The following is a 65,646-nucleotide window of genomic DNA, read 5'->3' as shown; positions in this document are numbered from 1 at the left end:
TTAGATAGAGAACATTTATTCAGTCTTGTTAAAAAAGGTGCTCCCTAAAACAAACAATTTATCACAACATGCACAAACTTTTTGAAACCCCTTTGGGCAACATTTTTTTGCTCGTTGCATATGCCCTTATTTCCTGAAGTAAAAAATGCCTATAAGCTGGTTTTTTTATAATTAAAGTATTATTTACCTAATATATATAATCCTTAATTAAACCATTATACTTAATACTTGCTACACTTGAGCAGAGTTCCACGACCTTCGAACGCGCCATTGAAGCCTTATCCGTTGCGTTCCGGGCTTCTTGGTAAGCCACCCCAGCCGCCTCTAGCATATATCCGTCGCTAAAGTGGCATGTCTAGCCCGACCAGCGGCTACATCAGCCGCACGCGCCGCAGCAGCGGCATCGTCTCTCGCAGCTCGCGCAAAGTCCTCAGCGGCTCGTGCAGCTTCTTGCGCCTCCAAAGAACAAAATGCAATCTCTCGCAGACGGGAAACCACGCGAGCTGCACCGGTGGCGTCTACGTCGATGGCATTGGCAACAGCTCTAGCGGCATCAGCTGAGTTGAAGGCATTGTGGAGAGTCATTTCAGGGAGATCGAAATCATTATCGATCTCTCAGACCCATAACCAAAGCCGTCGTCGGAGATGGGGTTATTAGAGGAGAAGACCACATTGAAGCTTATCCCTACTACGAGGGTGGCAGCCCCAAGCACAAGGGCACGCCATGCATTGAGCAGTGGTACGTACGTACATGCATACCACATTTCATATTTATTCATAATAAATCATATCCTACCTTACAATATTGTTCATTTAATAAAAATGAGGGTTTAATAGTCAAATTATTTCCAAGTGGTCGGTCCATCATCTCTCAGCCAAGGTTCAAACCCTTAAAAGTTCCTTTTTGACAATATTTTGTTTTTATCTAGCTGCCTCCATTTATTATTTTTTTAGGTAAAATTTTTATGATTGTTAACATAACTTAAAACAAATTTTCAATATTCATCTACATGAATTAAGTTTATCTTGATATTTTTGTGTATGAGTATTGCCGATATAGAAATTTATTTTATGTATTGAAATCTTATATAAGCCCTTCTGATTTTTTTCTCTTGAAATCCGCCACTACTCACATGGCAAAAATATTATTAAAAGAGTTGTCTAAATCAACTCATATTATATATATATATATATATATATATATATATATATATGTGTGTGTGTGTGTTGCAAGAGTGTTGGGATGTTGCTAATTGTTTCTAAAAATTAAGTCCTAACAAAAATGAATTAAAGTGAGGGTTGATGTTCATAACACGCATAAGAAAAGAGTCATGTTTATCTGTGAGCAACCTGCAAAAGAAGAGGAGAATTTTCCAATTCCCATTTATTAACCTCAATTAAACAATGTTGTTCTACACAAACTAGTAACACGCTATTCTCATTTTGCAGCATAACTTTTATGATCAAGCTAGTCATTTTTAACTATCATTTTCGTTTGATGATTGTGGCGGTAATTGTAGTGGGAGTTGTGGAAATTTAAAGTGACAGTGATGGCAAAGTGAATGATGGTGGTGATTAAATTAATTTAAATTTTAATTTGATTATTTAAAATTTATGTTGTAATTTTATAAAAATATTAAATCAAACAAATTTTCAATATTTTCATTTTTTATATAAAAATATATAATAGAAAGTCAAAACAAAAAATATATCACTTAAGTTTTGCTTAACATTAGTGTTTGTATATTCTTTCAAAAAAGATTTAAATGTGAAAACAATCCAGAAAATATGGGGATAGGAAATCTAAAATTGAAGCAGCTTTTACAAAAGGAAAAGCAAATTTTAAATAGGGGTTTGACTTCAATTGTGAGTTGTGAAGTATAAGAAATTGAAGGAATTGAAATTCATTATATAATATAGTACGTTATCAATGTACTTGAGTCGGTGCAGACTGTCACAACTCACAACATACCGTGGCATTTTCATGATTCATGCCATGTGAATTAGATATTGTGCTTCTGTTTTGTGTTAGGGGTATACATATAATAGGAAGATGTAGTAATAAATTCCTCATTCTTATTTGCTTGATACTGTATGTATGTAAATCATATATCGATATTGAGGATCATCACCGAATGCTTAAATTTGATCTAATTTTTTGCTCTTGATTTGTTTACAAATATCTTTTAGTATCTCAATGTTCATGTGGAATGTATATTCCTCATGAAAGCATGCAATCACCGCAATGTTATTCATATGGTTTCTAAATTTGAACAACTAATTAAGGACAATTGTTGAACGTTTATGATTCGTTGAGTTTCAAAAAAAAAATGATTCGTTGGAAGATGGATTAATCACTGGATGGGGTATTGGGGTTGTCCAAAAAATATGTTGAGTTGGATAAATGGTAGGTGCTGATTTGAGGTTGCCATCCAGTTGATTAGCGCTTAATTAGTCCCTTAATGGCTGAGGAGCCTTAGCAAGTTAGAGGTGAATGAAAGCTGTATAGCAGCTAGCTATACATTTGCTTTATATGATCCAATGGTAGTGTGCTAATAAGTAATAACACTTACTGTGATTTTTTTTTTCAACACTCCTACTAATTGGTTGAAATTATGTAATAAATCCTACTATGAACCACTCATGAGTTCCAACTAATAAATAAAAGAGTGTTGCGAATAGAATGTTAAAAAAGTTATTCTTATCATAAATTAAAAACATATTTTAAAGTGGACTAATTTCTAACAAATTTCAGTTCAAAAAAAGAAATTCTAACCAATTTTAATATATTCACACTTTTTTTTTTCTTTTTTCATCTCATTTAATTTCTACCTATTTTTTTCATTATATTTCTCTTTTTTTTTTCCATCTTCCATTTATTATATCTTTCATTTTTTTTCTCTCTATCTTCTATTCATATCTCTCTAAATGTGAAGGTGAAATTGGTGTCAACAAATGTAAATGATTTTCCTTTATCATTTGTGTTTTTTGTTTTTGAAACCCTTATCATTTGTCAATTGTCAAGAACTAGAAATGTAATGTGTACCCACATTTGTAATGAATGAATGTGAAACATTTATTACGGTTATATGTTTCGTTATTCTCATGATTTAATTGGTTGGATAATGGATATAAAATTGTGTTGCTAAACTGACAACTGATGACAACTATCACACAAAATGTTAATCCGTTGCTAATGGAGACGGAAATTTTCCCTCACTAAATCTGGTCTCTCTCGCAAGTTAGCGGCGGCAAAATCCTCCTCTTGTTTGTTCCCTCATATAGTGACAAATTTTGCGACGGAATTTTGGAGAGGGACTTAGTCTGTGACAAAATCCCTCACTAAAAGAGTTATGCTATTGAGTACGAAGGTTAGAGACCAAGATTAGAGACGGAATTTGTGACAGAAACTTAAAGAGGTACTTATGCGTCACAAACTTACAAAATGACAACTTAACATTAAAAATGTCAATCCGTCGCTAATGTGTTCCAAACTCAAAGACTGAGCAAAACCAGCCTGTCTGAGATTGGGTCAAGGTCCGATAAAGCCCAGCATTTAAGATGACTCGTACTGTCGTGTTCTATTTGTTGGGCTCTTTTTTTTGTCAAACTTTGTTGGGCTCTTAATATGTCTAATAGCTCTTATAATTTGAGCTAACACCTATTGCTACACATACATTAAGCAAAATCCCTAGACTTTTGAGTTTTGACAGCTAGTAGACTTCCCCAATCCAATCCTATATAATTGGACTTTATAAATAACTCTTAGCAACTAAACAATATATAATTTCAAGAGTTTATGGGAATTGTTGATGATCAGGATTTGAACGCACCTAATTTCAATATATCATTTGCCTAATATAAAACTTTAAGCTTCTTCAAAGTTTCTTGGCTAATGAAATATTGCACATTTGTACGAATATTCTTAACGAACACAAACAAATTTCACTTAAAGAGCTCTAAGATTTAATTCCACTCATTTTTATGTTGGATGTGTTTTCTTTCAACGCCCCGTGAAATCCGAATTGTGTCTACACAATATTTTCACAAATCAAAGTTGATTCATTCATTAAATTTTTTTATGACACACTTCACAACATTTGAATAACTTTACATTGCAACAATATGTAGACTGTAAACCGTGCAACGAGTAAGTTTTTAGGAGAGAGATGTGATTCACAATAGACACGCGCGCTTAATTAAGTACCAAATCTTTTCTAGTCCGAACCTTTAGAAACAAAACTTTTACAGTATCATCACACTACTTTTCTTATGTGGAAGATCAGACAATACTAAGTGTTGTCTAAACTAAGTATTGTCTAAACCGACAATAAAATTAGAAGATAATAAACATTATGTAAAAATCGTTATAATACACTGATATATTCTTCTCACTTACCGTGTAGCTCTAGTACACTCTTACTATCTAAAGCAATTAATTATCTCAACAAGTCCTCACAACAACACCGTAAGACAAGAGTATAAGAAGAAAAGCAGATAAAAGCTTAAAGCTAAGTGTTTTATGCTGTTATGAGATTCACTTCAATTGCTGGGAAATGGGATGCATAAAATGGTGTAACAGATGGCTATTTCCAGAAAAGGTTTAGAGATCTTGAATTAATTCTATGGTGGACTTGGTTGAGTTTCTAACTAATACATTTATTTCTCCACCACCTAATGCTTCAAAAGTCCACAAAAAATAGCTTTTATATATTTTCAACACTTGCGGCTAGGCTAACACATTGAGCCATATGAATTTACTGTTTCCAAAACATTAGAAAAAATTGTGACACAAATGGCATGAAGTGATGAATTGAACCAAGAAAAAACAAGTAATTGAAGCCTTTTCCCATTAGATATCCACACCATAATATCAAGAATATTCAAGTCCAAAAAGTGTGAGATCACTTTAATATCTTTCTTTTGATATGTTTCCTGCATACATACTTGATACTTCATCCTTACAAGTTACATATGCAAAACATGCATGCACAACACCCAGATCTAGCTATCAAAGAAAGTTGTGGCAACGTGGATCATCTTGTGCTTTGTCCTCATGACTTGGACTCACAGCATAAGCTATTCTTCCCCTCGAACATGGAGGTCGCCGTTTCTCAACAAGGAGTTGTCTTCTACTGCTCACACCCTTTTTCTCTGAATTAGCTACAAAACAGCACACCAACGTGATCCATTAGTATATATTCAATTCTCATAATTGTGTATGTGAATGAATATATATCATTGAGTGTTCTAATTAACTGCATTGAAAGTATGCTGACAAAAATATAAACACGCAATTAATTACCTGCGTAAAGTTCAGAAGCACCTGCAGCATTGATGTAATTTCTTGTTGTTGCCTTGGCAGAAAAACTCAACACAGAAAGAAAGAGAAGCACCCAAATCAGCGAGCACTTCTTAGAAGCCATTACTCTCGTCTTAAACACACTTCACTGTTTGCTCATCTCGTGCAATTTTTATAATCCAAAGTTGGTGATGGTTTTGCTTTCTTAAATTAAGCATTTTATTTTTTTATTTTTGTACCTATCTAGTTGTGTCATTTTTCATTTTGTCAATAGTCTTGGATGCTTCCGCGTAGACACCAAGTCAACGGCCTCCATGAGTAGTGACATTTTGTCAAAATTGTTAAATGTTTTTGTGTTCACATCATATATAGTCATACAATAATACTAATATTTATATACACAAGTGATACATATATTACGCTAACTTAATGAATATTTATATATTCTCCCAGATGTAGTCGCTCTCGTACTTACATAGTAATAATTCACATCAATATTGAAAAAATGCTTAAATACTCTGAGGTCCCTGAAATTGTATGTCGTACGAAAATAAGTTCCTGAAAAAAAAATTTCCGATTCTAAATCCCTAAAATTGTTTTTTTAATCTAAATAAGTCCCTACGTGTGTTTTCAGCCTATGTGTCACAAATTTTACCCTGTCATCTTGTCCACTTCATTTCCACGTGGCTTTTATATTTCCATGTCATATAATTAATACTAATAATTTAATTAAGTCATCATATAATTAAAACCAGTAATTTTTTTTTTCTTTTTTCCTTAATTAAATTTCATATTTTCCACATCTAATTAACTCAATCAACACACATTTAATCCTAATTAACAAATAAAAAATTAACCTAACCACCATCACCATGATGAAGAACAAACCAAGAAAAAAATCTCAGAAATTAAAAAACCCAGAAACATCTTCACCTCCTTCTTCATCATCATCTTCTCCATCATTAAACCCAAAAATCAAAACATCTTCATCTCCTTTTTCATAGTTCATCATCTTTATCAAAAGCCCCAATCAAAACATTTCAGTACCAAATTTAAAAAACCAGAATCTCAATGTTAATTAAAAACTCAAAGCAATTAAAAAACCCAGGCCAAGTTCTGAAACTGAATCTCAATCATCCACTATGCTTCTCTTCCTTTTGCTTCTTCCTTTCTCTCATCACAGCCAAGTTCTTATCTTCCAGAAAATGAATCAAGAACCTTCTACCATACTCACGCCCTCTTCTGCTAATCGGCAACCTCCATCAACTTTCCACGCCCTATCGCAGAAATAGACCCATCTCTATTTCTTCCCCAAAATTCCGTTATGTAAATCGAAAAAGCTAAAGAGAGAGATCTGGAAGGGATGAAGTCAGAGGAAAAGACAATCAACGGATGGTGTTGGGATCGGAGAGTATTACTGGTGGATCTTTCAGCTTCAAACCCATTACTGGTGAAGTAGCCGTGACTGTTTCGGCGCCCTGCCTCCGAGATTCTGGTCAAGAAACTCAAATGATGGTGGCAGGTGGCAGTTTGGCTGAAGTTCTGGTTCGATCTGTGGTGGTAGCGAAGGTAGCTGGTGACGGTGGAGGTTGGTCATGAGGTTGCTCAATGGAGGTTGGGGGTGGTGTTGGACCTGTTGGTGCTCAAAGCCTAGGCTGGTGGTGCTTCGATCTGGATATGGAGGCCGAGATCTGGAAGGTCAACAATGGTGCGGCGGTGGTGGCATGACGTTAATTGTCGGTGGTGATAAAAATAAATTTATCTTTCAAATGATGGTTGCGGACTTGGAGAATGAATCTGGGAAAGATAATTAAATTTTTGTTTTTTGAAAGGAAAGATAAATTAATTGGATTTCAAACTTATAGATTGGTGGCATCACGTTTTCACCCAATTTCATATGGAGCAGAACTAGATATTAATAATTTCACCCAATTTCTGGATTCTGGGTTTTTAATTTCTTATTAATTTTAATTTTTGGATTTTAATTTTTGAGTATTTAATAAGGTGTGGAATTTTAAAAAATGACTAGGATATATAAAATGCCATGTGGACATGATGACAGGGTAAAATTTGTGACACATAGGCTGAAAATACATGTAGGGACTTATTTAGATTAAAAAAACAATTTCAGGGATCCGGAATCGGAATTTTTTTTTCAGGGACTTATTTTCGTACGACATACAATTTTAGGGACCTCCAGAGTATTTAAGCCTTGAAAAAATGAGGATATATATTTGGTTTTTTATTATTATTTTCCTTTTAAGGATAGTCTAAATTATCCAGTAATTACTTAACCCACCCTAATGGATAGAAATAGAAACCAAATATTGCATTAGATTTAGAAATTATTTTGTTTATACTAATATTTCTCTAAACTAGCTAGAAGTGTCTGATGGACTTTGTATGTGTAAAACAGAAGGAAGTCAAAGAATCTGGAAATTCCAGAGATAATTTTGGAGAAGATGAAGTTTCAATTGTATTGATTTTCGTTAGAATGAAAATTGCAACTGGTAATACTATTTATACCTAGATTAGTAGCTAACAAACTCACTAACAACCATAACAAACTCTTAGCGAATTGCCAGCTCATGCCAGCTCATTACAGCTAACTAACTATTACATAATAGTCCTTATACTTCTTCTAATTTTCAGAAATGATCATCTGAATTTTTGCAGGAAGCTATGCGTAAACTGTCTAATGGGCTTTGCCACCTAGAAATACAAGAATGGTTTACACAAGCTCACGATTAAAATGGGCTTTGTGTAAAACAGAATTAGGAAGCTTTGTGTAAGCCCACGATTATAATTACAGAAAAATGTGGACTTCGTCATCGTGATGGTAGTGTATCCCGCTACAAAGTCCGACTTGTTGCAAAAGGTTTCACTCAAACTCCAGGAATTGATTTCAAGGAGAGTTTTGCACTTGTTATCAAACCACAAACAATAAAAGTGATTTTTACTCTTACATTGGGACATCCATGGCCGCTTCACCAACTTGATGTCAACAATGAATTTTTCCAAGACAACTTTTCAGAAGTTGTTTATATGCAGCAACCTCCAGACTTTGTGTATTCCCAACATCCTACTCATGTTTTCAAGCTTCATGAGGTCATTTATGGTCTTTGACAGGCACCAAGAGCTTAGAATGAGGCCCTGAAAAATCACATTCTACAATATGGGTTTAGTATGAGTCTTAGTCATCCTTCACTATTTTTTTATAGGCAAATGTTAGTTATTAGTAATGTACTATTAGTAAATTAGTCTATCCTCATGATACGAACTTTGCACCCTTCACGCTTCATCTCATCCAACTCTTGTAATCCTTCAGTACTATTTATCTACTCACAAGATGACATTCTTGCTTACTTTCTCATTTATGTTGATGACATTCTTGTGACAGGTAATTCACGCTCAATCAAAGTTTATGCAGGATCTATCCAACATGTTCTCCCTCAAGAATCTTGGTTACCCCTACTACTTCCCTTGGTGTTGAGTTCGTCCGATCCCTTCGCCCACGGGTTTGCTTCTCTTGCAACATGGTATCAGAGTCTCTATGATCAAGCGGTTTAGAGTTTGATCCTAGCTCCCCTCATTTTCTATTAAAAATTGGAATTTGTAAGCACATGATAAGTGGGTCAGTGCATTTATCCACGCTTCAAGCTCAAATGACTCTTGCGTGAGGGGTGTTTAAAAATATAATAGAAAACAGTTTAAGCTTTTGGTATAAGTGGTTTCTTAACAACATCAACAAGGCCTCACAACAAGTGCATATTTTAAGCTGTTATGAGATTCACATCAATTGCTGGGATGCATAAAATGGTGGAACGGATGGCTATTCCCAGGAAAGGTTTAGCCGTTTAGAGATCTTGAATTAATTCAATGGCAGATTTGGTTGAGCTCCCAAACAATGCATTTCTTTCTCGACCTCCTAGCTAATGTTTCAAAGTCCAAAAAAATAGCTTTTATTTTCAACACTTGCGGCAGGCTCACACATTGAGCCATATGAATATACTGTTTCCAAAACATTAGAAAAAACACACAAATGGCATGAAGTCATGAACTGATCAACCAAGAAACAACAATGAATTGAAGTCTTTTCCTTAGATATAATACAAACCATAATATGAAGAATATTCAAGTACAACAGTGTGAGATCACTTAATAACTTTCTTTTGATATGTTTTCTGTGTACATACTCTTCATCCTTACAAGTGCAAAACACAGCACCCAGATCTATAATAGATAGTTGTGGCAACGTGGATCATTTTCTGCATGGCTTTTTACAGGACTCAAAGCATAAGCTTTTCTTCCCCTCGAACATGGAGGTCGTGGTGATTGCCAAAGTAATCTCCTATTGCTCACACCCATTTCATCATTTGAAGCTACAAAATAACACAACCACACTATGATCCAATACTAAATTACTAATATTCCCATAACTATGCATATGCATAATAATAAGCACAAATTTGTATAAAGTGAAATAACTATGATCGTGAAATTTAATCATGAACGATTAAGATATATGAATTAACCAAAACCATGTTCTAATTGTCTTAGAGCGTGCAATGACAGAAATACAAACACACAATTAGTTACCTAGGTAAAGTTCAGAAGCAACTGCAGCATTAATGTTCCTTGCTGTTGCCTTAGCAGAAAAACTCAACACACACAGAAAGAGAACCACCCAAATAAGCGAGCACTTCATAGAAGCCATTATAGTTCAGAAGCAACTGCAGCATTAATGTTCCTTGCTGTCCAATTAATGTTTTTTGATTAATAAAGATTCAAACCTTCATTAACCAATTTGTTAATCTTGTTATGCGCGCACTATGGATTACATAAAAAACATCTTGGTTAAATTTGCCAGTGTAGTATAATATTTTCTTTCTTCGTATATAAGTCACTTTTATTTTATTATCTAGAATTAAGAAAAATAGTTAAGTATTAACAAATTTGTAAAAGTTTGATTAACTTTACTAAATTCATTTCAAAATGTCACAATCTCTTTCATATTAAATATAATGGTAAATTTGTCTCCTCGGGAACATCCGATGAAATGTAAGCAAAATTTAGAAAAAAAATTACTTCTCGCTTCCTAAATAGTATTAAAAAGTGATTTATATTTTTCACCAAATTTGACTTTCAAGGAACGGAGTAAGTGGCAGCTAGGAAATTTATTGCTACTTACGAGTAAACGACGAAGTCAGTGGTTGTTAATTAATTAATTAGTACTACTATATGCAATCTCTAGCTAGGTCAATAAGACCTCTAAAGTTAATTAAAACTAAATTGAAAGCAACAACCACCGAGTTTGGATTATAACTTAGCATGTTTTGTGAGTACTTTGTGAAGTGCACTATAGTCTAAAGTCATGGCTTGTAAGAGGTTCTCGCTTGTTTGGGTACGTGGTTCTGTTTCTCTGTGCGTTGAGCTTTTCTGCTAATGTTGCTATAGCATAAAAAAAAAAAAATAAAAAAAAAATCAAGGAACAATAATATTGCTGCTGCTTCTCAAATTTATGCAGGTAATTTAGTTAACCTCTGGCTTATATATCATATATGTATGAGTTAAATATGTTTTTCATCTGTAAAATTGACACGTTTTCTAGACTAAAATCACATTACGTACTGTTCTTTAATATCAAACAATTTAAATTTTAATCACACATATCGTGTGTTACTGTTTATACTGATTTTTGGTAAACAAATAGAATCCAAAAGCAATTTAAGGACCGGATTCGGAGTCCTTTCTGGGTTCTTTAGTGAAGACGTTTTAAATGTCAAGGTTGGGTTTTTGTGAAGAACGGTATGAATAAAAGGGAAAAAAGAGTAGAGGATCGAAAGAAAAAAGAGGAACAAAAAGTAAAAGGAAATCAAAATGGCAAAGGAAATGAAATTGCATTGAAAATTAAAGGTGAGAATCACAGCACACTCTTAATCTCTTTGTAGCCATATGTCACATGAGACTTGGAGGCATCCATGGAGAGTTTTGAGTAATTGTGTGAGTCTGAGTAATTTTACAATCAGATTTGCTACTTATAGAAAAAGAAATGAAACTGCCACTAGATCCTACGGTAGAGATTAAATCTTAGAAAATAACTCCCTACACTAGAGTCATACACTTGACATAATTACAAATAAAATAACTTGCAGCCACTTCCATTTTTCAAGCCATGTTCATGTTGCATCTTCAGTAAGTAAGTGCCACGTTCTCCTTTACTCCACTTTAATAGCCATTATATAGTAACTTCCACTAAGTTCTGCTTCTTCAATAACCGTTGCTTTGCTTAATCTGCTCATTCAATAAACCGTCACATTTCTCGACCAGCTTGATGTGTGTTTTATAGTATTAACACTTGGTCGAAAACATGATTCTCCAACTTGGTCGAAATGGTCCAGCATCACCATATCATTTGAATCATTCTTTAACCATTTAAGAGACTCACTCTTGCATATTTGTCGAAGTCATGCTTCATTACATGGCTATATATATTTCTCATATTGCCTTTCCAATGTGGTACAAGATTTCGACCAATGACAAGTCTTAATATTTCGACACACATGTAGTCCATAATAATTTGGCAACATGATAAAAATTCTACTAAATCATACCACGCATCCATGTACACCATATTTCAGGAATTGATTTCCAAACTAGGAAATTTTGGTGTTAACAGAGGCCCCCCAAAATGTTGTTTCTCGAAGGAAGTGAGAGGAATAACATTTTGAGTTATATCACCAAAATTGACCAAATAGTTCATGGCCTTTTGCAATCCCATTTTGGCTCCACAAGTATTGGTCGAAATATTGGGTTAGTAACACACTTTGTCATATGGCTTCTAGTAAGGAGCTTCAATATTCCTTCCCAGCAAAAAGTTCCACTAATTATAAGTCTCTCATCAACATATTTTCGACCAATTACATATCATTAACAATAACTTGGCAGCAATGTTGATCGAAAAATTCACTTAAGATTTTGAAGGGACATACTATTTCCCATTGATTTCGGCCACATAGGCCGTTTTTTCGGCAATATGCCGAAATTTAAACTCAGGTGCTAGTACTTTAGCCAATCCCTTTTGGGTTTGAGGTCCTTGAAAAATTCTGGCTCCTTTTCACCATAACCTTTGGATAGTCACCTGTAGTCTTCAATCCTTTAAAGGATTTTGCTGAAAATTTTCCTTTGCTCTCACATTCATAAGTATAGGGAGACTTTGGCTTAAATTCAGCCATATTCACTTCATTCTCATCACTATCACTATCCTCATCAGATTGATCAATTTCATCTTCACCAATTTCAGAATTTTGGGTGGCTCTTATGCAAGAACTTTCTTCTCCTTGAAAAACTTCTTCAGGCTTGTATTTCTCAAGCCTTAGTTTCTCTACTCTTCTAACCTTATGAGCCAATTGAGTCATATCTATGAACTCATCATTAACCAAATTCTTTTTAATCGAATAGTCTAGGCCCCCAATAGCCATTTTTACTAATTCGAATTCAGGCACATGAGTAGAACATCTAGTTTCCATATGCTTAAATCGAATTAAGTAGTCATCTATTGACTCATTCGGCTGTCTCTTAACATTAACCAAGTCCATTAATGTCACTTTGGTTTCTCCTCTAAAGAATTGCTCATGAAAAGCCATCTCCAATTCATTCCAATTATGGATCGAATTAGGAGGTAGAGTAGTAAACCAAGTGAAAGCATTTTTCGTCAAGGAACTTGGAAAATATTTCATTTTCAACAGTTCATTGTTAGCAAGATCACAAATTTCAAGTCGGTACCTTGCAATATGCTCAACAGTTGATTCACCTGTGTCTCCTGAAAATTTAGTAACTTTTGGAACCTTCCATCCCCTTGGGAGTTCTGCTTGAAGAACTACTTCAGAAAACGGAGACGTGAAATTTGGACGATCGACATATCCAACATTGAAACCATGATGATTTAAAACTTCTTCGACAGCATTGGCCACATTTTGTGGCCCCCCATAATCATTTTGATTTTGATTAACTAAGACATTGTTGTCTAAATTCTGATCAAAATTCTGTGGCTGATTTTGGACTGAATTTTCTTGTCCATTTAGAACTTCATTTGTACCAAAATTCTGATATTGAGTCAAATTTTGAGGCTCATTTTGACTAAAATTCTGAACTTCACGTTGAGTAAAATTTAGAGGCACACTTTGACCATAATCAGGAACTTGCTGGAACGTTTGGTTCAAAGGCGGTGCTCCAAGAACATCAGCAATTCGACACAATTGTCGAGTCAAGTGTTGAGTATTTTGAATGAGAGGATTAAACATAGTTGACATCTGTTGTGTCAACATGTTCATCATGTTGTACTTACTCTCATCAATTTGTTGCCTAATTGATTATAAATCAATATCAGTGGTTGAATTTGAAGGAAATAAATTCAATGAACCACTTTGAATCAAAGGCATGGTCATTCCCAATGTGCTGAACTGTGTATGTTCTTGACCATTTTGATTTGCTACTTGCCCAGAATTTTCAGAAATGGCATTTGCTAATCTGCCATTAAACATTTTCACAAAATTCCCAGCACTACCAGAACGAAAAATACCAATATACTAATTGGTGGCCAAGTTCTGTTTTGAACTCAACTAGAATTCAATTCGTTGCACATTAGTACAATACGTTGGCCTTCTTGATATTGGTTTTTAAATTCTAAAAAACCAATTCTTGAAATCAAATGGTCAACTTAGACTAATATCTTAAATCAATGAGATAACGTCAATAATTGGATTTCAGAACTGGACCATAAATGACACTGAAAAACTTAGTTTTCACTAAAATGGTCCCATCAGGTGTGCCAATTTGTTTACACTGATTTTTTATAAACAAACAGAATTCTAAAGCAATTTAAGGACCGGATTCGGAGTCCTTTCTGGGTTCTTTAGTGAAGACGTTTTAAATGTCAAGGTTGGGTTTTTGTGAAGAACGGTATGAATAAAAGGGAAAAAAGAGTAGAGGATCGAAAGGAAAAAGAGGAACAAAAAGTAAAAGGAAATCAAAATGGCAAAGGATATGAAATTGCATTGAAAATTAAAGGTGAGAATCACAGCACACTCTTAGTCTCTTTGTAGCCATATGTCACATGAGACTTGGAGGCATCCATGGAGAGTTTTGAGTAATTGTGTGAGTCTGAGTAATTTTACAATCAGATTTGCTACTTATAGAAAAAGAAATGAAACTGCCACTAGATCCTACGGTAGAGATTAAATCTTAGAAAATAACTCCCTACACTAGAGTCATACACTTGGCATAATTACAAATAAAATAACTTGCAGCCACTTCCATTTTCCAAGCCATGTTCATGTTGCATCTTCAGTAAGTAACTGCCACGTTCTCCTTTACTCCACTTTAATAGCCATTATATAGTAACTTCCACTAAGTTTTGCTTCTTCAATAACCGTTGCTTTGCTTAATCTGCTCATTCAATAAACCGTCACATTTCTCGACCAGCTTGATGTGTGTTTTATAGTATTAACACTTGGTCGAAAACATGATTTTCCAACTTGGTCGAAATGGTCCAGCATCACCATATCATTTGAATCATTCTTTAACCATTTAAGAGACTCACTCTTGCATATTTGTCGAAGTCATGCTTCATTACATGGCTATATATATATTTCTCATATTGCATTTCCAATGTGGTACTAGATTTCGACCAATGACAAGTCTTAATATTTCGACACACATGTAGTCCATAATAATTTGGCAACATGATAAAAATTCTACTAAATCATACCACGCATCCATGTACACCATATTTCAGGAATTGATTTCCAAACTAGGAAATTTTGGTGTTAACAGTTACATACTTACATGTAGCTGCAGATGAAATGGGTTCGATCGAGTGGGAGAAGAGTGCTGAGAGAGCGATCTCCATGTGGTCGGGGAGGGAATCCAGATAAGGTCCGTTGCCACAATTTTTAATGATGTGTTGTGTTGTGTCGCATTGTGTTGTGCTGCAACTGTAAGGATGAAGATCAGAAAATTAAAATTAAAGGAAGGCTTAAATACTCTGTAGGTCCCTGAAATTGTACCCCGTATCAAAATAAGTCCCTGAAATTTTTTTTTCCGATTCCGGGTCCCTAGAAAAATTTGTTTGATCAAAATAAGTCCCTACGCCGGAGAAGACAGTGGTTGCCTCCTCATTGTTTCCAAAAACCATGAAATAACATGTTTAAAACACTCCTAGACCTTCATATATCTGATCTGGGCGAAGAAATCGCAAGAAACAAAGCTAAAACGAAGAAACCGAGAAGCTCCATAAATTCCGGCGAGAAGAAATCAACTTGCGACTGGCCTTTTCTCTTCAACTGTGACGACCCAGCCCACGAGACCACCACCACTGAGTTCCTGAGGACGAGACGAAGCCGGCCCAACACCCTGGTCGTAGCGCCGCCATGACCGCCGTCGTCAACCACCGTCTTCTCCGGCGTAGGGACTTATTCTGATTAAAAAAACAATTCCAGGGATCCGGAATCGGAAAAAAAAATTTCAGGGACTTATTTTGATACGGGGTACAATTTCAGGGACCCCTAGAGTATTTAAGCCTTAAAGGAATCATTAATGAAATGGCACTGTTTGTTTGTTTAGACTTTAGACAGTTCAAGGAACTTAATTTTGTTCACAACAGAATTTAGTTCAAGCTAAGATGACATGAATAAATTAATGTGAGACAAAAAGCATCAACATATGTGTACCAATTTTCCAGTGCATTTTCGTGTGCCAATGTCTTGTTGCAAGTCTTTGAATTCTTTATCCTAAGATCCCCTCTTCTCGATTAGGAAGTTGTTAATTAGCGAGCAGGAAACGTACCATTTAGGGTATCAACACATCCACATAGCTCAACTTCTCGATTAGGAAGTTGTTAATCAAGCTAAATTCTTGGAAGAAAAGGATCCAAACATAGTCATAAGCACTGCTGTAGATGGTTCACCTTTTATAGCGGTCATTTACAAATGCTATTAATATTTTACTTTCGTCTTTTACAACGTTCACTTGCAAACCGCTATAAATTCCTTTAGCTGATATAAGGGCAACCTTTATTTGATATAGAGTTATGTTTAACCCAAATTCTAACAGCCAGCAAAGAAGACTCACCAAAAATACTCCCACCATTTAAAATTATTCTTCTTCTTCTTTTCTTTGATTTTTCACTCCAGCATTTTTTGTTTTTAGTAACACTGTTTAAACTCACTCAAAAAGTGTTACTTAAAATACAGTCTTTGACTATTGTCATAGCTATAAGTGTTTCGTATCTAATAATAGGAAACAATTAAGACGTGATAATTGTTGTATTTTCTGCATAATATGTTACATTTTTTCACAGTGTTATCATATATTACGAGAAACTGTTATCAAAGGGAATAAGTAACGCCAGAACATGAGAACTGTTATCAAAGGGAATAAGTAAAGCCATAACGCGTAAAGTTTATGAAATATTTTGCGTGTCTATAACTACATATTTGAACTGATATCAAAAGAAATAAATGTTGGTGTCACAGTTTATTTGAAAAACTGTTGTACATCCTTCTTAACAAATGTATTTTTCGATATTTAAATTTGTGTTCCCATTCTTATAGCTAGGAGTGATAGCATAGAATATTCTTGTAATTAGTCTTATGTAATTATGCCTATAATTAGGGTTTACCTTTTATTACAAGGTACTCTCACGTCTTATTCTAATTTAAGTCATTTAAATCAGAAACTGATAGTTGGTAGTGGTCAGGGCATTCCAATTCAGGGTTCGGGACACACTTCTATTCCTACCCCTCACAAACCTTTAGCACTCAATCATGTCTTGCACACTCCGCGAATTATTAAAAACTTAATTTCTGTGCGACAACTCACTACTGACAATAATGTTTCTGTTTCTTTTGATCCATTTGGATTCTCGGTGTCTGACTTCAAGACGGGGATGCCTCTCCTGAGATGTAACATCCTCGGTGACCTCTACTCAGTCACTCGTTCCTCTCCTTTTGCTGGTCTTGCTTCTAGTGTCTGGCACAATCGACTTGGTCATCCAGCTTCCTCAGCTTTAAACCATCTTAGGAATAATAAACTTATTTTTTGTGAACCTTCGCGTTCTAGTTCTGTTTGTGATTCTTGTGTTTTAGGCAAACATGTTCGGTTGCCTTTTAGTTCATCTGAAACTATTACTTTGAGACCCTTTGATATTTTGCATAGTGATTTATGGACGTCTCTTGTTTTAAGTACTGCTGGTCATCGTTATTACGTTTTGTTTTTGGATGATCACACTAATTTTTTATGGACGTTTCCGATTAGCAAGAAATCTCAGGTTTATGAAATGTTTACTACTCTTGCTACACTTATTAAAACACAATTTTCAGCACATATTAAATGTCTTCAATGTGATAATGGACGTGAATATGACAATGAATCCTTTCATCGGTATTGTGATGCTAATGGCCTTATTTTTCGCTTCTCTTGCCCTCACACTTCTTCTCAAAACGGCAAAGCAGAACGGAAAATTCGCACCATTAACAACATGATCCGCACCCTCCTAGCTCATTCGTCAGTTCCTCCTTCATTTTGGCATCATGCCCTTCAAATGGAAACGTACCTTCTGAACATTTTGCCACGCAAGACTCTTCAGAATGATTTTCCTACTCAGCTGTTGTATCATCGCGACCCTTCCTACTCACACTTACGTGTCTTTGGTTGTCTATGTTTTCCTCTATTTCCTTCCGCTACAATAAACAAATTGCAACCACGATCAACTCCGTGTGTTTTTCTGGGGTATCCGATGAATCACAGAGGTTATAAATGTTATGATTTGTCACACAGAAAAATTATCATATCGCAGCATGTCATTTTTTATGAAACCCGATTCTCCTTTGCTGACCTATCCTTGACTCCTGCCCCTTCTTATGAGTGCTTCACCGAGGACCTCCCTCCTTATTTGATCCACCATTGGAAAACCATATCCTCCCGACCACCTGACCCTCCGGTCCCGCCGTCGAGTCCCACTGACTCTTCGCCTCTCTTATCGCCTTCCGTCTCCCCTACCGCTTCTCCCTCACCTTTGCCCTTGCCTCCGGTCCCTCCTGCACCACCCGTACGGACCATGACTACCCGTAGCATGCACATCATTTCCAAACCTAAAAAGTCTTTTAGTCTTTCGGTCTCTATTGATGACCCGTCCATCTCACACTTGCCTCGTAACCCAAAACAAGCCTTATCTGATCCCAATTGGAAGTCCGCTATGCAGTCTGAATTTAATGCCCTTATTAGAAATAATACGTGGGAGTTGGTTCCCCGTCCTTGTGATGTTAATGTTATTCGTTGCATGTGGATTTTTCGCCATAAAAAGAAGTCTAATGGTTTGTTTGAGCGTTATAAGGCTCGTCTTGTAGGTGACGGCAGGTCTCAAATTACAGGTGTGGATTGTGACGAGACTTTCAGCCCCGTGGTGAAACCGACTACCATACGGACAGTCCTCAGCATTGCTCTCTCCAGATCCTGGCCCATTCATCAGTTGGATGTCCAGAATGCCTTTCTGCATGGTGATCTCCATGAGACTGTTGTCTACATGCATCAGCCTTTGGGTTTCCGCGACTCTCAGCACCCGAACTATGTCTGTCGTCTGAAGAAGTCTCTTTATGGTCTGAAACAGGCGCCTCGTGCTTGGTATCAGAGTTTTGCTGACTATGTTTCCTCTATTGGCTTCCAACACAGCAGTTCAGATCATTCCCTTTTTATCTTCCGGCGGGGTACTGACATTGCCTATATTCTGCTATATGTTGATGACATCATCATCGTTGCTTCATCTCATGATCTTCGCAAATCCTTTATGGCACTTCTTGCCTCCGAATTTGCTATGAAGGATCTTGGTCCTCTAAGTTATTTCCTTGGCATCGCTGTCACTCGGCATGCCGGTGGCCTTTTCCTCAGTCAGAACACTTATGCTAGTGAGATCATTGCCCGCGCCGGCATGGCATCGTGCAACCCTTCTGCCACCCCGGTTGACACCAAGCAGAAGCTCAGTTCTTCTTCTGGGACTCCTTGTGAGGATGCCACTTTGTATCGGAGTCTTGCTGGTGCCTTACAATACCTCACATTCACTCGTCCTGACATTTCTTACGTTGTTCAGCAGGTGTGCTTACACATGCATGCTCCCCGCACCGCGCATATGCTTGCTCTCAAGCGTGTACTACGCTATGTTCGTGGCACTCTGACTTACGGTCTTCACTTGTATCCATCCCCTATTGCGAAACTTGTTTCTTATACGGATGTTGACTGGGGGGGATGTCCTGACACCAGACGCTCTACTTCTGGCTACTGTGTTTTCCTCGGTGACAATCTCCTTTCTTGGTCCTCAAAGCGGCAACCCACCCTCTCTCGCTCTAGCGCTGAAGCTGAATAACGAGGTGTTGCTAATGTTGTCTCCGAGTCTTGTTGGATCCGCAATTTACTTCTGGAGCTTCACTTTCCTCTGTCTCAGGCAACATTGGTTCATTGTGACAATGTTAGTGCCATCTACCTCTCTGGAATCCAGTGCATCATCAACGAACCAAACATATAGAGATGGATATCCACTTTGTCCGGGAAAAGGTCGCGCGTGGCCAGGCTCGCGTCCTTCATGTTCCTTCCCGCCATTAGATTGCGGACATATTTACCAAGGGCCTTCCTCGGGTCCTCTTTGATGATTTTCGTTCCAGTCTCAGCGTCGGTGAACCTCCCGCTTCGACTGCGGGGGTGTGATAGAATAGAATATTCTTGTAATTAGTCTTATGTAATTATGCCTATAATTAGGGTTTAGCTTTTATTAAAAGTCAACAATATAATTGTATAAATAGGGTGTTTACCCATCAATAATATTCACGGAATTGATTTCCTTCAAGGAGTCTAACTTGTTTACCACGGTTATTAGTGATTAAGTGAAGCATATTTAATTTATTGAGAAGCAACTTTTGTATATATTCAACTCTGTGAACATAAATTACTCAAACTAAACCAACAAACAGGGCCATTTATTGATTTCCTTTTAATTTTCTGATCTTCATCCTTACAATTAGAAAACAACAATATTCATATCATAAATAATTGTGGCATCGAGGATTATCGCTTGACGAATCATCTCGGCCCACAGCCTCTCGACCCACATCAAATGTCATCCTTCCCCTACGACATGGAGATCTCTGCAGGAGTCTCCTACTCTGACTCATTTCATCTGTTGACCAAAAAAAAGACCCATTTCATCTGAACCAGCTACAAAAATTAACATATATAGGAAAACAAAAAAACTTTGTTTGATATAAATTAAACTATCTTAAAAAATATATAGTTCTTATTTCTTCAGTTTTTAAAATTAAAAACTAAAAACATCTCAAAGATGTGTTTTCTATTTTTCTTCAGTTTTCAAACATGTCTTTTAATTTTGCAAAACATATGTTCAAACTATTTTTTTCATTCAATTTTCCCTTCTGAAAATCTAATTTTAAAAGTAGAAACAAAGAAGCCCTTACCTGCTTGAAGAGCTGGATGAGCATCAATGTTACTTGTTGCCTTAGCTGAGAAACTCAGCACACTCAACATAGAAAGAAAGAAAACCACCAAGAAAAGTGAATACCTCTTAGAAGCCATATAACTCTAGTCTAGTGCACTTCACAATGTACTTAGAATGCTACTAATTAATAATCCAAACACGGTGGTGGTTGCTTGCTTGCTTTGTGTTAAGTATTTTTTATGTTTTAATTTTAGTGTTGTCATAAGTCATTGACTTAGTACCTACTTTCATTATCTTTCTTTAGTTAATTGGCAACTAGGAAATTTTAGTGCTGCTTACAGCGTAAACGACTGAGTCTATGCCTAGAAATTAAGGTTAAAGAACGTACACCTTGAATCCACAAAGTCTTCCATCATGAAAGGATCAAAGTTCCAGCCAGCTATTTAGGATTTCAACTTAATATGGATCGTTTGGAATGAACATCTTTTTCATTCCAATTAGCTTTGTTTGCAAGATATTGGGCCTTTGGTTAAACTAATATCATAGTGTGTGTAGTTTCAAAAAAAAAAATTATATATCATAGTGTGTTGTGGCTGAATGCAAGACAAAAAAAAGCAGATCACTGGACTATTTTTCTTGAGTGTTCAATCCAACTTATTGCTTATTATTTTTTTAAAAATTCAAATAAAATGTCAATTTTTATGTATATTATTATAGTCTTAATTTGATTTTCTATTTCAGAAATTAAAATACTCATGGATTGCACAAATACTTACTAGTTATAATATAAATCTATATAAAATGTCAATTTTTTTTACTATCATACAAAAAAATCTATATTTTAAATAAATTAAATTAGTATATTGTACACTAATTAATCTTTTATTTGTTTTTTTTAAGACAAATGTCCTCGTTCAGGAGCAATCATATTCGAGTCGGGAAAATTCACATTATGGTAGGGCTAACTCTCTCAGCAAGTTTTTTTTTTCAATCCACAAAACTCGAATCCAAGACTTTTCTTAAGAGGAATCAAACATGTCGTTGGTTCAACTGGTGAAAGATTTTTTTTTGGTACATCGGAAAGATAAATTGCGTCCGCCAGGATTCAATCCTTGGACCTCCCCTTACCCAACTCATTTGTCCCGCAGCTCTACCACTTGAGTGAAAGATTAAATATTACCTTTTTTATTCTTCTTTTAATCTTAATTATTCTCATTCGGCAGATGTTGAAAGAATTTTAAATCTAATTAAAAATTTGTGATATATTTAGTCTATGGCCATTAAATTTAATCAGTTATAACATTTTTTTTTAATTTACAATCATATAAAAAATTATATTTGAATGAATTTCATTAGTATACCGGAAAGAATATATACTTTACATATATATTGATGTCAAATCTTATCTCTTTTTTCGGTACATTAGTTCATCTTTATCTGTTTATCTTACTTTTTTATTCTTTTAATCTTAATTATTCTCATTCAATGATGATGTGGAATGCTCAAAAAATTATGAGGTGGAAAGATTTTGAAATCTAATTAATTATATATTTGTCATATATTTTAGTCTATGACCATTAATTAATTCATCAAGAATTCGGAGGTTATAATTTTAATTAAGATTAGTAAAGTAACGTACGAAGTCCAATCAAATTAATCATTGTAAAAATAAATAAAATCAATTCGATAAAAAAGGAAAATAAATATTTGCGAAAAGACTTTATATGAGACTTTTTTAACTAGCTCTTTAAGCCTTTATTGTTGTGCGAAATTAACTCTTATATTTTAGGATTTCACGTGTGGTAATAATGTCAGAACAACACTATTTTGCTATAAAAGAATGAGAAGTATTGTGTTACTGTAACCCTAAACTTTCATAAGACTTTGCCTGTCTAACTTGTTAGGAACTTTGATTCTTAAAATGGCGTATCAATTAGGAGGTTCTTCTGGTGCTAACCGTAATGGTCTCGATGGAGAGATACGCACGACAAAGGAAAAGAGCTTCACATGTAAATTTTGCAAGCGAAAATTCTCTACCACACAAGCTTTGGGAGGACACCAGAACGCGCATAAAAAAGAGCGTTCCCTCGAAAAATTTCGTCAACAACTTGATGCTAGTTGTTTCAGGCTTTCGCACTTTCCTTCGTATTCGTCTTATCCAACTCTTCATACAGGTTTATACAACTCACATATGGATGACTCATTAAATCACAAGCTTTCTAATTCATGGACGACCTCAACTGGATTTCGATTCGATCAACACTCACCATATTTCAATGCGATGGGAAATATAAGAAGTCATCATGCAATTCCAAGGACTTATCTTAATGAAACACTTGCGCTTTTCCCAAATGTTACCCCTAATGTAGCAAGGCAAGTTATGAACACGACAAGCACTTCAAGGTTAGGGAATTGTGATGAAACTCTTGTGCTTTTTCCAAATCTTACCACCAATGTAGCAAGTCAAGTTATGAACACGACAAGCACTTCAAGGTTAGGGAATCGTGATGAAACTCTTGCGTTTTACCCAAATCTTACCACCAATGTAGCAAGTCAAGTTATGAACACGGCAAACACTTCAAGGTTAGGGAATCGTGATGAAACTCTTGCACTTTTCTCAAATCTTACCACCAATTTTGACGTGCCAACAACCAGGGCGAGGAATTTTCTCAATGATGTCAATATCGGATACTCTGGTTCCAACCTAAAAGAAGAAACTGATATTGATTTGTCACTTGGATACTCTCTTTTCAACATAAAAGAAGAAGCTTCTGACATAGATTTGTCACTCAGTATTGGTTACTCTGATTCCAAGATAAAAGAAGAAGCTTCTGACATAGATTTGTCACTTACGCTTGGTTTTAGTTCATGAGGGGTTTTTTTTCTTCATTTACACAGTAAAATCCTAGGCTCTATTATTGTTTTAATTTGTTTCCATTAGATTTTATATTATACTACAATTAGTTAGTTTTTGTCAAATTTTATCATTAGGAGTTAGGACTCATTTATTTATTTTGTTAACTAGAATTTTTATTTAGAGTTAAAATATAAGTTTTATTAATTTGAGAATAAGGATGGATGAGGCTTTTGTTCTTCTTCAATTGAATATTGAATTATTGGGTGAATGATAGAACATCATTGCATATTTATTGCTTTTGTTATGTTGGATGATAGAACATCATTGCATATTTATTTCGTTTTGGTGGAATTTGAGTCTTGTAAAATTTGAAGAAAATGTTATGTTACTGTGGGATGTGGTTGCGCCCAATGTAATATTCATGGGTTGTAGCTTCTACCACTTGCTTTGGGAGAACACAGGTTTATTTTGTTCCGTTAAATCGGTTTGAAGAAGTCTAGGATATGCGAGTTTACTTCGATGAGGAGCTTGTGATGATGATTGTATCACCGCCATGAATACAATTTTGACAAAGAAAACTAATGTCGTTGATGTTAAAAATAAAATATAAATTTATTAATATGACCATTATTCATAAAATGTTTTTAAATAATTTGTTATTTGACCGTCGAGAGTCAGGAAACGCTGTAGTAGTCCCGAGAGGCTGATAGAACAATTTCAATCCAATCTATATATCCTCTTGAGTTTTGGCATTTTGCAAATTATGATAATTAAAGAAGATGCTTGTGATCTTTCGGTATATAATAAGAGTTTGCCGAGGGTGTGTCCATTGAGAAAGATTGTTTCTTGACAATAGTCAGTTGCAAGTGGCCACTAGGAAATGTCTTACTGCTTACCACGTCGTTAACGACCCAAGTCAATACGTGCCATTAATGATATTAGCAACAATGATATATTCATACATAATCTTTGCGGCCTTGATTAATGGATTAGGATCCTCTCATATGAAAATTCTATCATATTCAAATCTGGTAGTGTATATCTCTTTTTTTTATGTGCATTTAATAGGTTACAGTTGAAAACGTTGCTAAACGCAAAAACAACAATGTCCTGTGGCACATGCAGTTCTTCGGTTTCACAATCTATGTCTGGTATATGAATCGCAGGTAACCACATCGAATTGGGCTATGTGCGAGATTAAAGAATCACTGGAAAAAATGAAGGAGACACTGAAACACTAGATCAATATATTAATGATCTGTTCATTGCAACCCTAAATTAATTAGTGTTCACAATCACTGAACAACAAGAGGAAAAGGATCAGTAAAGAATAAACCCTAAATTAATGTATTCAAGACCCAATTGTATCCCCATAATAGAAATAAGCATTTGACAAATCAGAGGTAGAAAATAAGAAAACAAATTACATCAAAAGTTTGGATGAAGAAAGGCAATAAATTAGGATTAATCATACGTAGAGGAAGAAGATGGTTTTTGGAAGATGAGGGGACACCGACCCAAAGAATCGGTGGTGGTGGTTGGGATGACTCCAAAAAACAAGTAGCTTTTTAGATAAAAGTTTTTTTTTTTTGAAAGTAGATAAAAGTTACTCATATTAACTTTTAATTCTAGAGTTTTTATCAAAATTTCCTTCATAAAAAAATAATTAACTTTTGTTTTAAGAGCTTCTTTGAAATTATGTTTAGCCCAACTTTTACTTTTATAAGGAACTTTTAAGCTATAAATAAGTTGGGTCAAACACTACCTAAGAGGTAGGGGAAGAGATTCACGTTACAGCTATGAAAATCACACAATTGATTTGTTGCCATTTTGACAAATTGCCAACATAAAGCAGCGATTCCAGACGACCCCAAAATACATACGTCAGTCATCAAAAGCGAAAATATATTGATATATAAACATAGTTGATAAATAATTTCTGCCGACAGTATAAGTATAATAATCAAACTAACAAAATAAATTGACAAATAAACTGATACAGGTTGGTCCAACACCGAATGAGACCTAAAACGAATTTAGAGTGAGTTATTTTATTTAAAAAAATATTTACGTAAAAATATTTCTTTATTTAAAATTAATTTTTTTACTTTTTTAGATGGAAAATCATATATTAAATTATCATAATCAATTTGATTTAATATGTTTTTTCAATTGATAATAAAACTAGTCCACTTAATCTTTTTTAAGACATTGTTAATCTAAGATAAGATTTTATTAATAAAAATAAATTGGGTTCTTTTTTATTCAGTAAAAAAATTATTTTTGGGGCTTAAAGCCTTGCTTGGACTTTACTCTTGGCCGGCCCATAAACTCATAAAAACTCAACCATTACATAAAAAATACAATCATAAACCCATAAACATAACTTTAAACAAACAAAAACTATTCGGGTCATCCAAAGATAATATTCATGAATAATTAGAGAAACTCTTTTAACACAATTAAGGTGCTTAAACTATATAAACCTATAAACAGCTTATTCTCTTTTCTTTTTACATTTTCTGAACTTCATCCTTACAATTATATTGCAGCAGACAACACCAGATCACAAATAATTGTGGCAACGTGGATTATTGGGCGATTCCTGACCAGGATGACCTGGACCCCAGAACCCCCTACTACATTCAGATCGCTGCAGGAGCCTCCTACTCGAACCCAAACCCATTTCTTGTGAAGCTACAAAATAACATGGTATACTATATAGGATCAGAACACTTAATTAAGATCCGTTAATTTCTCCATATGTTTGTGTATATATGCAATTACAAACACAATTAAATGATTAATGGATACAAACATGTATGTTCAATTCCCGTCCCTATTAAAATTTTATTTAGATTTAAGATTCATAAAATATAAAAAAAAAAAAATCATGTGATTTTATTTTAGAAAATGTATCAACTTTATAGAGATGAAAATCATATTTAACTCGTATATATATAACACAGAGGGTGGGGGAGATGTTAATTACCTGAATAAATTTGAGAAGCAGCACCATCAATGTTCCTTGCAAATGCTATATTTGTGTTGACAGAAAAGCTCAACACACAAAGGAAGAGAACCACCCAAACAAGCGAGAACCTCTTACCAGCCATGACTATCTTACAGTTCACAAAATACTCAAAATTGAAATGCTAATTTTTAGTCCAAACATGCTGCTTCCGTGTAAACGACAAAGTCAGTTTGACTGCTATTAATGTGAATATGATTATATACAATCTCATGGATCAACGTAGGGGCGTGTTGAAAGTTTGAAACTTTATCAAAGAACATTTGAATCCACTCACTCTTCAATCGTAAAAGTCAACTATATACCAAATAAATTGCCGGGATAAATTGACAAAAAAAAAGTTATATATAGCAGGATTAGCAGCACATGAGAGACTTATTGGTGTCATGAGTTCCGAGCTAAATTGGTCCCAACCGGACCTGAAAAAACCGAGTTCATTTTTGTGAAATCGGGCTTGTCCGACCAGAAAATGGATCTGACGGGTGAAGAGAACCATTTTTTATGGTTTGTGGTAGTCCCTTCTGGTTTGAACTCTAACCCAACCGAACCAGTTCTTATTAAAAAAATGCTCCAGACCAGCACATTAGATGCAGTCCAACCTACCTTATAAATAGTTAAATACTCTCATTATCTCAGCCTTCAACCTCCCACTAACCTTAGCCGCCAACCCCACCAGGCCACACCCTATCCTTCCAAGCAAAGCAAGCCAACCACCACTTCGATCTCCTCTCTCACCGTCGCAATGGACATTATGAGTCGTCACTGCGACCTCTAGTCCACCACCACCACTTCTCCTCTCTTCTCCTCATCGATACAAACCCTAGAAGCCACAACCACCACCATCAAACATGGCAACCCTCTCCTCTTCTTCTGATGGAGTGACTGATGGCTGGTGGTTGGACCTATTTGGGTATATTAGGTCCCAATTGAGGGCTTTGGTTGTTTAGGCTCTTCTTTCATCTATTAAGGTTCCTTTGAATTTTTTTCATTCATCTTGTGCCTTCCTCACAATTTCTAGATCGAGTCTGAAACCGTTTGAACCCACCCGTGAAACCGTAATCCGCACAAGCCGAACCTAAACAACTTGGAACTACTGATCAGATGATGACGGTTATGTTTCAGTGTCGTTTTTACCCAATGAAACCGACTATTTTGGCTCGAATTCGACTGAAACCGTCCGGTGAACAACCCTATTGTGAAATAAATGACACATGAATAATTTTATATTATATTTCTAATACATTCACCTACTATACGTTCAAAATTTCAACATATTTTATTTTATATTATATTTCTATAATTTAGTTGGGGGATCTTATATAAAGAGACACCAAAATATCTCTGAAGCATTTTTTAATTAGCAACAAATGGAGTATTGACGTATGTTCACATTTTTTTCAAACATATATACGCGGAAGAATTGAAAATTTCCGATGTAGCAAAAAAAAGAAGAATTGAAAATTACATGTGTGACAATTACATGAAGAATCAACCATTTTTTAAGGCTTCATTGCACATTTAATACCTCAACTAATGAAATCTGCTTATACTAGCATTTTTACCTCGTGTGTTGCACGGTGAATATTGATCTCATTATTTAGGCACGTAATAATGAATCGACGATCGCAAAAAATGAGTATTCAACCAAGCAAAATAACAATGAGTATCACACAACTTGCAAAATTTGAAAAAAACTTCATATATTTAATCATAAATATTTTGTGAAAAACATTTTTAAGATTGTGAAAAACATACTTAAATTAGATGAAAAATTGTTACCAAGAGTTGCAAAAGTGGTAAGAGCTATGAGACATAAGGGTCGAAGGGTAATAAAGAGTTAGCAAAAATTATTAGTGTTTACATGAATGATTTTTTATGCAAAATGTTTTTCTCCGTGGAAGTTTTTATAGGATGTGTGTATACATATACATGTATTAATTAGTTCAAGTACATAGTTCGTACAGTATAGTACATACAACCGTATTTCTAAAAAACGTTTTAGACAAACATATAATCAGCTTTATTTTTTAATTTTCCACACTCACAAATTATGTTTAATTATTTTGACTTTTTCGAAAATTAATGATTTTGTAATTAGGGAAATAAAACTTACTTGGATTAATTATTTTAGAATCATTAATCACCTTAATTATTGCTTTAAAATTAGAAATCATTAATTATAAATAAAGTTAATAACGTAATTTTGGCTCATAATTAATTGCATGACTATTTGAATTTTTGGCCTAGTATTGATGTGTAATAAAATAATTTTAATTCAATTAAATTAAAATTATGTTAAATAAGGAAAACAACTTTTTCTGTTTTTTAAATAGTAATTAGTATTAAATGTTATATTATGATTTTTTTAAATATGCCAACGAATTAAATGTTTAAAATTTTCAATGATACATAATTAAATTAAGTGATGGTAATCAACGGTTATAATTAAACTGTTTAGAATTAATCAATAAAATTCGAAAAAGAATTTTCTTAAACAAATTGTCATTGCATTAAAATGTAAAAAATTCTTTCAAATGTGATTTAAAAAAAACGGATATACCATTTATTTTAAAAATTAATTGCAGCATATATTTTATAAAAGAATCTGGCCATGATTCCATCATTTATTCTCATCTCTCTGGCTGACAAGTGTCACAGCCAGAGAGACTTTCGCACATTAAATACACACATTAATACACCTATTTAATTGTTTTTAATTATACAAATCAATTTTCCTCTAATTTATCACCTAATAAATTAGCATCTATTAAATGGACTCTCACATACAATTCATGAACAGCCCACCAAAAAGCCACAACCATAAAACAATTAAAAGGGACAAATTTGCACAAGAAACACAAAAAACATTCAGACTTGGAAAATTAGTATTAAATGCAACCACAGCGTTACTATTGTTTTGACAATCAGATATCTGAATGTTAAATGCTTGACTTTTTCACCCGTGATTCCACGTTTTGCTGCTTGACGTTTTTTCAATCATATTTGAAAATCCCACGTTTTTTCAATCAATTTTCCACAATTCCATGCGGGCCATTCAATATGCTTGACTTTTTAATTTTGAAGAAAGTCATTCTTAGAGTGTCATGTGTTATAATGCTGTGGATAACGATTTTCTTTTATAAAGTATATAGATGGCACTCATTAACATGGATCTCCATATGTTTAATATAAAAATCATAATATTAATATTAATTATTTAATTGTCTTATTTCAAATATGATTCTATTCCATCACATGATCCAACACAACTTTGATCCTTTTTTCCATATTTAACTTTAAGCTTATGATGATCACTCCTTCAAGCTTCAAAATCAAAATTTCAACATATTACATGCAATGTCATGGGCTTGTCTCTCTTTTGATCCTCATTGCCTCTTGCTACTCTCTCAACATCAGTTTCTTTTTCAACATATTTTATGACTCTGCAATTAATCTAATTAATCTAAGGTAGTCTTTCTCAATGTCTTCTTCAGGAGATATAAGCTACTATAGTAACGCAATCCGAAGAGGCACAAAGAAGAAACCACAAGGCACAATCCGAAGAGGGAGTGAGGTGAGGATCGAATTTGAGGTTTGAGGGAGTGAGAGAGTGAAGGGGGCTTGTAAGAAATAGGATGGAGAAGTAATCGAAGAATAGTGCCGGCTTGGCTGACACTAACCATGGGGCTCTATAGATGGGTTAAACCCAATTCAAATTAGCGTTGGTTACAAACGACGCTAAGTTGACCTGTACTAAATCCAAGTAGGCAGACGCTAAGTTGGCCGATAGTTTAGTTTTTGTCATGATTAATTATTAACTGACACTATATTTATGTGAAATATTTTAACGCTTTGCATTAGTTTAGCTGACGTTAAAGAGTGAAAATTAACGTCAATAACTGTCATTATTTATTATCTCTAAAATTACGTTTCTTGTAGTAAATTAACACTTTCTTTTGGTGTTCGTGTTGTGAAATGAAGAGAGAGATAGAAAGAAAAGAAAAAGTAAGAGAGAGAAAGTATGAGATTTGATAGATGATAAGATGAGAGAGATAGAAACAAAAAGAGGTGGAAATGAAGTGTTTAAAAAATGAGGTGTGTATATATGATTGTTGATTTATAAGCTTATGTTGCTGATAAAAAAAATTGGAGAAATCATGTTGACACAAGTTGCTTAATCTAATCCAATAAACAGTTCCATTTATTCTCTCTCATTTTTCATCAGTTCAATTGCAATACACAACACATCCCAGATCACAGAAAATTGTAGCAACGTGGTTTATCTTTTGTAGGCTTGCATGGTGGTCGCTGTTGTGTGCCAATTAGCTTCCTACATGGACCCATTTCATCCGAAACTACAAAAATAGCATAGGAATATTAATACAAACTTATAATCAATTTATTCTAATTTTCATACATTTGAATTGTCTTGTATGGTGTTAATCTTGTTGTATCTGAACACTGAGATTTTGAATTGATGTAAAATTGTATAATATGTACTATGTGATAATAAATTTCAATCTAACTGGATTTTAACATATACAATTATCTGACAAAATACTACTAATGATAATTCCACTAAGATTTTAACTAGACCGGGTTAACATGATTTATTCCCATAAAAAGTTATTCTAAGAGGTGGTGAAAGAGGTTCACTCACCTGCAAAAAGTTCAGAAGTACTTGCAGCATTAATGTTCCTTGCTAATGCTTTTGTGTTTTTGGCAGAGAAACTCAACACACAAAGAAAGAGAACCACCCAAATAAGCGAGCACCTCTTAGAAGCCATGACCACCCTAGTTCACTTCTCAAAGTACTAACAAAACATGCTAATTTATAATCCAAACTCGGTGCTAGTTGCTTGCTTTTTAAGCATTTTATTATTTAGTTTTAATTTTAGCAATGTTATTGACTTTCCTACCTTATCTTGTGTCAATTTCTCTTTCGTCAATAGTCAGTGACAGCTACGAGATTTATGTGAATTATTCTTGGCTACTTCCGCGTAGATGAATTCAGTGGGTGCATTGCATGCATTGAAGAGTATGGCCGTGTTGTCAAAACAGTGTTTTTTTAATATAAAAAAACAAAGCTTCATTCAAAATTGGAATCTATATCTAATATAAAAAAAAAAAAAAAAACAAAGCTTCATTCATTAAATAACAACAATCTATATCTTCATTCTTATTTACTATAAATAAGGATTAGTGAAACACCACTATATATGGGAAAGGACATCAGGATCAAGTGACTAACTTAATTGCCTCTTCCCTGATTTTTGTCTCTCTCCCTACTGGTTTTGAGGTCTGCTGAATTGGTCTATAGATGCGGTTCTGGAAGTGATCATAAGGATTGGCATATAAAAATGGCTTTGGTGGCAGAAGACCAATTCAATCATGATTTCCCGTGGCTTTTGCTAGGATTGGTATATATTATTCCATCATGAAACTCACTGTCCTGGTTTTCCTTTTTCTCTTGTTTCCTGTCTATTATTTCTGGTAGTGCCCATGGTGCGCTGCCTTTTCTTGTGGTTTTGTAGTTTGGAGGCTAAAATCTCTTTTTCTCTATCTGTATCTTTGAACATTTTCTATCAATATATTTTTCTGTTATCTAAAAAATAATAATATAACACAAACTCTCAACACAAGAACTTTTAGACTTAAAATGTAGACAATAACATGGCCTATCCATTTTCCCCTGTCCTCTACAAGCAAAGACATGATTGTACATTATGAATACTTTAACCCTTTCATTTAACACAGTTCTTGTTTAGCCAGGGAAAAAAATCACTATGGCCTAAAGGATAAAGTACAAGAGTTTTATACACTATACACAGAGCATATGCACCACAAAATTGTATATTGCGAATAGTACATATGGATCAGCTTCCATTTTCTCATTTAACAATTCTGTCACTCATAAGCTCCTGATTGAAGCTTTTTCTTATAATTGATTTTGAATTTAGAATTAATTCTAGAATGATTTCCAAGCATACACGAATATGAACAAATACAAAAATTAGTAAAATTCTTCAATCAAGGGTGATCTACATTCTCCATTTCAAGCAACTGAGCTATGCTTCGCATGGTTGGTCGAGATTGAGGGTTGTTTTGTAAACAAGATAGAGCTAAGTTTGCAATCAATGCCAATTCCTTCAAAACATTCCTCCTTGCAGGAAGTGGGACCGGGACGCGAGGGTCTAATATCTCTTTGAAGTCTATCTTTTTAACACTCGAAGTTTGTATGTATGAAACAAGATCACCAGGGTGCTTTCCTGTGAGAATCTCAAATGCCAAAACACCAAAGCTGAACACATCACATTTCTCAGTCACTGCCAGTGTGTATGCAAGCTCTGTAGTACAAAACAAAGAGTAAAAATTAGAAAAATTGCAAACAAAATGAAGAAAGTTGCAGTTGGTATGGTAGGACACAAGTTAATATATAAGTGCATGTTTTGAAAATATCTCTACAATTTATTCTAAAACCAAAATCAACTATGGGGAGAAGCTCATGCCTCATGTGAATAGCTCCTGTGTGTCAGAATTGACTCCAAGAAAAGAAAAACTAATTCAAACATGAAAATTAATTCAAACATGCTATTAGCCATTGTTCGGATTCATGTGTCCTTTCATTTGCAAGTCTTGAGATGAAAAGTTTAACTATTTCAATGTATTTAATGGCATGGATATGAATATGACAATTATAACTTTACTTGATGATTTTTAAATGACATGGAATAAATCTATTACTGGGACAAGGAAGGGAACACCAAATAGGGACAGCAGTTTTCAATTCCTGAAAAACAAACAACCTAAAACAGAACATGTCTTCCAGTTTTATAAACAAAATAAGAAAGAGAAAGTAAAATAAGAAACAACTTTTTTTTCTTACAAAACAATTCTAAGAGTTCCTCAACCAAAATAATAGTAAGTAAATTTCACACACAACATAGTAAAAAAAACCATACCTGGAGCAGCATAGCCATATGTGCCTGCAAATGATGTCCAAAGAGGTGAATCATGCTTCAGAAACCTTGCAGTGCCAAAATCTGAGACATGAGCTTCAAGATCGAAGGATAACAAAACATTATTGCTTGATATGTCTCTATGAATCAAGGGTGGAACACAATCATGATGCATGTAGGACAAAGCATTTGCTACACCTTTCACAACATCAACCCTCTTATGCCAATCTAGTTCCAATGCTTCTTTATCATTTCTCAGCATATCACACAAGTTCCCTCTTCCCATATACTCATAAACCAGAAAAGTGTGTATCCCTTCAGAGCAAAATCCATACAGCTTCACAATGTTTCTGTGCCTTGTTTCTGTCATGGCTTCTATCTCACTCTTAAAAGTCTTTATACTCTCAGTGTCTATGCTGTCTTCATCACATTTCAGCTTTTTCACAGCAAAAACTTGACCTCCTTGCATCACTGCTTTGTAAACTTTTCCAAGAGATCCTTCCCCAATGCAATACTTGTCGTCAAAGTTCTTGGTAGCTTCCATGATGTCTCCATACACAACTCTGCCATTGAAGTACCATATTGAAAATGGATTATCTAGTCTCTTTAGTGAAGATTTTTGTCCTGAAGCCCTTGACTTTCTCTTGTAGCAGAAGAAGAAAACACCAACTAGCACCAATGAGAGAAAAACAACACCTCCTAGAGAAGCAACAATGGGGATCCAAACCTTATTTTTGTTACTTCCACTTCCACCATCAGTGAGAGAAACCTTACAAGGTTGTAAACCTCTGACATTCCCGCATAAACCTTTGTTGTTGCTCAAGTCCACCTTATGAGAAGAGTTGAATATGCCACTTTTAGGAACAGTGCCCTCCAAGTGATTGTAGGAAAGGTTGAGTGAGGACAAACTCACCATTTCACTGAGGTAATCAGGTATGGAACCTGACAAATTGTTGTGAGAGATGTTTAAGCTTATCAACCTTGAAAGCCTACTAAAACTGGAAGGAATTTCTCCTGAAAGTGAGTTCTCACTCAAATCCAAAAACTCTTGTAATTCTGCAAAATTTCCAACTTGGTAAGGAATTGTGCCATTCAACTCATTGTTGCTCAAATTTAAGCTTCTCAAGTTGGACAACTCCCCTATCTGATTTGGGATTGGTCCTAATAACATGTTCATGGATAAATCTAAAGACCTCAAATTAGAAAGTTTTCCAATTTCTACAGGTACCATGCCAGAGAGTTTGTTGTTTCCTAAATTTAAATCATTCAAGTTTGAGGCATTTCCTATCTCTGGAGGAATCTCACCTGAAATTTTGTTGGAGGACAAATCTAGTTCAATTAGTTGTTCCTCCTTAAAAATCTCACCAGGAATGTTGCCACTCACTGAATTCCCAGCCATTTTCAGTGATTGCAAGTTTTTGCAGGAACCCCACTTTGAAGAGAGCTCACCTTCCACCATGTTATTGCTGAAATCCATGTAAGTAAGGTTAGGATACACTCCAAAATCCTTATCTGCATAGCCTGTAAGCATGTTGTTTTCAATTCTAACTCTGTACAATGAAGGACAGTTTCTAAGGCTCACTGGAATTGGGCCAGTGAAACTGTTGTCTGCAGCACTGAAATTCACAAGCTTGCCACTTTTACACACTTGTGGTGGAAGTTCACCAATGAAGTTGTTCACAGCAAGATGCAGCACAACCAGAGAGGAAAGGTTTCCAAATTCTTGTGGCACAGTGCCATTCAAGTTGTTGAACATAAATCTCACATCCGTTAGGTTGGTTAACTTGCCAATACTTGGAGGTATTGGACCTGAAAGCTGGTTCTCAGGCATTCTGAGAGTGCTCAAATGTGTGCAGTTTCCTAGTGAGGTAGGAATAGGACCAAAGAAGCCGTTTCCATCTAGAGCTAGCACTGTCAAGTTTCTGATGTTACCTATTTCATTTGGGATCCTTCCACCTAAGAGGGTGTCTTGGAAGAGAAGATTTTTGATACCAATGAGGCCAGTTTTGGGGTTATCTGAACCATCAGGAAACAAGAGAGGGTCTAGTATTCCTGTTATGTCATTTCTTGACACATCAAGCTCATAAACTTGGGTCAAATTGGCAATAGAAAGTGGCAAAGTGCCATTGAAATAATTGGTGGAAAGATCAAGGAATTGGAGTTTTGAAAGCACACCAATGGTTTGTGGTATGGGGCCAGTGAGGCTGTTTTCTTTGAGATCAAGGCGAAGAAGGTCTGGGAAAACAGAAAAGTTCAAGTGTTGAAGGGTACCTTCAAGTCCAGTGTAGGCCAAGTTGATTATAGTGACTCTGCCATGAGAATCACAAGTGATACCTTTCCATGAACATGGACTTTGATTTGAAGTTGAGTTTGTCATCCATGAATCTAGAATTGGTTGGTGAGGGAGACTTTGCTTCCATTTGAGGAGGGTCTCAGCTTGTGTTAGCCCTGATGTGCCTTGACATAGAGCCAGGAAGATCACCAAAGCAGCTGGAACTGCAAGGAAGGCATAACATGTCTGGTTATGGGAAATCATTGTTTACAGAACTGGCTTCTTCATCACCTTCTTGCTTATTTGTTTAATCAAGACTTGCTTGTATGTTATGTTTATATACCATGACATGTGGTAGTCATTCAAATTAGACTTTGACTTTCTTATATCACGAACCAATTGTTTATGTTTTAATAAGAAAAAAATTTAGATCAAGTTTCTTATCTCCATTTTGCCAAGTTCTTCATTTCTTTTTTTGAAAGTACCAAGTTCTTCATTAAAACAATGACAAATTGACTTTACTTCTAAAAATAAGTGATACTCCCTCCGGTCGTATTTATAAGCATGAAAGAGAAGAAAAATCGTGGTCATTTTTATAAGAACTAAATGAAAGTTTGAGCTATATTAATTATTTTTTTCCAATGATGCCCTTATTAATTCTAACTTGTAAAATGTGTCTCATTAATTATTCTCTCTCTTTTCCACTTTCCAATACTAATAATAAAGGGTAATTTTGAAAGTTTATTTTAATTCAAGACAAATTTAATGCATTTTATCTAGTTTAACTATATTTCTTAAACTATGTGAATTTTTTTTGTTGCTTATAAATAGGACCGGAGGGAGTATTTATTAAGACTGAATTGTTAAATTTTAAAATTGTTAAATTTTAAAAAGGTATACACATCTCACTACATGATTTGAAGAACTTGGAGGAATAGATATAAGAAACTAGATTTAAGTTTTATCATTTAAATAATCAAGTGAGTTGTGGTTCAACACTTCATCTTTTAAACAAATTGGTTGATTTCATTTATCAATACTTACAAATGAATAAAATCTTTAACTAATTTCATATATTACTACTTAATACACTAACTATGATACAATGAATTAGTCCATAGCTATCACAGGTTGGATATACATTTGCTAGTTATTCAAATTGGACTTTGATTCTCTTCTATGATATGATGGACACTTATCCAACGGAATTTTCTCGCATGAGAGATTTGATAGTTGACTCTCATCAACATAGTATAATTTATTTATTTGTTATCTAATGTAAGCAATGTCTTACATGAAGTGTGAACTGTACTGCTTGGTCGTAGTGCACTTCTGCCTACACCACCAAATTGAATTAATAATGTTAGAAATATAATTAATCACTTAATATTGTGTCTCCTCTTGCGCGTGGTTTCAACCCAAAACTTGTGAAGGGGACAAAAGCTTGGCCGAAATGTTGTAATCTTTGAATAAAGAAGAAAGTTTGGCCGAAATCTTTGAATGAAGCATGCACGGTTGCATATTGATCTTTGGTTTTTCATTAATAGTAATAGTTATAGTTATAGATATTAGAAAAACTGTATTGGAGTTTAATTATTGGAATTATGAATTTTTTAATCTCTTATAGATTTCGTGGTACATTGTTTGTGTGTTTCGTTTTAATTGAAACTTCAATATGTATTTTTTGACATGGAGCTCATTATTTTAATATATTTTATTTATGTGTAGTGTGTTTTATTGGGATTTTATTGCAGTGTCTATCTCTACTTTGAATGCAATGATGATTTTGATGTCTCTAGTTGTTCTAGAATACATTATTTTCTACCTTTCTTATAGTGTGAATGATTTATGGTACGTGGCCGTGATTATATGCTCACACATTGAGTAAAGTTTTTTCACGTTGAAAATTTTGTGACTTTATTTTATTTTTATTGTCTTATTATTGTCACCTTTGGTGTTGATGCTTATATAAAAAACCTTTGGTGTTGACTTTGTTTGAAAGTTTTCACGTGTAGATTTTTATAAGGGAATATAAGTTTTTGTGCTCCTAATTTTTCGTTACGCCACTCCAAGACCAATGATATGACGTGATGCTTGCTCACTTCATCTGTTAATCATGAACTTGGGGTTCGAGCCTCGCCAATAAAAAAAATACGTTGTTTAGCCCTAGTTTATTTTAACGTTTAGCGGCGGTTTTTGACCTCACAAATTATTTAACAGGTTTTTAAAAAACGTTGTAGTTACACTTGCCACACACAATCCACCGGGTTATTTAGCGGGATTTTTAACCTCCCTTTGTCATGAGAAAAAGAAATTAGGAACTTTTAAGCTCCTCAATTGCTGACATTTATTACCTACCACTAAACTCACTTATCTATCAATATAAAATGTGAAGATCTATAAACTAAGAATCACAAATCAAATCAAATATAAAGAAAATAAAATGATAGTTGATCGGGGCTGACCAACACTAAATGAAGCCTAAAATAAACTTTTAAGTGAGACATTTTTACCTAAATAAATATTTCCTTATTAAAACTTTTTACCTAAATTAAATAAATATTTTTTTTTTGAGATTTTTGAGATGCAAAATCATTTATTAAATTATCATAATCAATTTGATTTAATTTTTTCAATTGATAATAAAGCTAATTCATTTAATCTTTGTTGAAACATGGTTAATAAAAAAAAAGTTAATCTAAGATAAGATTTTATCAATTTAAATTTTGGGGCCCTTTTTTACTTAGTAACAAAAAATTGAGGGCCATTTTTTACTTAGTCAAAAAAAACAATTGGGGACCTAAAGCCCTTGGCTTTAGCAAGGACCGACCCTACTGCCCGTGCAAAATTTTGAAATAATAGGCCATAATATATTTTAGGGAAAATGCTAAATGAAACAACTCAATAACCACAAGACATGCACTACCCAGTGTTTTCTGAACTTCCCTTTATTATTTGCTGTTTTTATTTTCCAATAATAAAGATTTTGTTGTTTCAAAGTAACTAAATTAAGCCATGTCGTGTGGGTAGTGCGTCTGATGAAAACACGCGTGTAATTTTAAAATTAAAATATTTGAGTAGATTAATAAATAAAAAACCCAACAATTACTATTAAAAGAAAAAAAAAGGCTGATAAGCTTATAGACTAAAGAGATAAATATACTAAAACAAATTAAGCTATATCAATGGGCCACCTTGAACAAAGGTTTATTTTTTTTTGGAAAGTTGAACAAAGGTTAATAGGTAGAGTGCAACTTTTTAATATCTAAAAGCTTATTTAAAATTATACTACTTCATAGTGATATCATTACGTTATCTACCAAAATTAGGTATTTAAATAGGTTATAAATTCATTTAAAAATAGATTTGGATGCTTAAATCTATAAAAAGATTTTGTTAATGGTAACAAATGGCATGACTTATTTATGAATAATTAAACACTTAAGCTAATAAAATTCAACTGGGTCGTTGTAGTATAGTGGTAAGTATTCCCGCCTGTCACGCGGGTGACCCGGGTTCGATCCCCGGCAACGGCGTTTTTGACATTTTTTCAGCTTTTTTTTGTCTGTTGATAACCCCCGAACTTTTAAGCTATTTTCATGATTTCTTTAACGTTTTTAATCTGAATATGTGTGTTTATCCAACATTAGTACATAGAATAAAACCCTATTAATTTGTCATGTTCTTTCATATTCTGAATCTGAAATTTTCCATGAATGTTCAAAATCAGTTATTCGTCAATGCTTATCCCCAAGATTGGTTACTGGTTTAAATTCGTCAGAGGCAGAAACCTAAGGAGTAAGTAATACAGGAAACAAAGGTCTGAATACTGTTAACAAAATTAATTACAACTTATAGTGAAACAAAAAACAGAATACAAATTCACTTTAACATAGAAACTAAAATTTTAACAGGAACGAGCAACTAAACTTTACAGGCCAGTTTGTCTACTTCCTATAAATCATTCTTCGGTAAGTTCAACTTTCTTTACTCGTGTCACGTACGAAAACTTCAGTTTTCATTGCCGTTTATGTAGAACCCCTTTGTGAAAGAATACAAACTGGTTCTACATAAACGGTCACAGCAGTTGTCTTTGTTTGTTGTTGACTCGCTGCATATACCGATCTATAATTGTGGCCCCGTGGACGGTCTCGTTCTACAATGATAAATGCTGCAAATTATGGAACAAACAATACTTAATTTCAATTTATGTATAAGTAATTATTGCCAAATGAAAATGAAGACATGTAATTAAGAAATTAACTAGTACTAGTACTAAATTACATACACAACTGAAATTGATTCCATGAAATTAAAGCAGAAAAAAAAAATTGCACTTACGAGCTGGGTTGGATGCCTCATCAGGCTGAGGCTGAGGCTTATCATCAGTACTAAAAAGACGCTTTGTCATGCTTCCAATGTTCATTGAAACAAAATAATCAAACCATGAACCCATTTTTCTGCAAGATAAAAAAAGTAAAAAACCACTTCTCTTTACTTCCTTTATTTAGGTCTGTACTCTGTAGCTAGATGATTAATTGTTATGCATGTGCTTGGTATTGGTATTGATTATGGTATTTATAGACCTGATAATTCTCAACTTCTCATTCAGTCAAACTGCATGCCTCCGATCCGGTCTTTGTCATACCATGTCAACTTTGGGGTTTCATCAATTAGTTAAATAGCTTGTAGTACTAATAATGATTAACAATAAGTTAATGTTGTTACTATCCCTTATAATATATGGACTAAAAGAGTTTATTTAATTTATCTTATAAGTAGTCTTAAGTTTATTTTCATAAGTTGTTGATATTAGGTTACAAATAAGAATGCTAATTTAATACTTAAATTAAATGAGTTGATGAGTAAGAGAAAAAAAATTAATGTTTTTATGCTAAAAACTCAAAAAGTGGAATTTCTTAGAGCATCTCCAAGGCTAGTTATTAGTTCTTAGCACTATTTATGTGGGCTCGTACTGCCACATGTGCTTAAGCAACTCTTTGCCGATTTTACTCCAACCATGAGTTCTTAATTCTTAGTTTTTAACACTATTCATCCGGTCCCACAATATCATTATATTAATATTTTTAGCACTATTCACCCGGTTCCACAATACTTCTTATATAAGAACCTAGTTCTTATTTTTAAGAATTAAGAACTCAACGTCAGCCTCCTCCAATGATTAAAAACTCACTTTTTAGTTCGTAACTAAGAAATAAGAACCTTGCATTGGAGATGCTCTCATAAAAGCATTAATAATGCATAGAAATTAAGAAAAGTGAGTTAAGGGTGATATTGGAAGTTCAATATACATCGAGAACAAATTTAATGCACTAAACTACTTTAACTAGATTTCTTACGGGTCGCGTAATGGTAGTTTGGTTCTTATAAAAAGGAATTGAGAGATTAATCTTTTAAAATTCGAAGTTAATAAATTTATAGAAATAATTATTTTCTCTAAACGTATATGTACTAGTTAATAAAGAATGGTATGAATTTAGAAAGAAAAACAAAATTGAAGTCAACGAGTGTTAATGACTTTCAAGATCCGCGTGCAGCCGTTGTTGTTTGACAAGTGACTTTGCTTGTTCGTACATGAACATTGTCAATGGATTTCTTAGTCTGCATGCCCTACCGATTCTATGTTCGGAACATAATTTCTTGGTTCAAGACTAATTTTACAGTATCATCACATTACTTCTTTGTTTAGGTTGTAAAATACAGTACTAGTCTATAAGTACTGTGATATTATCATGAGTTTATAAGCAAAATTTAAAAATATTATTGGTTAACTGTTTTTTTTTTATACAAGAATCAAAGCACAAAACAAAAGAAAACAAAAAACAGAAGGCTCCTAAGGCCTTAGGAACGAGATCCCAAGAGCGTCCGCCAAAAGAAGCTGCTGAAGCTTCGCAGGAGGGTCAACCACGACCAGAAACTCGAGAAGTTGCCCCGCACCAGCTTTCGCCAAGCAATCGGCACACGCATTCCCCTCGCGCAACGTATGTAAAACCCGGACACTCCACTCTCGCCGCAGGAGGCCACAGATAGAACTAATCAGCCCGGCATGCTCATGGAACATCGAAGGCGGACGGAGAATCAAGGAGACCGCGAGCAACGAATCAGAGTAGAAGACTACGCGACGAAAGCCACGATCCCATGCCAACCTCAATCCTCGGAAAATCGCCAGGAGCTCCATTGCAAGCACTGAAGCATCCTTCCCGAAGCCCATAAAGCCACCAAGCCACCTCCCAGAGGCATCTCTCAAGCACCCACCATAGCCGCTACTGTTCCGCGCCGCCCCGCGACTGCCATCACAGTTCACAGCAACCTCATCCTCCCCTGGCGGTATCCATGCCACCTCTCTCGCTGGCCTTGTCGAAGCAGGCTTACCCCACGCTCGTTCAAACGTCGTCTTCAACTGCATGATCCAGGCCACAAGCTCCCACTCCGTCATCACATGTTGCTCAATGACAGCCTTGTTCCTTGCCACCCAAATTCCCCAGACTGCAACCAACGTCGTAAACTCCGCACGGAGAAGACACTGACGCAGCCAGGCCATAGGGTCCTCCACAGCCATGTGAGCAACCGAAACGCGCAACCCCAAGCTCGTCCAAACCCGATTGGCATAATAGCAGTCTCGAAGGCAATGAATTGTCGTTTCGGGGTACAAGTGGCACCTTCCACACAACGGATTAGCTGCAAGTTGTCTATGGAACCGCAACATATTCGTTGGCAACGCATTGCGCGCCATCAGCCAAATGAGGAAGGAAACTTTGAAGGGTGCTCTCAGCTTCCATATCCAGGACCAGTCCTGCTGATGGGCCAAATCATTAACTGCAGCCGTAGCAGCTCGACGTCTCTCAAGCAGCCAGTAGTAACACGATCGAGCTGTAAATTCCCCCGAGACATCCCCCGTCCACACCACACAATCTGGGACCTCTTCATTAAGCATCACCGTCGTCCTGCTAATCTCCTCTTGAACTTGAGTAGGCAGCGCAGTGTACAACCGCGCGAAGTCCCACTTGCTCTCCTCATCAACCACATCACAAACTCGAGCCTCCAAGTCGTGCACATCCATAGCTATGACCCTGTCACAGAGCTTGGCAGTACCCATCCAATTCGTGAACCAGAAAGAAGCATGCCCATTACCCAACTTAAACTGAAAACCATCCCTAACTTCCCCCACCGTTTTTGTGATTGCCTTCCAGACCAGAGACCCAGCGGAAGGTATAGCATTCAAGATGCCATCCCGCACACCATACTTCTCGCGGATCAGGTTAACCCAGGGCTTGGGTTCTCCCTTACAAAGCTGCCACACATTCTTCCCAAGCAAAGCTGTATTATGATCCCGCGCCTTCCGCAGGCCAAGGCCCCCCGCCGCTCGAGGTTGAGCAATCGTGTCCCACTTCACAAGATGGAGACCACGTTCAGCAGTCCCCTTCCACACAAATCTCCGCACTGCCGCATCGATACAATCGCACACACCCTGCGGCACCCACAAATTCTGCATGCAATACGTCGGCATCGAAGACAATACCGATTGTGCAAGCGTAAGTCTCCCAGCCCGGTTGAGCAGCCTATTTTTCCAGGATGAGACACGTTGCTTGATCTTATCAACCATAAATTGAAAGTCCAGCCTGGTCGCTCTCTTACTGAAGATTGGGAAGCCTAAATACTTACCAATATCAGGGGTAAAACTGATTCCAGTAATAGCGGTCACCTGATCCTTAAACCCGCTCTGAATGCTACGGTGTCCCATTACTCGAGATTTAGCCACACTCACCCTCATCCCTGAAGCTTTGCAAAAATTGTAGAGAACATCACGCATCACTCCCACTTGCTCCTCCGAAGCTCTCGTGAATAACAGAAGATCATCTGCAAACATCAGATGAGATAGCTGAAAATTAGTCCCCGCCACTGTCACCGGAAGCCACCTTCCATCACTAACCGCCGCAGAGATCATAGCACTCAGGCGCTCCATACATAACACAAATAAATAGGGAGAGAGCGGGTCGCCTTGCCTAAGACCCCGGCGAGGGTTAAAGGTAGGCAACCTATCCCCATTCCAAAGAACAGAAAGCTGAACCGAAGTCACACAGAACATAATTAGCCGAATGCAATCCTCCGGAAAACCAAAAACTCGAAGGGTGTCCTCTAGGAACCGCCAGTCCACACGGTCATAGGCCTTCTCCAGGTCCAGTTTAAAGATTAAGTCCCCCACCCGGCGGCGTGTCTTCATCATCGAGTGGACCACCTCCTGAAGAACAATCGCATTATCCGTAGTGCCTCTCCCAGGGATAAAACTACTCTGGAAAGGACTAATCAAATTACTCAAGTAAGGTCGGATTCGATTAACCAAAATCTTAGTAATCAGCTTGTGACTGACATTACAAAGACTCACTGGTCGAAGTTCCTTGCAACTCCTCGGATTATCCACTTTGGGAATGAGCACAATAAGGGTCTCTGCAATGTGAGGATCAAAGTTCCCATTCCGAAAAGCATCAGCGACAAATTCAAACACTGAATCCCCAACTACCTCCCAATACCGCTTATAAAAACAAGCTTGAAACCCATCTGGGCCCGGAGCTTTAAAGGAGCCCATCTGGTAAATGGCTGTGGTGACCTCCTCCCTCCCCACCGTCGCTGACAATGTTGCACAAGCCCGTGGAGGTAGCATAGTAACCGAGGGAGTATGCGCACACGCGATATCCACCTCCTCACGGGTAGCAAAGAGATCTAAGTAGAACCTCCTCACTTCCTCCCTAAGCACTTCCCCGTCCGTGCATCAAGACCCATCCGGCAACTCCAGCCCCTGGATATGATTACGACGCCGGCGGATGATTGTTTGAGCATGAAAGAAGGATGTGTTGCGGTCACCATACCTGACCCATTTTTCTCGAGATTTCTGGAACCAGAGCATCTCCTCCTGAGCTAGCACCTCCTCTTGGTCCTTCCGTAGTTCCCCCAACCGCCGATGGAGATAGGCGGAGTCCACTGTCTCCAACCGCTCCTGAACCCGTCGAATCTGATCCGCAATCCTCCGTTTCCTCCTAAAGATATTTCCAAATACTTCATGGTTGAAGAGCAGGGAGTCTTGACGCACACAGTCCATGGATGAAACAAAATTCGGTCCTCCCTTCTCCCACGCTCCACTCACAACCGTCGCGTACTGGGGATGATCCATCCACGCGGCTTCAAACCGGAAAGGCTTGTTAGCAATCCCTGGCGGTGGAGGACAGCACCGCAGCAAAAGAGGGCTATGATCGGAGTGCATCCTCGGGAGCACCTCAACCGATCCATTCGGGAAACCCAAACGCCAATCAACATTAGCTAGGGCCCGGTCTAGACGGCGGTGGAGAGGTGGCCTGCCCTGTGCATGGCGATTCCAAGTATAAGTCAAACCAAACGAACCCAGGTCCATCATTCCGCATGATTCATAACCCTCTACAAAGGCAGTAGCCCTTGAAGGAGAGAAGGTACCGCCCCTCTGCTCTGAGGCCACTGCAATATCATTGAAGTCACCAATCATCGCCCACGGACCCTGAACAAGCGGCTCCACCTGGCGCAAGTGCTCCCACAAGTGATGCCTCTGAGTCGGGATTGGGCTTGCATACACCCCGGTGCAGACCCAGCTCGCTGACGGAGACCTAAAACGAAGGCTGATCGCTTGGGGATGTAAGGAGACCTGATCAACCGTGAGGGGGAGGCCAATGAGCCCTAGAGCCCACACTCCCCCAGCCTGGCCGCGCGCTTCCTCAATCGCCAAAGGTCTGTATCCCAGACGAGCCCAGTAAGACTCCACCCGCCGGAACTGGATATGCGTCTCAAACAGAAAACAAACATCAGGTTTATATTTCCGAACCACCTCCTTGAGGTTTCTCTTGCAGGATGCATTCGCCGCTCCCCGCACATTCCACGCTAGGACATTAATCTTAGTTGTGTCTAACATAAAAAACAGCTAAGATATAGACGAGGAGATCCCGCCTCAGTTCATGTCGGGAGGCTTCGCATGGAACACTCCCCCTGTAGTGACAGGCTTCCCAAATTTATCATGGAGCTTCATGAAGTCCGGTGTTCCAATGGCCGCCGCCAGCGGCGCCGGCGCCTGGCCACTGCCCTGAACATGTTGCCGCACCAGAGGTGACTGCTTCGAGGCTTCTTCCACTGTTATCTTTCCCTGGGTGTGCGTACGCTGTTGCGTCCTCAGCCGGGAGCTAGACAAACCTGTTACCTTGGCAGGAGCATCATGGGCTGGGCCCCTAATAGAAAGCTTAGGTGGCTCAACTTCATTTGATAGCGCTGCTACCCCACTTCTGTCTTTAGTGGGAAATTCAACCTTTCTTTTTTTCTTATTTGCATTCGCTGGTTTTGCAGACGGTCCCCCAGACCCAGCCGCAAAGCCCAAACCCACATGCGGCTTCCACGGATCTTAGGCCCCACCTCCTTCAGCCACGTTCTGGCGCTGAAATCCAGGAATATTCTTTTTCTTCTTTTTATGTTTGACCACTAACCAATCCCCAGCCACCTCCAAGATAGTGGGGTCAACGACAGTAAGTGCATCATTATGGGTCCCCTTGATTTCCGATCCCACCACAGAGGATTCCGCCATCATGCCCTGGAAATTCGCACTTTCCGTTCCTGTCATCGTGGGAGTTGCCACTCCTAGGGTTTCTGCGTATATAATTGTGATACGTATATAATTATATATAAAACTGGCTGTCAAAAAAATTATATATAAAACTGGTATATTTAATTATCACCTTTTCTTTTAAATAATAGACAATTGTTATTTGAAATGAAAAAATTGAAAATTTTAAAAATAATAGAAGAATAAAGTTTTTTTTTTATAGACAAATATTAGGTATAAGTAATGTTAGTAAATTAGTCATCCTCAGAGTTTGAACCCTGGATCATTTACCCTTTATCTCACTCAATCTTTTCTTTATGTTCATAGTACTTACTACTTGAGCTATCCTTCGGGACCATGGAAGAATAAAGTGGAAAATAGATGGTTCAAAAAAAAAGTGGAAAATAGATTTAAAACAAAAAATAAATGAATAATAAAGATCTTGAATTTTTATTTTATTTTTATTCATAAAAAATTATTTGAACTATTCAGTACTTACTATTTCTAAATGATAAATTAAAGTGTTTCCAATTTTTTTTCAAAAAATAATAATTTCCCAAGAAGGCTGAGAAATTTTATTTAACATACAAAATATTTTTCTTTTGCCCATAAATGCAAGATAATTTCTCCTTTTTTTAAACTCTTTTTCCTTTTAGTCAACTAAAGATAAATATATGTCTTATTATACGTACACGTTTGGGCTTGTCGTACATGCAGTAGTATGGGATATATATTTTTGGTCAAAATACAGTAGTACAAAATTAGGCTTCCTATGCACATCAGATTGGGCTTGTCGTTCGTGTTGCATTTCACAAGTAACTATTGGGCCATCTACAGTTGGCCTCTTCTATGAAATTATTAAACTGACAAAAAAAAATGGCTAAGTATGATGTTCTATGAACCAATAATTGAGGATTGTAGAATGTTAGTTGCCCATATCTCTGGTGTTGGCTTCAGTAGTACAGTTAAAAACTGTCACATGGTGGTGCAGCTGAATGAATACCATTGGATATAATAATTCAAAACTGAACGGATATGATCTAAAAAACAAATTTACTGAAATGACTAGAATACCCAAATGCCCCAACCACTTCCCCACCAGATCTGACTAGAATACCCATGCCTGATGCTGCAACAATGGTGTCGCAGTCGAACACTTGGGATTCGATGGCGGAGAATGTTTTGTTGGAAATTTGCTGCAAGATGATGCTCTTCGATCGTGAGGGAGAAGAAGGGGGTGACTACGACGTCGTTTGAGAAGTGAGGAGGGGGAGGGAGTTGATGTAGTTGGCTAAGAAAGGATCGGCGATGCAGAGGTGGTTGAGAGCGGCTTCGATTTCGCCGGTGGAGGTTAACGGCTTTGAAATGGCGGTGGTAGAGGGTGTTGTTGAAGGCTCTGGTTCTGGTTCGGGTCTGAAGGCTCCTAAGCCCAACCTTCCACAAATAGCTAGTGTACAAGATTGAAGTTATTTTTTTCAAAATAAAGCATCAATCATGAAAAGATTGAACCTTTTTCCAAACCTTCCACCAAAAATGAAAAAAAATCAAGCTTTCTTGTTCAAAACAGCTTCCATGAACAAGATTCAAGCTTACTTTTGTTCAAAATAAAGCATTAATAATAAAAAAGATTGAGCCTTTTTTTGTGCATGTCACTGTTGGTGGTGACAGATCTGAAGAGAAAGGACGAGGTGGAGGCTCTGGTGGTGGTGGGTTCGCCGGAAGTGGTGCGTTCGCCGGAATGGTGGAGGCTTTAGTGGTGGTGGGTTCGCCGGAATGTAAAAAGTAAGAGAAGAAAAGATAAGGATATTATTGTCTAAAAAATAATAATTAAGGATATTACTGTCATCACAGTCTAAAATTATAAGTGAAGAACTGTGAGTCAGTTTGTTACTGACCCACCAAAGACGCCATCATCATAGTCTGCAACATGTGCGACGGGAAGACAATAAAGTGACTCATATTCTAGCTTCGTTGGTAGCGGTCTACCCAAATAGGTGTTGGTGGGAGAATTTTTCCTTTCAAATTCATGCTGCGCTTTTTTAACAGATGTATTTTCTATTTTGATTTAATGAAGTAATGCAGTTTCCATAAAAAAAATAACTATGCACTAACTCTTAACATGAATAAACTGAAACTTTTTGGTAAATTAATATATTGAAAACTGATAACATCTGCTGAAAGGGTAAATTAATTTTTCCAACACGATAAAATCATGGCTTAATACATCAGAAGGCCCCTGAAATTGTAAAGGGAATCAGTTCCAGGGCCTGAAAAATTTTCGCATCAAATTGGGTCCCTAAAATTTTTTTTTTAATTCAATTAAGGCCAAATCTCAATTTTGTCCTAGTCATCAATTACACGTGGCTTTTAAAAATAATTTTTAATTCCAACTCAATAATTTAATCAGAAAAAAAATTAAAAACTCAATAAATACCTAATCTAATAATCTTTAACTAAACAAGGGTGCTTTTAGTAATTTTCAATAACTAAATATATTTAAAAAATTAAACCCTAAAAGCAGAAGCAGAAGCAGAAGCAGAGGAGGAGCAGGAGCAACGTGCGGCGGCGTGTTTCTTGGAGCGGAGATGGAGAAGGAAGATAGCAGGCTGAGGCACGTAGTTTCGTTTGAGAGGTTAACAGAAGTTCAGTTCATGGCGTGTTTCCGGTTCAAGCCAAGGTGGATGGCGCAGAAGATGAGAGGGGAAGCGAGATTCTGTTAAAGACGCGACTTCTGTTGGTTGAAACCAAAGATGGATCCCACATGGAATCCGATCCTCTACACCATGTTCCTCCCTCTCCCATGCTCTGTTTATCAGCGCCGGGACCGATCCGTTTAAAACCTTCCACCTTTCGCCTCCTCCTTCTCCTAATTATTTTCTTCCCTTTGCGCCTGGGAGCGAGATCGCAGGAAGGGGAGGAGATTGACGAACATGGCGCGATGGATCCATCAACAAACACCAAAGATCTCATCTTTTTTGCATTTCTGGGTGATTTCTGTTACTGGGTTTTTCATCTTTCTCAGCGGCGACCAAGCTTCGATCTTCACGAGGGGTCATGGTGAAAATCGACGGTGACAAGAGGAGGGGTTTCAGTACCAGATGGCTTTGGCATATGCTCCCTGATCTGCATCATCACCAGAGTGTCTTGAGGTCGCCGGTGTGGAAAAGAGGTTGGATCTCTGCTATGGCTGGTTTAAATGGCTAGGAAAGAAGGGCTGGGACGGAGGAGGATAAGATGGTGGTGGTGATCAGTGTGAAGGTGGATACGGTGGTGGCAGTGGTGGTAGTCAGTGGATCTCTGCTATCTAACATAATCTAATTAGGGTTCAATTTGGGGGAAGATTTGAGATTTGGTTCAATTTGGGGGTGAAAATATTTTAATTAGGGATTGGTTATAAGGATTATTAGATTAGATTATATTATTATATTAGTTTATTAGTTAGATTATTAGATTGTTTAGTTAAGGATTATTAGATTAGGTTTTTTATTAAGTTTTTAATTTTTTTTTCTGATTAAATAATTGAGTTGGAATTAAAAATAATTTTTTTTAAATTTTTTTAATTTAAAAAAAATTATAAAAGCCACGTGGAATTGATGACTGGGATAAAATTGAAGGCTGACACACTTTGGCCTTAATTGAATTAAAAAAAAAATTCTAAGGACCCAATTTGATGCAAAAATTTTTCAGGCCCTGGATTTGATTCCCTTTACAATTACAGGGGCCTTCTGATGTATTAAGCCTAAAATCATTTAAAAATTCTCAAAAAGCGTACAGATTTTCTCATGATCAAATTATTTAAATTTTTTAGAAAAGTTAGAGAAAGAATAATACTAATTTTTGATAAAAATAATTCAAATTTAAATCTATAAAAGACTTAATTGTAAAATAAGATAATTTTTTATGAAATTTATATCTCTTATTTAATCAATTTTTTCATCTCTTTCAGTTTATCTTATGTTTCTAAATCAATTTATATACTCAATGCTTGATTGACTTCTACCTTATTAGATAAGATTTATGGTTCGCTTCGTAAAATTCAAAATATAAGATAACTTTTTGGTTAAAATATAAGATAAATTTAATGGAATATTTGTTTACTTCAAAATCCGATTTTTTTTTAAAACAATGAAATTTCATGATGAGGGTGAGGGAGATACCAGATTAAATGTATTTGGGGACTAAGAGTTACTCCCTCCGTTTCAAAACTATTGTAGTTTTAACTTTTTTATTTTGTTTCAAAATCATTGTTGTTTTACATATCCAAAACACTTTATATCATTTTTTTCCATTCATGTCCTCATTTAATATTGTATCTCCCAAGTACCACATCTTATTTTCACCAATCACAATTCTCACTAATTAGTTGACCAATGATTTTCATTCTCTCTCTTTCAAATAACTCATATTAAATAAGGGTGTTTCAGTCAAATTATAACATCAATTAATGAATTTTTAAACTTTGTACAAAAACCTTAAACTACAATAGTTTTTGAACGAAGGAAATATGATAGAAAATCTATAATATCTTAAAGGGGCTGGTCTAAATAAAAATCTATTAAAATACATATAGTCGGTAAAAATTAAATTAAAATTCTTGGGAAGGGTCGTGACCCTTAAAATAAAAAACTATCAACAACTAAAACTGAATTTATAAAATGAAAATTAATTTCAGCTTTTTAAAATTTTAAAACATAAAATTAATGGATGTACCAAAAAAAAATTACAGTTATTATTGCATTTTATCTAAAAAAAAAAAATCAGTGGATATACTAATACTCCTATTTGATTCCTTGAACTCTAATCTGACTCTACATAATTATTGGATCCATAATTACACGGTGACATGTATGGAAGCGTGTGACTAGGTTATCCGGTCCATGCGGGCAATTTTGGTAATGTGAATGTATCAGTCGTGATGGAAACGACACAATCAATTAATGAAAAGCATTAAAGTCAAAAGTCAACTTTTTCGCCAACATCATTGCCACCATTTATTTTATCTTTATCATATTACCATAAATTCTGTTTCTCAACGCATTGCCTCTGCTAAAAGCCAAAAAAATTACCCACTTAAATTAAATATAAAAGCTAAAGTAATTAAACAATTCTCTCATGCTTGAAATTCATGATAATTTTTGTTATGTTTAAATTTAAATTGTGAGATTTTTTATATTTTAATGTTATCACAAACAACAAACTTATCGAATCTAATCTTATTGTGAAGACGTAATCTAAACTCTGTTTATTCTTGTCATCGTAGAAAAAGAGTGACAATTTAACTTCGTTGACCCTCTATAAAATGTGGATATTCCTCATCATATGCCATTAACAGTTGTTACATTCATATCACTATAAATAAACAAACTTTCGCCAGAGTCCAACAGGTGTGTGGTGGAGTCTTGACAAGTGTTGTTCATATTAGAAAGTGATAGAAACCTTTGGTTGAGTTGATTGTTTTTGTTATGATGAGGGTCTTTGAGAAAATGGGTAGAACTCTTCATCTGGGTTTTTTATTAGCACTCTCTTTGGTTTTGATTCTGAATGTGGCTCATGGAGGCAAAACTAGCACCTTCGTTAGGAAAGTTGAGAAGACTGTGGATATGCCATTTGATAGTGATGTTTTTGCTGTCCCTCCTGGTTATAATGCTCCCCAACAGGTACACTTTACCTTTCTTGTTTCCCTCTTTCACTATGACATTGTTATTTCAGATGGGTTGCTTCATGTTTGTTTGTCTCATATGGGAAATTTTTCTTCTTACTTTTCATTGTTTTTTTAGTTTTGTATTGATTTAGGGATCATTCTGTTTAATTTTCTCTGCCTTTATTTTGATTCATGGATGATTACTGATAAGTGAAAATAAGTTGTAAGTGATTACCGCAGAACCAACCACTTTGCTAATGAATTAAGTCTTGTAGTGTGTTTGATTATGCGGTGGAAAGTCCCATAATCACTTATGTCAGTTAGTTCTGGTTGAATGACTTGATTAACTACTTGGGGCATGTATTATTGCTTAGCATGTATGGTTATGCAATAGGAAGTCTTATTATCATTTATGAGGAAAAAATAAGTGTGCCACCACAAGTCCAAACCTGCTATTAATGTTCAATAATTTTCCTTCGTTTGATTTTAAATCAATGTTAGTGAATTGCAAACAAATAGTTCTGCTTTCTTTTTCCTTGCTTTTAGTGTCAATAACGGTTTTGCTCTGAATTAAGGTTCATATAACACAAGGTGACCTTGAGGGGAAAGCCTTGATCGTGTCATGGGTGACTGTAGATGAACCCGGGTCGAGTGAAGTGCATTACTGGAGTGAACACAGCAAGGAAAAGAAGAAAGCTGATGGAAAAGTTGTTACTTATAGATTCTTCAATTACACATCTGGTTTTATTCATCACACCACCATCAGACAATTGAAGGTATAGTACTGCTCTATTCTATTACTTCAATGTTATGCTGTTTCTCATCCAGATGCCAAGCTAGAAAGCTTTTAAAAGAAAGTAGAAAGAGTGCATTTGATTGATTTATGAATCAATTGTTCATAATATGTACTTCTTTTTGGGCAGCATAACACCAAATATCACTATGAGATTGGAATCGGGAACACAACGCGGCAGTTTTGGTTTATAACTCCTCCTGAAGTTGGTCCTGATGTGCCATACACATTTGGTCTTATAGGTATGTTTACTCCTTTAACTCAGTATAGTCTTCCAAGCTGGTTGTTTAGTACAAGGATGTATACATTTATCAGCTGCCTTAAAAGTTGGTAGTTTCTTTGTGTCTGTTTGGATACCAATGGATTGAGATGCTCTCATGTCACAAGACAATGTCAAGTGAAACATTGTGTCCATCTCTCCCTTCATAAACATTGTGTCCCCATAAGCCAGTATGTTTGTCATTAACTGTTTTTACATTGTTTGCAGGGGATCTTGGTCAGAGTTATGATTCAAATAAGACCCTTACTCACTATGAAACGAACCCAAAAAACGGACAAACTGTGCTGTTTGTAGGAGACCTCTCTTACGCGGATAACTACCCAAATCATGATAATAATAGGTGGGATTCTTGGGGAAGGTTTGTAGAAAGGAGCGTTGCTTATCAACCATGGATATGGACTGCAGGGAACCATGAACTTGATTTTGCTCCAGAAATTGTAAGTTTCTCATAAGAATTGATTAAATCTGGTTTTTAACTACTTGATGAACTTATCATGCTTTTGTTTTTCAACAACAATTTTCAACATTGCATGTAATGCATTTTCCAGGCCCAAATTTTAGTAAGTTTTTAACATAGATTGGTGATTTCCCACAGGGTGAAACCAAACCTTTCAAGCCTTATACCCGCCGTTACCCTGTTCCTTATAAAGCATCAGGGAGTACTCAACCCTTCTGGTATTCTATCAAGAGAGCTTCAGCATACATCATTGTCTTGTCTTCATATTCAGCATATGGTAATATGATAGATACAAAGTGTTAATAACATGTTTGGTTCTGCGCCGGTTGGTTTTATAATCACTTATGGGGAGAAGCTACAAAGCGTTAGCTTCTCGGGTTACCGTAGTTTGGATTGTGTGTCACCACCACTAATCCAAACACCCTAAATTGCTTTCTTCTGCCAGATTATTACTATTAAGATTTAACTGGCGCTTGTAAACTGTGATTTCACTGCTTTACATTGGTATGTCTGTTGGTATAATATAGTCTTCATTTGTTCTCAGGAAAATACACACCCCAATACAAATGGCTTGAACAGGAGCTACCGAAAGTTAACAGGACAGAGACTCCTTGGTTGATTGTTCTCGTGCATTCACCTTGGTATAACAGCTACAATTATCATTTTCTGGAAGGGGAAACAATGAGGGTAATGTTTGAGCCCTGGTTTGTGAAGTACAAGGTTGATGTTGTGTTTGCTGGTCATGTTCATGCCTATGAACGTTCTGTAAGTGCTAACACTTGGCTTGTTAAGTTACTTGACACTTCAATTCCTCATTTGAAATTTCTACATCATATGAAAACCACCATTCCGAATCATGTATCATTAGGCTTGTATTCAAACTTTGAAAGATAACCATGCAAGCAAATTTCTATTGCTATCCACTGCTAGAAGTATAATATAAGACTATTCATATTTATTGGAGATTATTTAGTGCATTTTCTAGTAGATGAGCTCCTAAAAGCTTGTACCCAAATGGACTCTTGGTTCATGACATCCATAAACATCATTATTTTTGTGTTTGCTTCCAATGACAATTGATTTGTTCGTGTCTCAGGAGCGTGTCTCGAATATTGCATATAATGTTGTAAATGGTATTTGCACTCCTGTGAAAGATCAATCGGCTCCTGTATATATAACCATTGGGGATGGAGGAAACCTTGAAGGCTTAGCAACCAAGTAAGCTTTATACATGAAATGTGTCAAGTCTTATTGCTTTTCTACCTTTTCTTTTTATGCAACTAAGTCTGATAAAAACTTCATCTGAGATACAGCATGACATATCCCCAGCCAGAGTACTCTGCATTCCGAGAAGCCAGCTTTGGACATGCCACTTTCGACATAAAGAACCGAACTCATGCTCACTATGGCTGGCATAGGAATCAAGATGGAGATGCTGTACAGGCTGATTCCCTTTGGTTTTTCAACAGATTCTGGCACCCAGTTGATGATTCCACAACTCCCGTTTCCCATTAACACATAGATTTACTTTGTTGATGATTCCACAACTCAATAAGTTCATGATTTGGTTATTGAATGCATGTGATTACCACCAACGTTGATCATCAGTACTTGTTATTCTACTTTGTAGTTCTATTTTCAAACACATCCTCTTGTCTTTTTTTACTGCACTGCATAAACACAAGTGAAACAGCTTCACTAGTTTTTCTTTTCCACCTTCATTGTGCTCTTCCCTATTGCTTCTTGAACTGATCAAAACACCTAGATAGAAAACTGGTTAGCCTAAATTGCAATATGGTATTGTGAATGGGACATTTGTCATGAATATATCTGCATATCAGTCTTTTCTAATATTTGGTTGTCTTTGGTGAAAAGTTTATTACACTAAGTAACAAAACCACAAGCCTATGAGTACAACACTCCCAAATACATTAGTTTCTAAAAACAGATATCCGTAATGGTTTAAACAGATTTCAGAAAAGTTGTTTTGTTTGCTGGTAAAGCAGATATCAGAAGCTACTTGACTTACACCGAAGTGACTGGTTCATTTGTTGCAGCTCTTTTATGTTTTCTTGTCTAGGATGTACCTGTTTTCTTGGTTTTGGCCAGTGGTTGATAAAATAGCTCTTCTGGAGTATATGAAAAGAAAAAAAACATAAGATTAATTTAATTTTATTGGAGTATACAATATACTACTGATCTTCCACAACTTTTAAGTCCAGATCAGCTACTCATATTCCGAGAGATCACAGTTGTGCTCGGCTGTATACGTGAGCGGAGCATGGTGTTGGAGTATCTGCAAAAGACACTTCGATGCTCAAGTCTGATCAAAGAACATGCTTATAGTATAGAAAGACCAATAGAATGATTAGAGTCTACCTCAATTTCTCAGTTGAAATCATATATATACACCTGACAGTTTCTCGTTTTGGAACATATATGTACTTGGCCTGGTGTGTGTTTGGTCATCCTCCTCTACTCAGTTTCAAGGTGATAACCGCATGCCTATGTGGCATGATTGAATGTCCATGTGGCATAACCTCCTAAACTTAGTTCTAAGCAGCAAACTAGATAAGTTTAGTTTAGTTGGCTAACTGAACTAGTTTGACGTTGATATTCTAGCCCATTGGTGGTCAACTTCTTTGGGCCTAGCTCATTAGGGTCAGCCTTGCGATCTTACGTCGGCTAGCTAGATCTTGACCTAGAACACTAACCCCTCAACTCGCCATGTAATATGAAGGAAACGCCGAGATGATGGTATAATTTATTTGTAATTGTAACTGGTCGGGTTTACTTTACATGTACACCCTCCAATCACTATTATAAGCAAAAGTTAGCTTTTAAGATTCATTGAATAAATGATGTATGTGGTCACTATTAATAACCACATACATCATTATTCAATGAATCTAATAAGCTAACTTTTGCTTATAATAGTGACCGGATGATGTATCTTTTAAGTTTTCATTGCTTTGATCACAGTTTTCATTTTTGGTTATTAGCAAGTTGTTCTCTTTCATCATAATTGATATCTACTCACACAAGTTTTTTCCTTAAAATTGGATTCTGGTTTTAGAACATGCACTATATCAACGTGTGTCCTCAAATATATTCATGGTTAGTAGCATGTTTGGATCAGGTTCTCTTTCATTCAAATTAATTATGAAACCTGTAAAGTACTCACATAAGCTTTTCCCCATAATTGATTTTTAGTTTCAAAGCTTGTTTGAAAATTCTTTTATAATTGATTCTATAGCCATAGTCAATTATGGGGTGTGACCGTGTGAGTACCTTCTGACTTTAGAATTGATTTTGAAAAGAAAAAAAAAGAAAATGATGCAAGTATACTATTAATTTTAGAAGATCAGTTTCCAAGCGCACTATCAGGTCTATCCGCTAGTATTATTAATACGAGGGTGAAAGGTAAAAAAAATTGAAGATGTAAACATAAAATAGATAGTCTCGTAGGATAGCTCAAGTGGTAGAAGCTGGGGGACATATAGATTGAGTAGAGGAGGTCCAGGGATCAATTCCTGGCGAGTGCAATTTATCTTTTCGATGTAAAAAAAACGGAAAATAGATAGAAAAGAATTCTTGTTAGACTTTTAAAGTAATCTTAATGCTTTTATTATTCTAATTCTAATATGTCTGTCTCTTCAAAGAAATTATAATATGTCCCCGGATGATAGCTCAAGTGGTAAGAGTTAGGAGACATGTTGGTTGGGAGGGGGAAGTCCAGGGGTCGAACCCCGGAGGGTGCAATTTATATTTTCGATGTACAAAAAAAAAGAAATTATAATATGACTTATGTCTATTTATTTTTTAAGAGAAATATGTAACCACACATTTTTCAGTTGATATTGAATCATAACACTTTAATATTAAGAGTCTCACTTATCTTCAATGTGATTTAATGATGAGTTATTTAACCCAAACTTTGGGATGGTCATTTAGACAACCCCTAATATTAATAGTAGTTTTTAACTCCCACAAATGTTAGGCATGAATATTACTCAAAAGTCAAAAGTATATGTTATTATGCATTCTGCTAGTTATATATTTTTCAAATTTGTATATATACTGTCGCTTTCAAAAAAAGATATTGGTTGACTGAAGGATTTAGAACTTAAATAAAATATTTAAAGATTCTATTTTCAAAAAAAGATATTGGTTGACTGAAGGATTTAGAACTTAAATAACGGCCAGTTATAAATAGTTCGTATTTTTTATTTTAAAAATCCTAAAATCATGATTTGTTATTTTCTAGATGTCATTTTTTTTATAGGGAAATGTTAGTGGTTAGTTGTTATTAAGTTAGAAAATCCCTTCAAATTTTTCTTCCTGAATTCGAACCCTGGATCTTCCCCTCCCCAACCCTTATATCCCCTAGCTCTTACCACTTGAGCTAACCATTGGTAATTTTTTGCTGTCAAAAAATAAAACCATTGGTAATTTTCAATTGAATTTTCAAAATTTGTGACCAGAACCTAAATTAATCTAGTAAAATTATGTTTTTTTTTTCAGTTAGTAAAATTATGATTTTTTTTTGAACGTGCTTATGATTTGTTAGTTGTTAGCAAATATTTTGGTTATGCAAATCGAAAAATCTGATTTTGTTCTGAACATACTTATTCGGCAATCATTCAAACTATCTGATATCTATTACAAGGAGCACGAATGATTCGATCTTTGGAATTGTTAGCAGACATGGTGTGAGTGTGAAGAATCCATCTTCCTTAGTTTCACAGTTCATGATTAACTGCTTCGTGAGTTGGAATTGTGATATTGCAATTTGCAAAAATGATTGAAAGGGAGAGTGCTGGAGAAAGGAGGAGAGCCGTGGGTTGGGGAAGGGAAAGGGGGAGGTGGGGACATTCTAGTCATTGTAAAAAATGATATTTTAATTTTTTTATTAAACATGTTAAGGTGACTTGCTATATCAAGTCATTTTGCTCTTTCATGGGTGAAAGACCTATCTTTCTCTTTCACCCTAGAAGCCACCTAATTATAAATCTTCTTGTTATTTTATCTTAGATATTATGCTGCTGCATATTCTTATGCTATTTTTAGTATAATAGTATTTGTATGATATTAAAGCATTTTTAATTTTTGTGGTTGAGAATAAATCGGATTATTTCAAGTAGGATTTTAATATTACATCAGAAAGTTAAATCAATTCTTTCTTTATAGAAAAGATATGTATTTTCCTTACTGAATAGTTGGTCTTTACATAAAATACATATCCGATCATGTGATTCGTTTCTTTGTTGTTAAGCTAAGATTTTAGATTATAAATTGAAGGGAGAAGAAAGAAAAAGAAAACAAACCCGTCATGGAATCAAAAGCGCCTCTGTATTTAATGGAAAAACCAACTATCAATCTATCATGATATATTCTTTCTTGAAGGCCTTGGTAGTAATCATACTAGTTCTCGCCCTATTTTTTTTATATGTTACTTGCTTCGGGTTCAAGTCAACCTCCTTCGTCTCATTCAACCCCAAGGTGAACAACACTTTCCATGCAAGAAAACCTGCCTCTATCTCTGTCTCTGTTGAAGGTTTCACTGACTTGCCACTTTGGCTCAACTTGTTTCTTCACTTTGTTGTGCAAATACAATGTCACGAGTGTTGTACATTAGGGTTTTGATAAGGGAGGAAGGAAACGATTTGTGAGAAGAGAATACGAGATGTTAAATCAAGTCAACAAAGCTCTTTCTCATTTTCTGCACATCAAGCACTACCGGATGGTGCATCTACAAAGTCGGATAGTCCACATGAACTAGATAGGGCTTTGAGATATTGAGTTGAACTATATACCCAATCCCCACTGGTGTCTTGGTCAACTACAACATTATCGACAACGATAAAAGAGAAGAATGCTAGGACTGTCGTGGCGAGCAGCAGCATTAACCACAACATTTTTTACGACGACGAAAGAGAAAGCGGGTTCGGAAGCAGGGAAAGAGAAACAAAGACGATGGAAGAGAATGAGAAAACTCTTCAGTGAAGCATGAAGGATCTTATTTGCTCTCTCCCAAAGTTATGTGGGTCCCCGCACTGCATAAAATTGATATTGTAAGAAATGGATGGAAACATGAATGATCAATTATTTTAATTATCTGTTTAGTTCCCGTGTTTGTAAGTCAGTTTGTGTTTAGTCCCTAATATGAAAATTTGCAGCAATGAGTCCCTCTGATTGCACCATGTTTGAAAATAGTCCCTCTTGGAGGGCGGAATTCCGACGATAACTGACATGTTATTATCCATGCCACTTATAATTAAATTTTAATTTTCACACATTTAATTAAAAATTGACAAAATACAAAAACTTAAATTTCTTTCACTAATAAAAAAAATACTTATTTTAATCTTCAATTTCATCATTTCAACAATTCTTCTTTAGTGTTCTTCAATTGTTCATTAATATTCTTCATATTCCCCTTTCCTCTTCTTGTTATTCCCCTCACATTTCTCCTTCATCTCCACAAATGAACAATTGAAACCGATTAAAACAAAGTTAAACATCACCAACACAGAAACCTCTCTCAACATCTTCCCTAGAAATTAAAAAATATCAACCCTCTACCATTCATCTTAATTTCATACCCAACAAGGACAAATTAGCCAACAACACCCCTCCCTTCCTTTTTTTTTGGTTCAATGGATTTGTATTGAAAGAAGAAACAAAGCCACATACATGAAAGAAGGCACTAGGCCCAACCTTAGCTCATAAGCTGCTATAAGCAAGAGCAACTAGAAGAAAAAAAGCCCAGCCCATTGGATTTAAGTTCCATTCGAATGAAAAAATTCTTATAAATCTTTTGGTAAAACAGCTTAATTAAGCGCTTATGATGTCAAGCGATCATAAACACTTATTTTTATAAGTTATCTTGAGTATTCAAATAAGCTCTTCCAAGCTATACAAACCCTCACTCACCCTCTCCGTTTCAATTCGCTGACGGAAAGAGGTGGCTCGGTGATGGAGTCTGACCGGCCCCGCGGTGGCGAATCCGTTTTCAATGTCAGCGATAAGTTTCTCCGGATCGAGATCATGGCGGACACCGCCACCACCTTCTCTATCGCTGGCTGCAGCAAGAGGAGACCCAAAGAACAAGTTATGAACGTGTATTGCTCTGCAGCAGCATCTACTACAGTTGTTAGAGTTCAAACACTGCGTATCAGTTCTTCTATCCTCGCTGCTAAAACCCCTTCATTCTCTAAGGTAACCTAACCTCTTCTTTATACAGTACTAATATTAATGTATTGTTGTCTGTAGCAATTTTTTTAATTTTTGCAGCTTTTCGATTCAAAGCAGAGACACTACACCCTCAGGATTAATGCATCTGGTAGGTAACTTTTTTTTTTTATATAAACTTTGCCTGATCATTTTAATTTTCCATCAAAATAGTCCGTCACTTAAATGATGCTATATTCTTTTGCATTGCAGAAGAAGCTGTTCTCATGGAGCTACTAAAATTTATGTGCAGTGATATCTTGGAAATTGATGAGCTTTTGACTGCTGATCAATTTGAAGTCTTTGGACGCATGAGACAATGTTGCCAGAGATTGCAAAATTCCCCCATGACACTTGACTCTGCATTATTTTACCTCGAGCTTCCTCATACTGTCCGAATGGCGGATGCAATCCAACCACTCACTATTGCTGCAAACAAATATCTTGCTGCCCATTACAAGGATATAACCAGGCAAGTCTTTGCATTTTATTTGCATTATCTTAAACTCAAGCACTATAATTTTTGTTTATGGTTTTTCTATTCTATCATGTGTTATTTAATGAATTCCTCTTCACCCTTTTCCATACTGATGTTTGTATCATTGTATGTGTTGCATCTAATGTTTGAATCTTGGTCGACGGTTTTTATTTTTTTGTCAATCAGCCTCTTGATATAAACACTTGAGAGGTGTAGGCAAAGACCTATCTAATTTGTTGCCATTCTTCATTGTTTTCATCTGAAAATTATCTTTCTTTTTTAATGACAATTATATGGCCAGGTTTAGGGAAGAGGTTATGGCCTTGCCTCTTTCTGGCATAGAGGCAATCTTGGCTAGTGATGATCTCCAGGTTGAATCAGAAGATGCTGTATATGACTTGACTTTGTATTAAAGTGGGCTAGACAACATTACAACAGTCCGGAAGAAAGGCGAGAAGTTCTGGGCACACGAATTGCGCCTTTAATTCGCTTCCCTTATATGACATGCTCCAAACTTGAGAAGGTTTTAACCTGTGATGACTTTAAACATAATAGGGCATCTAATCTTTTACTTGAAGCCCTATTCATCAAGGCCAATCATTCACGTAGCGCATCTGCTTCTTTGAAATGTCGTTTTGCGGAAAGGGCATATAAGTATCGCCCTGTTAAGGTGGTAGAATTTGAACTTCCCAAGCAACAATGTGTGGTGTACTTGGAGCTGAAGCGAGAGGAGTGTGCCACTTTGTTCCCATCTGGCCATGTGCGGTCTGAGGCATTCCATTTGTTTGGACCGCTGTTTTTTCTATCAGCAGAATGTAACATGGACCAACAGGGCTCTTTTCATTGCTTTGATCTGTTTTTGAGAATGCAGGAAAATAGTTCGGCATGCTTGGCTGTTGACTATGAATTTGCTGCAAGGTCTAGGCCAACAAATGAGTTTGTTAGCAAATACAAAGGCAGTTATACATTTACCGGGGGAAGGTTGTTGGCCATAAAAACTTGTTTGCGATTCCATGGAATTCCTTCATTGCTGAGGATAGTCTTTTATTCATTGACGATGTTCTCCATCTTAGAGCCGAGTTCACCATCAAACATTAATCCCCAATTTCTCTTTATGATTTTTTGTTCTAGCTGGTAGCCATACTTTTAGCTTAAATGCTAGTGTTATATTCCTAGTCAGTTACTCAGGTCTAGATCTTTCTTAATTTATTGCTAGGTTTTTATTGGAAAGCTATTGCCCTTTCATCTAAGCAAAGTCATGCTTGCTTATAATCTTTTTTATGATAAGTAAATTCAAACAGGGAGCGACCCTTCTCTACCTTCATTATAGCTTTCTACCCTTTATTCTTATTGATTGAGGATGCATTTCGAAGCAATCTCATTGTTTTGTCAATTCTTACGATGTCAATTTATTTGAAGGTTTGTGGACATGAGTTAATCCGTACACATATTCTGTATAGCTCCGTAACTGCTAAATTTGTGATGAATCATTATTTATTTGAAATCAAAACAATATAATTTTTAGGTAACACACGTAACGCAGATTGAGATTGTCATCAGTTAAGGTGGTTAACTTCCATATCTTGTGTTTTGTATCGTAATTTTGGATCAAGATCTTCGGTCTTTAAATGGTGTTTCAATTTTCTGTTTCACGAACGAAATCTTGTCATGTCAATTAAAAACTAGAAGGTACGGTAGTGTTAGTTACTGCTAAATTACACAATTGTTTTTAACTGTAATGTCACAGAGGACACGACACTGTTTGCATAGAGAAGGTTTCAATCTCTTGATCTTTAGCATTTTTTTTAACCCTACCTAAACCCAAGCAAATATCCCCTGCCACAATTCTCAGTACACTCACTCAAATCCTGCTATCGCGTTCATGCATAGTTCCATAAATCCATGATTTTATGACAGATTATATCACCATCTTCAATCCCTTATTAGTTGATTGCTGAAATATATTTTTAGTCCCTGAAAAATTATCCCATCTATTTTTAGTCCCTGAATATATTTTTGAATGTATTAGAGTTCACAATAATAGTCAGTTATAATGTGTAGATTCCGCTTTTTCTCTATCTCTAAACTCACATCACAATATATATTACATTCATTATCGAGTGTGGACCCAGCATTTTCCTAATAGAATATTGAGAGGGGTCTTGTGCAACCAAAGTTCTTTTCAAGGAGACAGAAGGGTGTTTGCCTTTGAGATCGTATAGTTTTATAAAGAAGTTAGTCTTCTATCACCCTTAACTTCTGGGTTACATTCTCCTTTAGTACTTTTCCTTGACAAAACATTGGAAAGATAGAAGGAGAAGGAAAAATATCAGCAGAGAACAAGCAGAAAGGAAGGTTCAAAAGAATATGTGTCTTTTGTGGTAGTAGAGTTGGATACAAGTCTGCATTTAGTGATGCAGCTCTTGTCCTTGGTGATTTTCTGGTAATTCTTTCTCTATTATTATTTGCCAATTCATAAGTGAGTAAATGTTCATTTGTATAGTTCTAACTCTTGCATGTGTTTGTTTATTCATTCTTTTGAATTATTTCATAGGTTCAGAAGAGAATTGACTTGGTTTATGGAGGAGGAAGACTAGGACTAATGAGCTTGATCTCTCAAACTGTGCTAAAGGGAGGCTGCCATGTTCTTGGGTAATATTTATTAGTTTCTTAACATGTTTGGAAGTCCAGTAATAAGTTGATAGTCTTGTTTTGGCGTGTAGTGTACATCTTTTCTTTAAACAGTGTATGCATTGTTTTTGTTTTCCAGGGCAACAAGGAACAGTTAGTGCAACTAATGTTTGAAATATTCAACATAACTGGGTTTTATGCCTCAGAACAAGCTGTGTTGTCACTGTATGTGGTGGGACGTATTTCAGGATGCACTGTTGATATTGCGCACGGAAAAATAGGTATCCACGTCTTAAGTAATAGGAACTAATTTTACTTATGCATATAAGTTATACAATGAATAGAATTTTAGAAACTTTGATCCGCTTGCTATGTGGATCAGGCGGTTTGTTTTGATGTGGTCATGTGGGTGTATGTTATCTCCAGCACATAATCATGTGGCTGTAGGTACTGAAACTTCTCATGTGCTGTGTTCTTTATTTTGCTACAGAATAAAGAAATAATAGTTATGACTCATGAAAGGAGAGGAAAACCAAAAATAATTGAATAAAGAAAAATAAAGATTGGGCGTTTGCCGTTTGTTCCAAATAGAAAAAGGTGTAGCTTGTTGATATGCTTCGAAAAGCAAGTGGGAGTAGTATATTAGTAATCTCACACAGTCATGAACCCACTCTTGCACCTTGGGAAAGCCTGAATCAAATCCAAACCTAAGGAAAATGGTTTTTCTCCGTCAAAGTCGGGCTGGGTCGGTTCGAGTAAGTTCCCATGGGTTCAGATATGTTTGCCATGCCTAGGTCCTGTTGCACACTTCATTGAAGTAGATAAATGGATGTGTCAGTGTTGTTCTTCAAATATGAATTTACTCTCGACCTTATTGGTTGTTACATGCATCATAATCTTGTTGGTTTTATAAATAGATATTGCACCAGTAATTGAGTGTGCTGTTCACCACATTGCCTCAAGAAGCTTCAAGTTGGGAGGTATGGATCTAACTAATTTCCTGGCTCAAGAACTTGGCAAGTCCAATCCACTAGTAAATATCAGCCTGTCTGATGTGGAGAAAATAAAAGAGCAATACTCATGCTGTGCTGAAGATGAATTAGCTTATCAGAAGACTGAACTGTCCTGTGGAGAAACATACCCTTCCTGATGGACAGGTCTGCTTTCCTGATTTCTCTGATTCGATTTGACTTATGATACTCATAATTTGCTACCCTTGATTTTTATGTTAGCTTTTGATATATCGATAATTTGGTAGTAGTCTAGATGACTTTATATTGATTGCAAGAGTGAGAAGGAAATGGAAATGAAACGGAATGTGGGGACGAAAAAACATTATGTAGAGATCAGAGCTTTTTTTAAACTATTGTGCTTGATCTAAAACATTTGGATTATTGTTAGACTTACACAAAGCTTATAAGCTGAAATGACAAAGTGGCTATTTTTGTTACTTTGGAATTTGAATACATTTTGTTCAACTTCTCATGGTTTAGCCATTAAAATAGAATCATAATTCATGACTTCAATTGAAAGTTGAATTACCTTAGGTGATAACAATTGGGAGAGAAAGATACACTGTTGGT

General features: G+C 35.9%; 6 protein-coding genes, 4 long non-coding RNA genes, 1 other non-coding gene and 2 pseudogenes across 11 annotated transcripts; 6 read left to right on the top strand and 7 right to left on the bottom strand.

Moving 5' to 3' along the window:
- Nucleotides 1–12,369: 12,369 nt before the first annotated feature.
- LOC130745121 (uncharacterized) lies at nt 12,370–13,638 on the bottom strand. Its single transcript, XM_057597261.1, has one exon. It carries the CDS (start codon nt 13,636–13,638, stop codon nt 12,370–12,372), a length of 1,269 nt encoding a protein of 422 aa, XP_057453244.1.
- Nucleotides 13,639–18,884: 5,246 nt separating this feature from the next.
- On the top strand, nt 18,885–19,718 carry LOC130745120 (uncharacterized mitochondrial protein AtMg00810-like). The gene has a single exon (XM_057597260.1). It carries the CDS (start codon nt 18,885–18,887, stop codon nt 19,716–19,718), a length of 834 nt encoding a protein of 277 aa, XP_057453243.1.
- A 586-nt stretch (nt 19,719–20,304) lies between these two features.
- On the bottom strand, nt 20,305–21,013 carry LOC130747935 (uncharacterized). Its single transcript, XR_009022554.1, has 2 exons — nt 20,821–21,013; nt 20,305–20,525 (listed from the first exon to the last, which is right to left on the bottom strand). It is a non-coding gene; the product is annotated as an uncharacterized LOC130747935 (long non-coding RNA).
- A 1,709-nt stretch (nt 21,014–22,722) lies between these two features.
- LOC130745119 (uncharacterized) lies at nt 22,723–23,673 on the top strand. The gene has a single exon (XM_057597258.1). The coding sequence runs from the start codon at nt 22,723–22,725 to the stop codon at nt 23,671–23,673; it is 951 nt and encodes a 316-aa protein (XP_057453241.1).
- Nucleotides 23,674–26,062: 2,389 nt separating this feature from the next.
- LOC130747936 (uncharacterized) lies at nt 26,063–27,596 on the bottom strand. Its single transcript, XR_009022555.1, has 2 exons — nt 26,651–27,596; nt 26,063–26,355 (listed from the first exon to the last, which is right to left on the bottom strand). It is a non-coding gene; the product is annotated as an uncharacterized LOC130747936 (long non-coding RNA).
- A 3,267-nt stretch (nt 27,597–30,863) lies between these two features.
- LOC130743093 (uncharacterized) lies at nt 30,864–31,531 on the bottom strand. The gene is made up of 2 exons (XR_009021345.1): nt 31,350–31,531; nt 30,864–31,044 (listed from the first exon to the last, which is right to left on the bottom strand). It is a non-coding gene; the product is annotated as an uncharacterized LOC130743093 (long non-coding RNA).
- An 875-nt stretch (nt 31,532–32,406) lies between these two features.
- Nucleotides 32,407–36,241, bottom strand: LOC130747934 (MDIS1-interacting receptor like kinase 2-like). Its single transcript, XM_057600995.1, has 2 exons — nt 33,652–36,241; nt 32,407–33,036 (listed from the first exon to the last, which is right to left on the bottom strand). The coding sequence occupies exons 1-2, from the start codon at nt 36,182–36,184 to the stop codon at nt 32,720–32,722; spliced, it is 2,850 nt and encodes a 949-aa protein (XP_057456978.1). The 5' UTR covers nt 36,185–36,241; the 3' UTR covers nt 32,407–32,719.
- Nucleotides 36,242–39,384: 3,143 nt separating this feature from the next.
- TRNAD-GUC (transfer RNA aspartic acid (anticodon GUC)) lies at nt 39,385–39,456 on the top strand. The gene has a single exon. It is a non-coding gene; the product is annotated as a tRNA-Asp (tRNA).
- A 281-nt stretch (nt 39,457–39,737) lies between these two features.
- On the bottom strand, nt 39,738–40,471 carry LOC130743092 (uncharacterized). The gene is made up of 2 exons (XR_009021344.1): nt 40,262–40,471; nt 39,738–40,091 (listed from the first exon to the last, which is right to left on the bottom strand). It is a non-coding gene; the product is annotated as an uncharacterized LOC130743092 (long non-coding RNA).
- Nucleotides 40,472–44,708: 4,237 nt separating this feature from the next.
- Nucleotides 44,709–45,872, bottom strand: LOC130745118 (uncharacterized). Its single transcript, XM_057597257.1, has one exon. It carries the CDS (start codon nt 45,870–45,872, stop codon nt 44,709–44,711), a length of 1,164 nt encoding a protein of 387 aa, XP_057453240.1.
- Nucleotides 45,873–51,835: 5,963 nt separating this feature from the next.
- Nucleotides 51,836–55,436, top strand: LOC130747932 (purple acid phosphatase). Its single transcript, XM_057600992.1, has 8 exons — nt 51,836–52,207; nt 52,767–52,967; nt 53,115–53,226; nt 53,472–53,701; nt 53,860–53,998; nt 54,266–54,486; nt 54,818–54,939; nt 55,035–55,436. The coding sequence occupies exons 1-8, from the start codon at nt 52,013–52,015 to the stop codon at nt 55,234–55,236; spliced, it is 1,422 nt and encodes a 473-aa protein (XP_057456975.1). The 5' UTR covers nt 51,836–52,012; the 3' UTR covers nt 55,237–55,436.
- A 5,134-nt stretch (nt 55,437–60,570) lies between these two features.
- On the top strand, nt 60,571–62,759 carry LOC130747930 (BTB/POZ domain-containing protein POB1-like; annotated as a pseudogene).
- A 165-nt stretch (nt 62,760–62,924) lies between these two features.
- The window catches only part of LOC130747931 (actin-related protein 7-like), a 3,905-nt pseudogene continuing 1,183 nt past the window's right edge, over nt 62,925–65,646 (top strand).

This window comes from Lotus japonicus, chromosome 3 (assembly GCF_012489685.1).
Source record: "Lotus japonicus ecotype B-129 chromosome 3, LjGifu_v1.2".
NCBI lineage: Eukaryota > Viridiplantae > Streptophyta > Magnoliopsida > Fabales > Fabaceae > Lotus > Lotus japonicus.
This window is presented reverse-complemented; position numbering and strand designations above follow the sequence as displayed.

Bases quoted from the DNA above. Each gene is read 5' to 3' on its own strand.
- LOC130745120 (XM_057597260.1), top strand. From the start codon at position 18,885: ATGCATCAGCCTTTGGGTTTCCGCGACTCTCAGCACCCGAACTATGTC.
- LOC130745118 (XM_057597257.1), bottom strand. From the start codon at position 45,872: ATGTTAGACACAACTAAGATTAATGTCCTAGCGTGGAATGTGCGGGGA.
- LOC130747932 (XM_057600992.1), top strand. From the start codon at position 52,013: ATGATGAGGGTCTTTGAGAAAATGGGTAGAACTCTTCATCTGGGTTTT. The intron at 52,208-52,766 runs GTACACTTTACC...CTCTGAATTAAG, and splicing joins GTTATAATGCTCCCCAACAG to GTTCATATAACACAAGGTGA. The intron at 53,227-53,471 runs GTATGTTTACTC...CATTGTTTGCAG, and splicing joins ATACACATTTGGTCTTATAG to GGGATCTTGGTCAGAGTTAT.
- LOC130745119 (XM_057597258.1), top strand. From the start codon at position 22,723: ATGGCGTATCAATTAGGAGGTTCTTCTGGTGCTAACCGTAATGGTCTC.
- LOC130745121 (XM_057597261.1), bottom strand. From the start codon at position 13,638: ATGATGAACATGTTGACACAACAGATGTCAACTATGTTTAATCCTCTC.
- LOC130747934 (XM_057600995.1), bottom strand. From the start codon at position 36,184: ATGATTTCCCATAACCAGACATGTTATGCCTTCCTTGCAGTTCCAGCT. The intron at 33,037-33,651 runs GTATGGTTTTTT...TTTGTACTACAG, and splicing joins ATATGGCTATGCTGCTCCAG to AGCTTGCATACACACTGGCA.